This window comes from Alligator mississippiensis, unplaced genomic scaffold (assembly GCF_030867095.1).
Source record: "Alligator mississippiensis isolate rAllMis1 unplaced genomic scaffold, rAllMis1 scaffold_32, whole genome shotgun sequence".
NCBI classification, from domain to species: Eukaryota; Metazoa; Chordata; order Crocodylia; family Alligatoridae; genus Alligator; species Alligator mississippiensis.
Window position 1 is genome coordinate 89,914 of NW_026775335.1, and position 65,559 is coordinate 155,472.

Below are 65,559 nucleotides of genomic sequence, written 5' to 3' on the forward strand. Positions count from 1 at the left end.
CAAAGATTTAAATAGTCAGCCGAACAAGCCTCATCCCACAATGTCCTCTCCTCCCCTTGGTGGGAAGGACAGGAGGACTTGCACCGAGGTGACCCCTTTGGTGCCCCCTGCTCCGAAACCCCTCCTGTCCATCACCAACAGGCGCTCATCCACGCGGTATCGTGCTCTTCACGGGAGCCGTCTTGGGAAGGGAATCCCCCCGGGCGGCAGAAAATGGAAGACATTCCCAAGCCGCGCAGGGATCAGAGGGTCAGGCTGGAGCAAAAGGGCCAGCGGGGTGAACGCGGGTGCATGATAAAACACTGCGGGGTGAGACCTGCCACGCGCAGGGCAGAGAAATCCCATTACTGGGGAGGGTTGTTCCTTCCTCGTGCCTGTCCAGGCAGCTGCTCAGCTTGCTGCCAAGTGCCCCCCGCCCCAAGATCCCCCAAACTCCTGGGGCTTTCTCCTGGCTTTCGCGCCAGGGGAAAGGCCAGACTGCAAATGGGATGACAAGGTGTGTGGGGAGCACAGTGCCCACTTGGTGTTCCCACTGTGCTGCTCCACCACAACCTCTTGTGAAGTGACTACTTTTTGAGGTAGGATGTGTGTTATGTGGGCTGGCCTGGTGTGGGCATGGCAGGTGTGGCTGCACTGGCCTGCTGCTAACATTTCCCCACTTGCCTGGAGCCCAAAGCCCCCAAAACACACACACGCCCAGGGTCTCACAGTGCACAAAATTGCCCAGCTTTCACTGTTTGACAATCTGCCCCCTGGCGAAGTCAATAGCAATACACCCGGAGAGGTGAGCAGAGGGACAATCAGGTCACTAGTGCTTCAGCCCTGACTTATACAAGTAACGCATGACAAGGCGAAGATTTGAACCCACACGTGGATTAGCAGTCCATCGTCTTAACCAGTCAGCCACCTTGTCATGGTTTCCAGGGAAGTTAATTTTTACCCAGAACCCAGCTGAAGGTTAGTTGATGTTTGGTGACTAATTAAAAATATGAGAGATGACGAAATGACAGCAAAAGTATATTCAATTACTGTTGATTGCTGTAGGCTTTTAAAGCAGCTTGATTATCCTATTGATCTCTGTCTAGTCATTGATAGAAAACATTTTCTTTTTTTTTACTTTAACTTTATAACTTAAATTAGACGAAGGTGCGACTTGTGTTGAGTTCATACATTTCCTCTGCATGCCTCTTGTGTCTTGTACTGAAACAACACATGTAAATCATTTGAATGAAGCCAAACCTTTGAAAAGACTTAAATTGTATTGTTTTGCAGGCAGAAAGATTGTTGGGTTTTTTTGGCCTTTGGGGAGGAAAGCTGTGCTGTATTGCATGGTGATCCTGCAGTGAGGTGTAATAAGAGAAACATATGGAGGCTTTTCCCTTAATTTTTAAAATAAATGATCCAGTCATTCCTATTCCTCATCATAGAAACATTGGCCCTCAATCTTATCTTTCTGGTGTGTATTTCATGCGTTTGTGGTTACTCCTACATTTTATGCAAAGGAGAGGAGACGCAAGCTTTACCGAGAGGTAACACAGTCACCGGTTACCTAAGGACTTTGGAAAGCTGAGCTTCGTTGCACCCTCTGCCACAGCCTGCCCTGCTGACCTTGGGCACATCCTTTTGTCCCTCTGTGCCTCAGTGCGCTGACCGTGAGTGGGAATGATCCTTCTCTACCTCACGGGGAAGTTGTGAAGATACATCCACCGTAGGCTGTAAGGCACGTGGGTGCAATGGTAATGGGAGTCAGATGAGCTCCTAACATACAAAAGATAAAATGTTAATCCTTCTGTCCCCAGACTTCTGCTTAAACTGAGTTTTTTCCAAGTTCGTGGTCAATGGCTGGACTTCTCATTTAAAATGTCATTCCAGCATCCAAGCTCTGTGTTAGTCAAGTATAAACTGGAATGACAAACCAAAACAGCTGAGTTTGAACCAGTGGGCTGTAGTCCTACTACAGGTGTCTAACCGAGATGCTCCTTTGAGATTCAATTCTTGCAAAGCCCGTCCTGCACTTACATACTCTGGTAGTCTCAGTAAGCCTGTGACACTAGTTTTGCATGATGTGGATTTGAATTCTTCTTTTAAGCTCCGGGTGGATGAACACCGCGTGTCGGTAGAGGGCAGCCCTGTGACACCTCGGGGCACGGCAGCAGTGCAGGTAAAACCGAGTCATGGCTCCTGCGGGAAGCTAAGGGAAAAGCAGGTTTGTTCATGTATTTCAGTAATTTTTCTTCCCACAAAGCACCTGCCATTTCTGTCCCTCCTCCGTTTTATTGTCAGTTTTTACCGGTAATGTATTTCCTTTCCACGTGCATCTTGTTTGCATGTGAAGACCCTCCTAGCTTCATCACGAGCCCTTCCAGATGTCATTATGTACTATACAACGCCAAGTGTGGGTTATTAAGGCATTTCTAAACTTGATCGCTGTGTTGTTTTTTTTAATGAATCTTGAGAGTGGTAATATTCCCACAAGACTTCAAATACACTTCCACATATTTTTGATTCATGTTATCTAAGGGAAGGTTGTGTGCGTAAGTGGCTTTTTGTATTCAGTGGTATTAGAAATCAGGTGAAGGAGTAAAATGTAATTGGGTGTTTTGTGAAGAAATTTTAAACCTGTATTTCGGGTGTAATTGGAGACAAAGCGGCTCTTGCAGCCTCCTGGGGCTCTTAATGTACATGTCTCGTCAGGTCCATGTCCAGAGCGTGTGCTGCGTCCCTGCACCACGCAGGGGTCTGGACTTGTGGCGCTAAAAGCAGGATCACTTTCTACCTCCCCTCCCTCCCTGCTCCCTCGAAAACACCCGATACCGGTCGCTGCTGGAGACTGGTTACTTGACGAGATGGATTACTGGTTTGATTCAGCCTAGACGCTCTAGTGCTGGGGCTTTTAACAATATGTTTAAGTGAATATCGTACTGCAGGGTGACACACTCCCCACATCCTGGGATCATCTGCTCTAAGAGAGAAGCATAAGGTGATTTTTGCTCGGGTTTTTGCATGGTTTGGTGCAGTGCTGAGGAAGAAGAGAGGCTCTAGGAATATATCTGATAGAGCGGGAGGTTTCATGTCTTTGCCAGTCTGTCTTTTCCCCTGGGGCTCCCTGTAGGATCTTGTGGGTCTATTCCTTGGCCTAGAGCAGGTCTATGGGGTGTCTGGTTAGTTTTACCTCCTCCTCCACAAGTGTCAGCGGAGACCACAGCGACACGCACACAAGGGCACGTGCGGGAACAGGGACGGAATAAATCCTTCTCTCCGCCCCGCATAGAAATGCCTGCAGACCGCCGCACGAGCTGGACGCCTGCAACGCGCGCTCAACTTTCACTGAGCAATGCTGTCGGGTTGTCAGAGAGACATGTCATGGGGCTCACTGTAAGGCAGCTGGGAGCATCACTTAACACACGCGAGATACTACAGGTACGTCAGAAATGGCGTTTTAGTTCTTTCCTAAAAACTACATTTCCCTGTGACGTATTTTCAGTGAAATACTAGGACAAGTGCCAACTAATTATATATCTATATATCTCTATATCAGGGGTGTCCAACGTTTTTGAATGTGGGGCCAGATCATGAACTTTTTATTACCCAGCGAGCCGGCGAGCCGTATTCAAAGACCTCACAGGAAGCGGTATCACATCAGGAAGTGAGGTCACGTGAGCTTTGACACGAGTGAAGTTGCAGGAAGCGACAATGAAATGTTCTTCAGTCTTGAGAAAAGCTGCTCCCAGCAATACGTGCTGCCAAACAGGGCAATGAACCGAAGTGCGTGACTCTAGATCTGGGAAAGAGTGCCACGTAACACATTGACTATAACATGTCAGTAGGTCCTGTTCGGCAAAAGCTCTCCTCAAGGCACCGTTATTTGGGATGTCAATTAGTGCCATTTGGATCGTGCCAGGAACATCGGTGGCATCCGCTCCAAATGCATCTGCAAACAGGTCCAGCTCGTCGCTGCGTTCCCTGAAATCCGCACGTCTTTGTTTGAATTCGTCCAGCGGACGGCCGATCGGTGCAGAAAACTTGTCATGGGTCACAGTCCCAGCACATCCCATTAACGGTATTGTGAGATGGGTGACATTCTTCTTATTCAACTGTTTCTGAAACAACTGCAGCTTGTGAATGAAGGCTTGGACGTGTGGATTGACTGTTTATCAGTAAATCTGCCCAGGCCATCTTTCACAAATTCTCCATCGGACAGTGGTTTCCCTCTCTTCGCTATTGCCTCGGATATCAGGAGACGGATCGTGGTCGCTGCCTCCGACTTCTGCCTCGCAGCTCTGAAAGCAGACGGCTGCCCGGTCATGCTCCGTGTTAGAGACTTCACCCGAGCAAGTCTACTGCGCCCCACCGCGCTGCCACATTTCTTTGTGTGTTTTGTAGAATAACGGCGCTCCACATTGTCCTCCTTGCCGACAGCCACTTTCTCTTGGCAAATCAGACACAGGATGTTCCCGTTTTGTTCAACAACACAAAAATCAGCAGTCCAACTATCCCTGAAAACTCGACATTCTGCATCAATTTTCGTTTCCTCTGATTCGCCATTTTTTGAGCGTAGCGTAGGCCCTGTGGCTAATAGAGCCAAACTTAATTTTAGTCATAGAAAAACGAGTTTGGCAGAGACAGGTGAAGTTAAAAACAACTCACCAATTCAAAATCACCATTTTATTACGATGTAATGATACTGTGGTGTCGACATGGACCCCCACCTATCAGGTATAGTCATAATATATAAGGCAAGCCTGACATGTGCAGGTGCTGCCATCATATGCCAAGTGCACCTCAAATGCCGATGGGGAGTCAGGGCAGGACTAGGACTTTTGTCTCCTGGGGCCAGTCCCGGTGTCTGTGTGTCATGGCTGGGGCAGCCCAGCCATTACTGGGTTTGGGTCCCACATGGGCAGCGCTGTCAGCTAGCCCCACAGGCCAGTCAGTTATTATAACCCAAGACAAAGACCCCTTTACACCCTCTGTCCTGGGCCGGCCAGAGAGACCCTGCCTGTGCGGCCCTACTGCCAGGTTCATGGTAGCTGCTGGTGGGCAGGGGCAGGCGGGGAGGGACCCACTCTGCATCCAGCCAGCCCCTGCCCCAGAGACCGAAGGGGAGAAATAAATGGCTTCATAGCCCCATCCCTCGAGCAGAGCAGCCCCACGAGCTGGCGCTGCCCAAGGGGGGCCGGAGCGAGGTGGCCGCTGCACTGGAGCCCCTCATCTGTACGGGCCCGCTCACCGTGGTGCCCGGCTGCCCGCGGGGGCGATGAGCCCAGCCCCGAGGGGTGAGCAGCTCCCCTCCCCTCCCCCACCCGCCTGTCCCCAGCGAGGGACCTCGGGCCACGGATAATGGCTTGGCGGCCCGTGGGCCGTGTGTTTGACAAGCCAGATATATAGAATATATCTAATGTGTGCATGATGCTGCATCAATAAAGTTGCACTGTGTATTTGGTCTGTAATTAGCAGGTAATTCTTATACCTTGCAATGGCTGTAATTTGGGATAAGTATGTGCTCTCCATCTCTTGACACCTTCAAATCAAGATGGGATGTCCTTCTGGTAAACGTGCTTTAGTGAAACACAGGCGACTGAATTCAAGATAGGAGCGTCTGCTCGGGACAGCAGCCACGGGAGGATGCCCCAAGTGGCACCGCCCTGCACTTCGGCTGCCCGGGGCACACGCAGAAAAAACGTGTGAATCTCTGCCGCTGACTTCCAGCGGCGGGTGTGAGCTCGTGTCCTGGTGCGAGGACAGGGCAGACACGGCTCTTGGGGTGAAAGTGATCTCTTTTATTGCACCAAATAAATCGGTGGGAAAATTGTTCTGTGCAGACTTTCAGGCACAAACTGCCCTGGTGAGGCTGAGGACGCATGTGCGGATGGTCTGTGCTGCTCCTGGGTGGAGCGGTGACCCGACACAGGCACACACGAACGCGCACACGTGCTCTCGCTCTCTGGGGATCGCTGGTGCTGCTCTGGAAGTCCGCGCTTCAAGGATGCGAAACCCCTATTTCCTCCTCGTGTCTATGGAAGAGGTACGGGTTTCACAGTCCCGAAGCGCAGACCCCAGAGCAGCGCCAGAGATCCCGCAAACAGGCAGCACTGGCGCACACACGGGTGATACCATATTTCGGAGAGAGATGGGTCTCCTCATCCATTCGACAAGGCCGCTGGATGGACTCGCGCCCCCTTACCCCCAGGGTTGGATTCAGGCGCTGTCTTGGCATAAGGGATCAGGCAGCCAGGCCCAGCAGTGGGGTTTGGGGCTGTCCAAGCCAGTTGCTGTTGCCAGACTGCACGGGGTCTCCTGCGGAGCAGGCTGAGCCGTGGGTAGGGCCGCCTGCCCCAGGCTCTGCAGCCTTAAGAGGCAGAGCTAGGACTCAGCCTCCTCCTCATGGCCAAGGTGAAAGTGGTTGCTCCTTATTGCCCGTTCACTTCCTTACTGCTCTGCTTTTGTCTCTGCGCTCTGACTCCACGGTGCTCATCCACGACTCCACGCTGCCCCTACTGCCCCTCGCGCTGCTCATCCCTGCGGGCACCAGTGATGCTGCCAGGGAGACCCTGAGAGGATCACAAGTGACTCCCGGGCTCTGGGTGCAAGGCTGAAGGGTGAGGAGCTCAGTGGGGAAGGGCCTTAGAGGGAGTGGACGCATCTTGCAGAGCAGTGCATTGGCTTCTTCAGCTATGGGATGTTGTTACAGAAGACACATTGTTGGGGAGACTTGGGATCCACCGGGCTGCCAGCTGCTCCTTCTCGCGCTGGGCCTCCAGCTGTTTCTCCTCCAGCTGTCGTTGTTCCTTCTTTTCTTCCCGTTGTTCCCTTTCACGCTGAGCTTCCAGCTCCAGCCTTTTCTCCTCCAGCTCCATCCTTTTCATCTCTCTCTCATGGAGTCTCTGTTGCTCGCTCTCGGAGGGTGATCTCTCCGGAGCCTCCGGGCTTGACGAGTGGGAGTGTGGTCCTGAGTCAGACTCAGGAGTCGTAGAGCGTGAAGCTGATGCTGGTCCTGACTCGCTGGTGCACAAGTTTAACCAGCTCATCCTTCTTTAGCCTTCCTGTTGCGTGAAGGCCTCTCTCTTTTGCCCGTTCCTTCAGTTCGGGCACAGTCATCCGGACATACTCGTCCGCCATCCTGACTCTCTACCCTATCCAGTCGACCCGATGCCAAATTAGAAATTGTTTGCTCAAGGGATTTCAGTGACTCTATTCCCTTTCCCAAATTATGCCTCCAATACAGCAGGGTATTCGGATCCCACCTCTCCCACCACGTGTGGCGGGCCAGTAGGGGGCGCTCCTGCGTTGCGCCGCCCACCTCCCTGCGCCCGACCACCTTCCCGGCTCCGAGTGCCTCCCTGGGGTGCCTCCCGTCCGGCCGACCCCTTCCCTGGAGCACACCCGCTAGCCTGGGGTCCCGCTGCCACCATCCACGGCTCTGGACTCACTTCTGGCTCTGCGCGCCTTGGAGAACGCAGGCCTGATCGTCCAATGGGTCCTAGACCCAATACAGGCACTTGGGGCACTTCCCCAAGTCAGGGGCTTATTAGGAAGCCTCCCTTAGTCCACCGACCTAAAGGGCCTCCTTGGCATAATTTAGACCCACCCCTCAATAAGTCTCCCACACCGGTCACAAAGGAGAACTTTATTGCTTACAGGGGGTAGGACGGAAACAGGTAAAAGGTAGAGCAATATCATAGAAATATTACAGGAATATCAAAGGAATCCCATAGAGCAAACCAGGGTGGCTGAGGTAGCCGTTTAAACGCATCTGAGTTACTGAAGCTAAATATCTAATCGGATCTCTAGTATCTTACTCACTCTCATCGTCCAGAGGTGGTTGCTGTTTCCTCTGGAGGCAGGGCACTCTTGGAGCATGCGGTGATGAGGAGCGAGCCAGGCTCAGATTCACCTGGATGCCCGCATGGCTAATGGCTGCCTGCCTTCTTCTTGGACCGAGCCCTTAAATAACCTCTCTGACCTCAGCAGCCCGGTCCAATCGAAGCTGCCAATACTGGCCACAAGCCGACCAATCTCCCCAGCATCCCTGGCTACCTGGGCCCGCGCAGGGCCGGGTCTTTTCCCCCCTGCCCAGGTGACCAGAGCATCGCCTCCCAGGCACCAGGCTTTTGTCATGCAGACAAGGTGGGAGATCCCCGCTCTGAGGGATTCAACACCAGCCTCTCAGGCTGGCTGAGACAGATCTCTGGAGAGGGGCACCGACGGTGGCATTTCTGCCACATCAGAAACGTGCATCTTGGGCAGCGGTCTGTGCGGAGGGAACCGCTGATACAAAGGAGACGGCTGGGACCTGCTGGGAGCGGGTGTGCAGCTGCCAGGTTGGGCTCATGGAGTCGTGTTGGCTCCCTGGGGCTGGGAGACAGAAACGTGAACCCCAGGCCCCGGGTTCTGGTCATTTTTGTGAAGCATTTGCCCCCTCCCCTGCCAGCCTGCCCCCACCACCAATTTCTTTAGCCCACGCAAAACACTTCTGCCTTAATTCCCAAAGCGAACAAGTGCTCTTCACTGGGGAGAGATGGGGAGGGGGGCACAGCCCTTATTTCCCTGGGCACTCTGGCTTAGTTGCTTAAAGCACCTGTCTTGTAAACAGAAAATCCTGGGTTCAAATCCCAGCAGTGCCTAACTCTCACTGCAATACCCCAGCTTCTTACCTTTGGAGCAGGATTGGTCTTGGTGTCAATACATAGCTTCCTGTCTCATGGGACTTTGGTAGACCCCTCTTCTTGCTCCAACATCTAAACCTGTCTCTAATGAACAAGAAATGGGTTCTCCTGCAGGATACGTGCAGTGTTTACAGGGGGGAAAATCAGAAAAAATGGCATCTCTTCCCTGTTTCTATGTGCAACTGCAGGCCTGTGCAATGTAAACCCCTATTCGTCATAGGAAGTGCATGTTTCTGAATGCTGTTCTTCTTGTCAAGAGACCGTCTCGTGTTTTAAAGGTCCTCTCTGGTTGTCTGGGCCAGGCCCAATTGAAAGGAAACTAGATCCCAGGAGCTGCGCCGAGCGCCACAATCCAGATTACAGGGCATCCTTTCTGAAATAGGGTTTTTGATTTGGACTTTCCAAATGCATTTAATGGGTCACAGATCAAGGATGGGTAGGAAACCACCGAGGAGAAAAATCATTTAGAAATGGACCAAGAGAGAGAGAGAAACTGAACGAGAGGCTGAGTCTTGCTGGTGCCTGGGCAACTCCTTTGGACCCTCTGGGTACATTTACATGAGATGCTTTAATGAGCATTACATTAATCTGATGTGCATTAAAGCACGGCCGTAAAACCATGCACTAGGCTAACGCACGATCGATCAGTGAAATGTGTATTTTTCTAATACCTGAAGATAGAGAGAGTTTTTACACATGCTCTAGGGTGCGGGGGAAGGTGCTTTAATTAAAGTGGATCCAAAAGCCACCCAAATTCAAGCACCTGGAGTGTCTTATATATCAGCATCTCCACACTTCAATACTTCAAACAAGCTTTAGTTGTAGTGCCCCTGCCACCATTTTGAAGCACGGGGACACTGCTACATGAGACGTGGCGGCTGGCTGTAATCACAGCGCGTGTGAGCAGCCTCCTGGCTCATGTACAGTCACCAGCAGGTACTAGATTTAATGCTCGCGAGAGCACCCTGTCTGAGACTCCCTCCAAATGTGGGGCAAGGACGGCTTCTCTGCCACCCCTGCCTGGCTGTAGCTCCCTGGGGCCAGCTTCTGCCTGCCTCCAGCTCGTGGGGGTTTCCTTGGTGGGCCTGTCTGGGCAGCAGCAGTGCTGCACAGGCCCGGCTGGAGCAAGGAGGCTCTGCTGCTTGCTCCCTGGCCCCTGGGCATTGTGGCCCTGTGGTGCGGGTACGTTCTGGCTCCAGCACGGGAGCCAGCCCCTGGCCTTGCTGTGGGGACCTCGTGGGGCATCTGCCTGAAGTCCCTGGCAGAGGAACCCTGTGGACATGGCAGCTTCCCTGCCCCTGAGACGCTCGGTCCTTGTCCCCAACTGGGCAGCAGAAGAGACCACAGACCTTCTGGTGATTTGGGGCAATGCCGAGGTGCAGCGGCAGTTCTGCCAGGGCAGGAGGGCCAATGCTCTTCTCTGAGCAGTGAAGGCTGCATGGCTGCTGCGAATGGTGGTCACTGAGCACAAGAGATGGTCCAGAGTAGCTTGCAGCACCATGCCCTGCATGCAGGAGCCACCCAGCATCCTCACTCGCAGGGACCCAGGCCCTGGGCAGCATATCTATTCAAGCACTGGAGGTCTGCCGAAGCCCCTGCACCAGACCAGACCTGCAGAGAAGACCCAGACAAGAGCCCTCAGGCCGGCAGCACCCGTGTCCCCTCTGCTGCACGGCTGCCTGAAGCGTGAGGAGCTCCCGCAGCAGGCGCTGCCCGTCTCTCCTGCGCTGCATCTACCAGGAGCGGGACCGGGGTAAAGAGAGGCTCTGAGCCAGGGACCTCCCTGTCCCCCCCAAACCCGCTGTGGGACTCAGGCCTCTTGGGACCCCCAGGCTGCTGCCATGAGTCTCCTCCTGGACAGGCGCAGGGAGGAGCAGGGCAGTGTCTGTGGCGGGAGGGGACCCAGGTGGGGCTTCACAAACACACCCACCCCTAGCACTGCCCGCGGGCGAGCATCTCCCCTAGTCAGCTCCGGGTCAGTGGGATGGGCTCCCCCGGGGAGGGAACAGAGGACTGAACAGGTTTCCTACCTTCCCGCGGTCCTGGAGGCGCTGGGTGACACTGAGCACAGCTTCCTCCGGTGTCCCCTGTTCTTCCCTCTCCTGGTCTTCCTCGTCCTGCATCTTCTCTGTGGCCGGACTGGGACTCACTGCAGCAGGAAGGAAAGTGGGGGGTGAGTCCTTTGCCCCCGAGGGGAAGACACGTGCAGTGTGGGGGGCAGAGATGGGGCCATGCTCCCCTCGCCAGCCAAGGGCCCCCTGTCTGCAGAAATCTCCCAGGGCCCTCTCCATCCCGCTCCTCCGCCCCCGCAACCTCACGGCCCCCATGTCTGTGAGCACACTGGACTGCCCCACTGACCTGGGAGGTCCCTGTGCCCCCACAAGTGACCCTGCCTCCCCCATCACCCACCCCCACCAAGGCCACCCCACGCACGGGGACCGGGAGGTCGTGTGGCTCAGCCCCCTCGCCTTGGCCAGGATGCCGCTGCCCAGCCCTGCGCAGGGTCTGCCTTGCCCCCTGGAGTGAATGGCCCTGAGACTGGGTGGCCCCAGCGCGGCTCCTCACCGGTGCGGCTGGCGCCAGGGGCCGGGGGGCTTGCAGACCCCAGGGAGCCATGTGGGTCCGCGGAGGAGGAGCTGCAACTCAGGCTGGGGCTGGGGCTGGGGCTGGGGCTGGGGCTGGGGCTAGTGCAGGACGGGCTCCGCTCCTGCCCCAGGGAGGCTGGGCCCTCCTCCACGTCTCTGCAGGGGACTGCCTCCTGCCGGGGGGCTGCAGGGCCGGGCTCCAGGCTGCTCCATGCCCCGGGCGGGAGGCTGCACAGCTCTTGTGCCCGGCGCTCCTCTCCTCCGGGCTCCCGCCTGCCCAGGCGCACCCAGGGCCACCTCCACTTGCACCTGGAGGTGGTGGGCTGCTGCAAATGCTCTTCTTTGGTGCTGGCACGTACTGTTTTTTTACGCCAGCACACAGGGCACAGCCACGTCCTCGGCTTGATGGGCCCCTCCTCTTCATGGCCGGGGGGGCCCAGATGTTCCTGCCCAGGCCCCCGCTGTGATCTGCTGGCACGAAGCCCACCTTGGTGGTCCTCCTGCTCGGCACCCGCCTCAGCCTGTCCATCCTGGCACTGAGCAGGAGCAGTCATCAGCTGGGCTTCAAGGCACCCCTGTGCACCCGTCTGCCCCTGAACCTCCTGCTCTCCAGGAGACAGGCCAGTGTCCCTGGGGATGCCCCCATGCCGCCAGCCTCCTGATCACTTGGGGATCATGGGCAGGGAAGCCCTGGGCTCAGGGGCAATGACCGCAGGAAGCTGGTTTGGACACAGCTCCCTGCTCCGGCCCCTGACCTCTGGCTCCACGTGCCTGGCTCAGGGCTGAAGCCCCCGGGAGTCCAGGCAGCTGCTGGGATTAAACCCAGGGCTGGGATTGGGGAGTGCCCAGCAGAGGAGGGCAGGGACCCCTTCCCTGGGACCTGTGGGTGCCCGTCAGCGCCGCAGCTTTGGGCTCCCTGCCCGCTCCGTCCGGGCAGCGCGGGCTGAGCTGGGAGGGCTGGGAGCTCCTGTACCTGGGGATGTTTCCAACCCCGTGGAGCCGGTGTGAGAGCATCAGGGCCGCGGTCACCACCTTGGAGCGGGGCGGACTTTCCTCCCCTTTCTGCAGTCCCCTGCACAGACATGGGATGCCCCGCATGTCTTAGCGCCGGCTAGAACTTAGCACGGGGGGTCTTAGCACAGGCTAGAACTCCCCGCTGAAGTGAATGGAGAGCCTGGCACATCCTGGTAACCAAGGATCCCGCTCTGGAGGTGTCTGAGTCCTGCCCAGTGACAAGAGCAGGAGCTGCATGATTGTGCAGAGTGAATTATGATCTCCTGCTGGAGGCACCCAAAGTGCAAGCCTGCTCCCCATGCCATGTACTAGAGAACTGTGTGGCTGGACAGCAGGGTGCCTTCCTCAGCCTGGCTGCAGAAGCCAGGACACTGCTGGCCCCTTCCTGTTAGACACAAGGCGTCAGACAGACTTTTTACCTTCTGGACATAGGAAAAAATCAAGTTCAAGGAGTCTTGATTTAGGCACCCAGAATTAATGGATGCTTTGATTCATCTCATAGCCCCTAAACATCCTGCATACATAATGAAGATAATATTGTGCAGAAACATTTTGTAATAATAATAAGAAAATCTCTTGTTTGGGAAGCTCCTAGATCAGCACTTCCGAACTCCTGAGCCTCAAGGCGCTTCTCGTTGGGCTCCACTCAGCCCTTGCTGGACTCACAGACACCCTCACAAATGCCAGCTCTTGCTTTTCACTCGTTTTTGGAATACAGACAAAATACTGGAGCAATTCTCCTGTTGCAGAGAAGTCAGAAAGAGCGCGACGGGTCCCAGTGTTTTTGGCACTCTGGGTTCCCATGTGAAATGCCGGGGTTTCAATTGTGGATCGTGTTTGCACACCCAGCAGTTCTGACACTGCAGGTTACACTGCAGCATCCTTGCAAGGATGTCAAGGCACCTCGGTGTGCCCTGTCCCCCGGCTGAGAACCACTGCATAGAGGGATACTGTGAGTGCTCTGGGAGGGCGGAGGAAACCAGTTCTTCTCTGCGTGGAGCAGGGTGTGCACGCATGTTCTCCCAGCCCCTTCGCCTCCATGTCGCTGCTCTCAGGGTCCGTCTGGGCCGCTGGTGCCGGGAGGAGGACACTGGCCCCTGCACACCCTGCTGCTCCACCCACGTGCTGGGCAGCTGCTTGCATTGCTGAGGTGCCCTGTGGCTGGGAGCCTGCAGCAGGGGCAGGAGCTTGCTCCCCCGTGCCCGCTCGTCCAGCTCAGAGCCAGCCTTTCTCCTCATGGCACGGCAAAGCGAGCGGCATTGCAGGCCCCGTGTGTGGGAAGCGGGGCTCGGAGCAGGGAGCCCTTCGCCGGCTCTCGCAGTGCCCGGGACCTGCTGCCAGGGACGTTGAATCCACCCAGCCTCGGGCTTCCGGACGGTCTCCAAGGAGGCAGCAGCAGGAGAGGTCCCGGCCAGGGCCCGGGCAGCCCCTGGACTCGAGGGAAAACGTCTGTGTGACACCTCCCGGGCAACACGGAGCTGCCAGCAGTGTCCTGGCTTCTGGAGCCAGGCTGAGGAAGCACCTGCTCCCGGTCCTGCAGCTCTGCAGCACATCCCATGGGGAGAGGCTTGCAGTTGGGGCACCTCCAGCAGGTGAGCATCGGGATCGGGGTTTTGCATTTCCCACCGAAAAGGGAGTAAAACACAGATTTCCCCCCTGTACCTGAGGAAAACACGGATTTCTCATTTTAACGGAGAAACCCATGGATCGTGCATGTTTGCAAAGAGCTCTCTGCAGGCTGACAGACTTCAGGCCCGCAAGAGGGTTGTGGTGGGGGACCAGGAGGAGGGCGGTCAGGCAGGGGCACTAGGTGCATGTACATGCACATGGCCCGGGCAGCGTGGAGAGCAGCTCTGCAGGTAAATTGGGGGCAGGGATTGAAGCCCCTCTGGGGAGGGAGGCAGGGAGCTGGGCAGGGCTGGGGCGGGGGCTGCTGCCCAGCCGAGCAGTGCGTGGGGTCGGGGCCACAATGTGCGTCCTCAGGGGGCAGGGGTGCTGCCAGCTGCCTGCTGCGGGTTCAGGCTCCTTTCCTGCTGCCCTCTCCCGGGGCCTCTGCAGCCACCAAGCACGGGGAAGCTCCTTGCCATCACGTGCTCCACGCTGCCCTGGCGATGCACTCCCTGCCCGCGCAGCTGCAGCCAGGGGCACAACCCAACACCCAGGTCCACGGTGCGCCCACCCCCGTTTCACACAGATCTGAGAGGTGTGGGTCCCTCTTGCCCCCCAGGAATACGCCCAGCGGCAGGGAGCTGGCTTCACCCCCAGCCGAGCCCCCAGCAGGTAGGCAGCAGTTGTGGGGGGAGCCGGGCTCTGCTTTGCTGCAGCCACTGCCTCCTGCAGCCTCCACGCTGCCTGCAGTGGCTTGCTTGAGTGAGGATTAACCCACGCAGCTGCCTCAATGACCAGATTGAACCTTTGTTGCTGAACCAGGCATATCATTTTATCAAACTATCAAATCATGCGCGGACGCTACTGGTGCCTTTTGTGATGATGACACGCTCCTGTGAAGTTGGAGCTACTGTGAAGTTGGAGCCAGCGCTTGGTCTCTCATCAAGTCACTGAATAGTGCCACCCTGGCATTTGCACCAGACGTGAGGATGACACCAGGAGCACGCGTGGACTCCTGCGGACTCTGCCCGGGCCTTGGACATTGGATTCAGGAACGTGCATCTTGGGCAGCGGTGTGTGCGGAGGGAACCAATGATACAAAGGAGACGGCTGGGACCTGCTGGGAGCGGGTGTGCAACTGCCAGCTCTTCACTGGTGTGAGATGTGGAGGGGGGCGCAACCCTTAATGCTATGGCTCAGTTGGTTAAAGCACCTGTCTTGTAAACAGAGGAGCCAGGGTTCAAATCCCAGCAGTGCCTACCTCTTCATAGCTCACTGCAAAGCCCCAGTTTCCTACCTTTGGAGCAGGATTGGTCCTGGTGTCAATATGTAGCTTCCTGGCTCCTTCTTCCCACTTCGTGGGACTTTGATAGTCCCCTCTTCTTGCTACAGCATCTAAACCTGTCTCTCATGAACAAGAAATGGGTTCTCCTGCAGGATAGGTGCAGTGTTTAGAGTGGGGCAAAATCAGAAAAAATGAGATCTCTTCCCTGTTTCTATGTGCAACTGCAGGCCTGTGCAATATAAACCCCTATTCATCATAGGAAATGCATGTTTCTGAATGCTGTTCTTCTTGTCAAGTGACCATCTCATGTTTTAAAGGTCCTCTTTGGTTGTCTGGGCCAGGCCCAAGTGAAAGGAAACTAGATCCCAGGAGCCGCGCCGAGCGCCACAATCCAGATTCCAGGGGCATCCTTTCTGAAATAGGGTTTTTGATTTGGACTTTCCAAATGCATTTAATGGGTCACAGATCAAGGATGGGTAGGAAACCACCGAGGAGAAAAATCATCTAGAAATGGGCCGAGAGAGAGAGAGAAACTGAACGAGAGGCTGAGTCTTGCTGGTGCCTGGGCAACTCCTTTGGACCCTCTGGGTACTTCTACATGAGATGCTTTAATGAGCATTACATTCATCTGATGTGCATTAAAGCACGGCCGTAAAACTATGCACTAGGCTAATGCACGTTTGATTAGTGAAATGTGCATTTTTCTAATACCTGAAGATACAGAGAGTTTTTACACATGCTCTAGGGTGCGGGGGAAGGTGCTTTAATTAAAGTGGATCCAAAAGCCACCCAAATTCAAGCACCTGGAGTGTCTCATATACCCACAATTCAATACGTCAAACAAGCTTTAGTTGTAGTGCCCCTGCCACCGTTTTGAAGCACGGGGACACTGCTACATGAGACGCGGCGGCTGGCTGTAATCACAGCGCGTGTGAGCAGCCTCCTGGCTCATGTACAGTCACCAGCAGGTACTAGATTTAATGCTCGCGAGAGCACCCTGGCTGAGACTCCCTCCAAACAGGGGGCAAGGACGGCTTCTCTGCCACCCCTGCCTGGCTTTAGCTCCCTGGGGCCAGCTTCTGCCTGCATCCAGCTCGTGGTGGTTTCCTTGGTGGGCCTGTCTGGGCAGCAGCAGTGCTGCACAGGCCCAGCTGGAGCAAGGAGGCTCTGCTGCTTGCTCCCTGGCCCCTGGGCATTGTGCCCCTGTGGTGCGGGTACGTTCTGGCTCCAGCACGGGAGCCAGCCCCTGGCCTTGCTGTGGGGACCTCGTGGGGCATCTGCCTGAAGTCCCTGGCAGAGGAACCCCGTGGACATGGCAGCTTCCCTGCCCCTGAGACGCTCGGTCCTTGGCCCCAACTGGGCAGCAGAAGAGACCACAGACCTTCTGGTGATTTGGGGCAATGCCGAGGTGCAGCGGCAGTTCTGCCACGGCAGGTGGGCCAATGCTCTTCTCTGAGCAGTGAAGGCTGCGTGGCTGCTGCGAATGGTGGTCACTGAGCACAAGAGATGGTCCAGAGTAGCTCGCAGCACCATGCCCTGCATGCAGGAGCAACCCAGCATCCTCACTTGAAGGGACGCAGTCCATGGGCAGCATATCTATTCAAGCACTGGAGGTCTGCCAAAGACCCCGCACCAGACCAGACCTGCAGAGAAGACCAAGACAAGAGCCCTCAGGCCAGCAGCACCCGTGTCCCGTGTCCTCCCTGCCCCTGGCTTCCTCATCCAGTGCTGATGACCAGGTTGACATCTTCCCCACAGCCAGAGCACAGAGGACAGGCCAGGGAGGCACCGCCCATGGCCAGCTCCAGCTCCAGCTCCAGCTCCTTCCTGGAGGGGGTCAGTGGCCGTGTGGCAGATGGTGGGCCTCTGCCACCCAGCACCCCGCAAGCAGCCAGACCGCCTCCCCGCCACCAAGCGCCAAGGCCACCTGCCAGGACCACCTGCCATGCCCAGCTGGTAAGCCCATCGCGTGGAGGATGGCTGCGAGGGGTGGGGGGCACTGTGGCCACCAGTGCCCATGCCACCTCACAGGCCCACACCTGGCTGCAGGCCTGGCTCTAGGGGCCCCACACAGGCCCCCTTCCCATCCTCTCCTCGCCCTCCCCTCTTCTTCTCTCCCTGCCTGGCCTCTCTGTCCCCTGCTGTCACGTGCAGAGAAACTCACTGATGGCACCGGTGATCTCCACCTCCGCTGCGGGGGTCAGGGCCTCGTATCACAGGCAGAAGCAGCCCTCCAGGCAGCGACGCACACGGCAGGGAAGTGTGGGATTGCCCGGGGCACCACTGAAGTGCAGAGCCCTGCAACAGGTTCTCATGTGCACCCGGGGCACCATTGCGGGAGGGCATAGGGGTTGGGCACCCCTCGGTGTGCTCAAACAGCTCCATGTGGCATGACCTGGGAAGTCTCAGTAGGGGTACGCTTGGGGCACAGCAGGGGTAATGCCCCATCCAGGTTTCTGATGAGACATACCGGGGAGAGAACAGGGGCATCACCGGCTCGGTGTCCCAGATGAGTGGGAGCCCTAGTCCCTCTGACCCCGGGCGGCATGAGCCTGCCTCCACGGGAGCAAAGTGCTTGGCGTGCAGAGGAGAAGGGAAGGAGTTGGTCGAGGGCAAGCCTGGCAGGTGGTACCAAGGGCCAGCCCTGGCCTGGCCTGGGGAGGGGATCAGGAAGGCAGGCTGCCTGCAACAAGAGCCAAGCGGGCCACCTGCCCCATGGAGGGAGTGGGGATGGAGGGCTTGTGCAGTGGCCACCCATGACAGGGGCTGCCTGGCTAACTTCCCATGGTCCCTGGGCACCTATACACGCACGACCCCGATCTAAGGCTGGGTGGTGCACAGTCCCTGGGTCTAGTGCCCGTTACCTCCGAGAGGTTGCAGTCTCTCAAAAAGAGGCTCTGTCTTCTCCTCCTCCCTGCCTTCTCAGGCAATGAGGGATGCCCTTCCTCTAACTGGCCAAGCTTTGAACCTGGCCTCTCCTTTCCCTGGAGCAGTCCCACAAGGAGAGGCCTGACCCTCCTCAGCCCGGGACCCTCGGGAAGCAGCTCTTCCCTCTGGCCCCTTTCCCCTTTGCCCACAAATCGTCTTGTCCTTCACGTCACAGTCCTTTCCACTGCAACCCCTTACAGTCCCGTTACAGGGCATGTCTACGTGTGACGCTAGGTTGCCGTAGCAACACACTACAGTGATGTAGCGTCTGCAGGTGTCTACACATAACCAACAGCATGTCACCACAGCGACGTGCTCCCCTGGTGTAGCACTCTGCTAAAAATAACTGTGTGCCACACGTAATGGCATACTACGGGCTGTTACTGCGCCATGATGTAACACTTGCAGAAGGAAGTACTACATCATGGTGCAAGAACAACACTGCCGTAGTGACACATGTACAAGTGTCCACAGTGTGCTCGCTCTGCAGGTCCAGCAGCTGTGCGTGGGGGAGAGGCACCAGCTGCCACCGGGGATGCAGCATGAGGAATGGTGCCCCAATGACCAGACCCTCTGAATGCACCGTCTCCACCAGCACCAGGCGTAGGACAGCACCCTCCTGCTGGGCAGCTGGGCACCGTCATGGAGGAGTGGCTGGCCAACCTGCCAGCTTGGCACCCGGTGGCAGGAGCAGGAGAGCAGGAGAGGGAGGCATGTGAGCAGCAAAGGTGGGCGAGCAGGAGCAGGTGGCCAGCGAGCAGGAGAGGAACCTGGCTTCTGGGGTTGAAGAGAAGCGCGTTGCCGTCCAGCACAGCATGGGGCCACCCAGGAGCTGCTTCTAGAGCAGACAGCCTCTGAATCGCAGCGTCCTAGACCCTAAACACTGGAGGCTGCAAGTGGAAGAGGAACCGTGCAAAATACCCTGGTCTGATCCGGTTTGCTCTGCCTTTCAGCATCCGCTGTCTAGCACCGTGTGCCACGGGAGGCTGGATGCAGGATCTGTGGTGTCACCCAGTAAATGGCAGTCCTTCTGCAGTGCCAGAAGAAAAGCATTCATTGTCCACCGTTGTTTTGAGAACACATGGGCGCAGGCAGGGAAGCCCATCCTTGGGGAAAAAGGGCACCAAGAAACCCCAGTGGCCCAATGGATAAGGCACTGGCCTTCTAAGCCAGGGATTGTGGGTTCAAGTCCCTCCTGGGGTGATCTTGTTAATCTTTAACCAAGGTGCAGATGAGAAGGCAGTGAACATATGTTCACAGGCTTCTTCTAAGTAACCAGTTCCAGTGCTTCACCACCCTCATAAGGAGGGAGGTTTTACTAACATCCAACTTCACCCTCCCTTGCAGGACTTTGAGTCTATTATGTCTTCTTCTTTCATATGTGGCCACTGAGAGCAGTCCAGCTTTGTGCTCCTTGAAACCACCCTGCAGGTACAGATTGATAGGTGTTAGGGCCAGAAGGGACCTCAGGAGATGATCGAGTCCAACCCCCTGCATAGGCAGGAAAGAGTGCTGGGTCTAGATGACCCCAGCTAGATGCTTATCCAACCTCCTCTTGAAGACCCCCAGGGGAGGGGAGAGCACCACCTCCCTTGGGAGCCTGTTCCAGACCTTGGCCACTCGAACTGTGAAGAAGTTCTTCCTAATGTCCAGTCTACATCTGCTCTCTGCTAGCTTGTGGCCATTATTTCTTGTAACCCCCGGGGGCGCCTTGGTGAGTAAAGCCTCACCAATTCCCTTCTGTGCCCCGGTGATGAACTTATAGGCAGCCACAAGGTCGCCTCTCAACCTTCTCTTGCGGAGGCTGAAAAGGTCCAGGTGCCCTAGTCTCTTCTCGTAGGGCTTGGTCTGCAAGCCCTTAACCGTACCAGGTAGGTAAAGGCTGCTATCAAATCCCTTCTCAGTCTTCTCTTTTCCAAACTCAATACACCCAGTTCCCTTAGCCTCTCCTTACAAATCCTGCCCCCCAGTCCCACAGCCATTTACTCTCTCCAACTTGGCCACATCCTTTTTGTACAAGCCTCACGGGGGTGCGTTTGGCAGGGCACTTGTCAGGAGGCATTACAGACCCTGCTTGTCCTGGCTACAATCCTCTGCTGCACCCTTAGCTTGTTTGGAGCGTCTGAGTTTGGGAGCTGCAGCAGACACAGCCGAGCTGAGTGGCCCTGCCCTGCACCAGGATATGCACCATTCAAGGTGCCAGGCAGCCAGGGTTCAAGCAAGCAAGCAAAAATGAATCATGAAAAGATTGTGAGAAAATTAATGTTTTTCAAAATAATCTTTATCTCCCCCTTGCTGCCCTCCAGTTCTCTCTCCATCCTCCTCATGACCAGCATTGACCGCCTCCACCACCTCCGTGGGCATCCCTCTGCACCTGTAGGGATTTCAGCCCAGTGTCGTCATGCTGAGGGCCTGCCAGGGCCTCTTTCTGGCTCACGCGGGCTGTCAGGCCAGGACTGTTTCCATTACACAGTGTGGAAATGCTGCTCTTAGCAGGGAGCCCCCAGAGCGCCCACATCGCTGGGCCCCAGAAGGACACTCTTTGCTTGCCAGCCTGCTGTTCCCACGCGTCCCGCACTTGCGGCTGCCTAGCGGGTGCTGGGTGCTGTGCTCCGTCCTGACCTCAGTGCTGCTCGTGTCAGCCGCACGCGCACTGGGTGTGCCCTACAGACCCCGAACACAGCAGCAGCTTACGCAGGGATTTGATGACTGAGCAACTGGGAGTCCCCATGCTGCCCCTGGCCGAGCCTGAGCCAAGTGCTTTGGAGCCTGAGCTCCAGCTGCCTCCATGGTTTTTGTTTCCAAGCTGACCTAACTCCTACACGTGTATTGAGCTATCCAGGTGCCCATCGCTGTCCTACTGCTGCACCAAGGGGCTTGTCCTGCTGCGGGTGCTGGCAGTCCTGGTCCCTGGGATCATCGTTCTGCATGTGGTCACCGGGAGGAAGCAAGCGGAAGTGTGTATGCGTGTGTGTGTGTGTGTGTGTGTGTGTGTGTGTGTGTGAGCACATGCATGCATGCACGTGTGTGCATTTCTTGCCTTCTCTAGAGATTCAAAGGCCCTTGCTCCTGCTGCTGCCACCACTCGGTGTCCTTTTGCCGTGGCTGCTGCTGTGGCAGTGTGGGCTCCCCAGGAGCTGCCATTGTGGTGCCTCCTCTAAACCTGCACCTGGAGCTCGCTCGCACTTGCCTCCCACTGGTCACGCCACTGGACTGACAGACACGCACACGCAGCCCACAGACCGAGGAGCTGGTCTGCCCCACGGCTTTGGCTGCAGCCTCCAGGTGCAGAGGGAGCAGCAGCTGTTCCCGATGCCCCTGGAATGGGCCCTCATTGCTTGCAGGTCTGTGCTCCAGTCCTGGCCTCCAGGAGCCTGCCTGCGCCTGCTCTGTGGTGGGTACAGGCTGCCGCCTCAAGCGCCCCCTTGTCCCATGCACTGTTCTGGCCTGGCACCTTCATCAGTTCCTGTGTGGACGCAGCTGTGCAGGCTTGATTGCAGTTTTCCTAATTAAAGAGCATCCAAACCTAATGTCTGCTCCTCCTCGGACGTCTCCTCCACAAGAACACAAGAACTGCTGCTTCTCGGGGCTGGATGAGAGCTGGGTGAGGGGCTGTTCTTGCCTGGTGTAGGACGGGGGGCACAACAGGGCCAAGCATGACAGTGTGTTCTGGTCCTGTCACATGTGAGCTTTTGATCCTGCCATTCCCCCACTAGTGTGGCCCCCAGAGCCCTGCTCCAGGAAAGGAAACCAAGAAATCCCAAGTATTAGCAAAGAAATGATTATCCTTTAAGGGAGGGAATATGGGCCTGGGCATGAGAGCAGTAGGCACCACCCATGAATGTCACATGTCCCGGAGACAGAACCTCTTCTGCAGTGACGTTCAGCAAAATCAAGTGCAAGCCCTGCGCCGGACACAGGAGGGAAGGTCATGTTGGCAGATAAGCTGGCTAACCTAGCGAGGAGGGCTTTAAACCTGGTTTGCCGGGTGATGGTGAGCAAAGCCCTGCGGTACTTAGGGAAATGGGTGACGTGGAAGAAGCACAAGCAGGACGGGGCAGTAGGGGAGGCTCCTTGTTCTTGCTTGGGAGACATTCTTTAATGTCTTCATCAGTGACTTGGACGAGGGAGTGAAATGTACTCTGTCCAAGTTTGCAGATGACACAAAGCTATGGGGAGAAGTGGACACGCCGGAGGGCTCCCATCCCTTCAAAACTCCTACTCTGCAGTGCGTCCTTGCACTCAGGCGATTAGTCAAGGACGCACTGCAGAGTAGGAGTTTTGAAGGGATGGGAGCCCAAGAAGGGTGGCTGTGCCTAAAGGAAATGATCCTTCGAGCACAAAGCAAGATGATCCCTGAGCGAGGCAAAAAAGGGAAAGGGGCCAGGAGGCTTCCATGGCTGACCACAGAAATCCAGGGTAGCCTAAGGGCCAAAAGGGGAGCACATAACAAGTGGAAACAGGGTGAGATCACTAAATATGAATATACCTCCTCTGCTCATGCTTGTAGGGAGGCAGTTAGGCGGGCCAAAGCTACCGTGGAGCTGAGGATGGCAACCCAAGTAAAAGACAACAAGAAATTGTTTTTTAGATATATAGGGAGTAAAAGGAAGGCCCAGGGAGGAATAGGACCCCTGCTAAATGGGCAGAAGCAATTGGTGACAGACGGGGGGACAAGGCTGAACTCCTCAACGAGTTCTTTGCCTCACTGTTCCTAAGCGAGGGGCATGACAAGTCTCTCACTGGGGTTGTAGAGAGGCAGAAGCAAGGCGCCAGACTGCCATGCGTATTCCCTGAGATGGTGCAGAGTCATTTGGAGGAACTGGATGCCTTTAAGTCGGCAGGCCTGGATGAGCTCCATCTGAGGGTGCTGAAGGCACTGGCCGACATCATTGCACAGCCACTGGCGGGAATATTTGAACGCTCGTGGCCCCGGAGGACTGGAAAAGGGCCAACGTGGTCCCCATTTTCAAAAAGGGGAGGAAGGAGGACCCGGGCAACTATAGGCCAGTCAGTCTCACCTCCATCCTTGGCAAAGTCTTTGAAAAAATTATCAAGGCTCACATTTGCGAGAGCCCGGCGGGACAAATTATGCTGAGGGGAAAGCAGCACGGGTTCGTGGCAGACAGATCGTGCCTGCCCAATCTAGTCTCTTTTTATGACCAGGTTACAAAACGCCTGGACACAGGAGGAGGGGTGGATGTCGTATACTTAGACTTCAGGAAGGCCTTCGATACGGTATCCCACCCCATACTGGTGAACAAGTTAAGAGGCTGTGATGTGGATGACTGCACAGTCCGGTGGGTGGTGAATTGGCTAGAGGGTCGCACCCAAAGAGTCGTGGTAGATGGGTCGGTCTCAACCTGGAAGGGTGTGGGCAGTGGGGTCCCGCAGGGTTCGGTCCTTGGACCGATACTCTTTAATGTCTTCATCAGCGACTTGGATGAGGGAGTGAAATGTACTCTGTCCAAGTTTCCAGATGACACAAAGCTATGGGGAGAAGTGGACACGCCGGAGGGCAGGGAACAGCTGCAGGCAGACCTGGACAGGTTGGACAAGTGGGCAGAAAACAACAGAATGCAGTTCAACAAGGAGAATTGCAAAGTGCTGCACCTCGGGAGGAAAAATGTCCGGCACACCTACAGCCTAGGGAATGACCTGCTGGGTGGCACGGAAGCGGAAAGGGATGTTGGAGTCCTAGTGGACTCCAAGATGAACATGAGTCGGCAGTGTGACGAAGCCATCAGAAAAGCCAATGGCACTTTATCGTGCATCAGCAGATGCATGATGAATAGGTCCAAGGAGGTGATACTTCCCCTCTATAGGGCACTGGTCAGACCGCAGTTGGAGTACTGCGTGCAATTCTGGGCACTGCACTTCAAGAGGGATGCGGATAACCTGGAGAGGGTCCAGAGAAGGGCAACTCATATGGTCAAGGGCCTGCAGACCAAGCCCTACGAGGAGAGACTAGAGAAACTGGACCTTTACAGCCCCCGCAAGAGAAGGTTGAGAGGCGACCTTGTGGCTGCCTATACGTTCATCACGGGGGCACAGAAGGGAATTGGTGAGTATTTATTCACCAAGGCGCCCCTGGGGGTTACAAGAAACGATGCCCACAAGCTAGCAGAGAGCAGATTTAGACTGGACATTAGGAAGAACTTCTTCACAGTTCGAGTGGCCAAGGTCTGTAACGGGCTCCCAAGGGAGGTGGTGCTCTCCCCTACCCTGGGGGTCTTCAAGAGGAGGTTGGATGAGTATCTAGCTGACCCCAGCTAGATACTCATCTAACCTCCTCTTGAAGACCCCCAGGGTAGGGGAGAGCACCACCTCCCTTGGGAGCCCGTTCCAGACCCTGGCCACTCGAACTGTGAAGAAGTTCTTCCAAATGTCCAGTCTAAATCTGCTCTCTGCTAGCTTGTGGCCATTATTTCTTGTAACCCCCGGGGGCGCCTTGGTGAATAAAACCTCACCATTTCCCTTCTGTGCCCCCGTGATGAACTTATAGGCAGCCACAAGGTCACCTCTCAACCTTCTCTTGCAGAGGCTGAAGAGGTCCAGATTTAGACTGGACATTAGGAAGAACTTCTTCACAGTTCGAGTGGCCAAGGTCTGGAACGGGCTCCCAAGGGAGGTGGTGCTCTCCCCTACCCTGGGGGTCTTCAAGAGGAGGTTGGATGAGTATCTAGCTGGGGTCATCTAGACCCAGCACTCTTTCCTGCTTATGCAGGGGGTCGGACTCGATGACCTATTGAGGTCCCTTCCGACCCTAACATCTATGAATCTATGAATCATCAGGGGTGGTGATGGCATTCAGCTTTCTGTAGTCCACGCAGAACCCAATGGTGCCATCCTGCTTCCAGGTGAGTACCACCGGGCTGGCCCAGGGACTCGTCGAAGGCCGGATCACCCCTAACTCCCTCATCTGTGCAAGTTCCCGCTTTATCTCCTCCATCACCCTGGCATTGATTGTGTAGGGTCGGGATTGGATAGGGCGGTGACTACCTGTGTCTATCGCGTGCATGGCCAGGTGCGTTTTACCTGGTTTGTTGGAGAACACTGTCTCGTAGTCCTTGAGTACAGTGAGCAGCTTGTCTTTGTCCTGGGACAGCAGATGATCCGGCCGGTGGAGTTCCTCTATCCTTGCCTCTTCATCTCAGTCACCATGCATAACCGGCTCCTCCGGGTCCTCGGGTGAGCTGTCAGCTGGGGAAACCCAGAACACCGTCTCCCCTCAGTCGATGTAGGGTTTCAGCACGTTCACATGCACTACCTTAGGCGTCTTTTGTGACCTGCTCTTGCTTCCCACATAACTCACATCCTCCAGCCTGTCCAGGATGAGCTGGGGACCCTCCCAGGCCACTTGCAGCTTGTGCGCTTTTAGTGGCAGGAACATCATGACCTTGTCGCCTCGCTCGAAGGTACGCAAGCGAGCCTTTTTCTCATACCAGACACTCTGCTTCTCCTGCGCCTGGGCCAGGGAGTCTCGTGCCACCTTCATCATGTCAGTCAGTTTCTGACAAAAGTTAAGCACATGCTCCACCACAGGTCTTTGTGGAAGGGATCTTCCCTTTCCACTCCTCTCTCACCAAATCGGGAGGACCTTGAACTCGCCTCCCGAACATCAACTCGAATGGCGAGAACCCAGTGGACTCCTGGGGCACCTCCTGGTAGGCAAAGAGCAGATGTGGCAGTTTCTCATCCCAGTCATTGGGATTAGAGGCCACCTAGGCCTTTAGCATCCCATTCAAGGTCCCATTAAACCTTTCCATCAGCCCATTTGTCTGAGGATGGTAGGCTGTGGTCTTAAGGTGTTTCACCCCACAGCACTCCCACAAGCACTTCATCACCTCGGCCAGGAAGTTCCCACCCCGGTCAGTCAGGATCTCGGAGGGGAAACCCAGCTGGAAGAAGATGTTAGTCAGGGCATTCGCAACTACGGGTGCCTCAGTGGAGGTTAAGGCAACTGCCACCGGGTACCGTGTCCTAAAGTCCACCAGAGTCAGGATTTCTTCCCTCTGTGGGTCCGATGTCTCCGCGGGCCCACAATGTCTATACCCACTCTGTAGGAAGGTTGTACGATGATCAGGAGAGGCTGTAGGGGAGCTCTTTGTTTGCCCCCACTCTTGCCCGTCCGCTGGCACGTCTCACAGGATTTGCAGTAGTCCGTCACGTTCTGGGCAATCCTGGGCCAAGAGAAGTTCGCCTGCAGCCGCTGGCGCGTCCGCTCCCTGCCCATGCAACCGGCACAAGCTTAATCACGAACTGAGGAAAGCAATTGTTGCCTGAATTTTCGAGGTACTAAGAGCTGGAGAGAGGGCTCCCAGGTCTTGGCCAGGTTCTTCGGTATCCACGACCGATAAAGGAGTCCCTTGTCCCAGACCACCTGTTCCCTCTTTTCTGGGGTGAACTCTGTCTCCGACTCCTGAGCCCTCTGCCGGAGTTCCTCCAAGCTGGGGTCTGCCAGAACCTCCTGCGTGAACTCCTCCTGCCCCGCTAAGCAATCAGCAGGGAGCTCAGGTGCTCCTGTAAGTAGTGCACCCCCACCCTCAGGGGCGTCCTCCAACTTCTCCCCAAGAGTCTGTTTCCTCTGCCACTGACTGGCCAGACTCCTCCCCGGGACTGTCACTTAACCCCACCTCCAGGTCGCTGGTTTCCTCAATGGCCAGGGGCTGCTTGCAGTCAGAGGGAGTCAGAGTCTCTCCTTCCTCCCCCTCTGCCTCTGTAGCCAATTGGGTGACCAGGCCCTGGGAAGTTTCCACTCCTCCCGCCTTAGCCTTTCCGCTCTGTTCACGGGTCACCACATTAACACGGTAGGGCTCTGGCTCTAGCTCTAGGAGGTGGCCCTCCTCCCTGGGCAGGTATTCTAGCTCCATAATATCACGTCCCGCCAGGATGGGGACAGGAGCCCCTTCCAGCACACTCGCGTCTATGCACATCCCACAGCCTCTCCACTCGATGTAGGGACGTGTTACAGGTACCTCAAATGGTGGGCACCCCACCCCTTGAATGGTAAGGGTCCTCCCCAGGATTATAGCTGCAGGTGACACAAGGCTGGCATTGATTAATGACACACTGGACCCTGTGTCCAGCTCCCCAACAAGGTTCTCCCTGTTGGGGAGAAAATGCCATTTCCCAGTTGGTCTAATAAAAGGTATCATTTTGAAACCAAGAGTTCTAGTTTTTGGTATGTCTTTATGTCTCAGACAAACAGGACTACCAAGTACACCTTTAAACGTGAAAGATTTTTTTTGCCCATTTCATCCAAGGGTTACGTGGTGTTAAACAGATGAGCTGAACAGATGTGCCATAAGCTGACAATGGCAGCGAGCTGAGATTTGCTAATTTACAGATGCCAAAAGAATGGACATGTTGTTTAAAAAAACAAAACAAACAGCTTTCACGCTTTGCAGAACCTGCCTTCTTCCCCCTCATCGCCACCTTCTTCGACATAATCGTCATCATCATCTTCATCCTTCAAGATACAGAACATTAAGAGATTTTTTAAAAACTACCGTATGCTTAGGTTGTAATGACATGTGCTTTGCAGAAGATTAAAACAGCACTTTGAGGTTTAAAGATCATGTTTAATTTGTTTTTATTACTAGACATTTGTACAGACCAGAGTCCCAATTTACTGTATTACACTTATCAGGTTAGCAAAGATGTACAAAACCAAGGCTGGAGTCTTTTATTAGAGTCTTTTTCTGCTGTTACTTCTGACCTAATGATTATGCCAACTAGCTGTGAAAATGTCTCAAGAAGAGCATTACAAAATTCAGTGGCCCACAACAGCAACAGCTGAGAAGAACCCTTTTTGTCGGTAACGGAAGTCAAACAAGAAGGGAGAAAAAAGAGTTTATACATCCAGAGCTGTTTTGTTTCGAAACAAAACAAAAGTTGCTTTATAAATGGGGTAACTGGACAAATTTAGGCCACTTGGCTACATGAAATCCTAGAAATGTTACACACATACACCGAGATCTCCAGTAGTATAAGTGCAATAGCAGGAACTGAGGACAAACTAAAGCTTTTTTTGCATATAGGTAAATATCTTTGCAAATATATTATCTGCCAAATGAAATGCTTTACAACATCTGGTAAAAGTTGAAAGGCATTTAGCAATTCATTCTGGAATTTCATCTTTAACCGACATGTAAATTTAGGATGTGCTTTTGCTGGATTTATTCAAGTTCAGGTTTAGCTGGTGTATAATTATGCTGATTCCAGTCCTCATTTTCCCTTTCCAAAATATACTGAAATTGTTAAGACGGGACTTTCTGAACCGTGTGCGCTTAATGTTGGCTACTGCCTACTCCCCAGCAACAACAAATGAAAGGAGTCCTTCCTCTGTTACCAAGCTGTGTTGTGGTAACATTAGGAGTACTTTAGTTCCCAATTTCTTTAGCCCATGCTGCAGTTCTTCACCTCCTGGCAGCCGCCGTACACAGAAGCCACTAAGTATATTGAGGTTTCTACCAATATTGCCACCCCCACCAATCAAGTGTTCGTTCATTTTCTCAAAGAATTACTGCCAAGTTCTTACTCAGATCCTCAAATGAGATTTCGTTTTTAGCTTTGGAAGGGGGTTTTTCTCCTCAAAATCTGACCTGGTGACCTGGTAGATAACAACACTAATACTTCAAGGCAGCGCAGTAATGAACCTTGAAGCATTTCACTGAGCAAGACAATGCAGAACACCAAAGAGAAGTGGCTCTCCTACTGCAACGCACTTTTTTGATAGTAAAAGGTCTCTCTCTAAAGTAGCCTATGGCTCACATCTGATAGTGGATTTACACGGTTCTGCTTACAGAAGTTTAAATTATTACACATGTATAATCAGACAGTGTCAAGGAAATCCTAAGTCTTACAGTAGAAAAGGGAAAGTCCTACCTGGATCTCCTTCATCATCAGGTATAAAAGACCAACTTCTTCCTCCTCTTCACCCTCCCCCAAATCTGAACCCGCATCATCTTCATCTTCTTCGTATTCTCCTGGTGGACCAGCTTCATCTTCATCTTCTTCATCCTCCTCATCCCCTTCTGAAAGGCAGGTAATTAATTCCTTACAGCTTCACTTAAACCTCAAAGGCTCGTTTGTAAACTCATCTTAAATAAGCTTCTAAAAACCAAATGAGCTACAGAATCAAATATGAAAACGACGGGTCCAAAAAAAAGCAAAAGCTTTTGGTATCAGCAATAAAGCGACTGCTTTTATATAGTTATGTCTCAGTAAAAAGATTTGTACTCATGTTTTCCTACGTGCAACTCTCCTTTAACTGTGCACAGCACCCATGACTACACTGTTTGCAAGCGCATTCCCCCCGCCCTCATTACTCAACAGAAGCAGTATTTGATACTGGCCTACACTTCAAAAATGTAGCTGATTTGTGCTCCAGCAGTTGCACAGTCACTCTAGTTCCAATTTTATATTTAGATACCAACTGAATGGCATAACTCATGACTGCATGTTTAGAGAAGTTACCTTCATCATCCTCGTCTTCCGAGTCAGGGGCCTCGTTATCTTCCTGATCAAACCCATCTAGGTAGGCAATCTGTTGAAGCAGCTCAAAAACGCTTTCCCTGTAATCCTCCAGGTTTGTGACATCACAGTTGAACAAGTCCAGGCTCTTCAAGTTTTTGAGATTTTGCTGAAAATGAATGAAAAATGACTCACTGAGATGAAATAACTATTTGGTACCTCCAAGTACTGGACTGTTGCCTCCTAAATGTCATTGATTTTACTACGTATACCTACTACCTTCTCTTCTCCTTTGCTGTTCCCCATTGTCCAGAGTTCATTTAAGAAGTCTTGGTGCTGACAGTCAAAGTTCCTTCCCCATAAGACCAGAGATCCCACCTCTCCCTCTACACTTGCTTTTGAAATAGCTGTGACCCAGGTTACTTCCCATTAAGATGCATGTCTTTGTTTCTGGAAGCCCCATATGATCCTATAAATCACCCAGGGCTCTCCCATTCTCTGGGGTCAGCACAGCCAACTGTCCCAGCACCAATCCTACCATGCCTGGTGGAGAGACAGCTTTCCATGGCCTGAATGGGGCAGCTATGGGATGTGCTGATAGAGGTAATCCTGCTTAGGGAGTAGGAGATCTGGGTTTTGTAGCCCATTATAATCATTAGCTGTTTGAGGTGTTCTTTTCAATACTTCAGTGATACTAAGAAATTGCGGTTTTGGGGGCCATGTGTAAGAGACACCACTTTCAGAGGGTAGTTTTGGCACTTAAACAAGTATGCAACAAGTATAATTAACTTAAATAGAAACAATTTTATCTCTGTGACAACTCGAACCAGTGAGATGCAAGGCAGACTATCATTACCAAGTTTCTAAAACACTTGTTTAGCCTGTGTTTAGTAATAAGAACAGCAAAATTAATCATAAAGATTAGCACCTTGCTTCCAAAAACTTAATTAAAAATTTGTGAACTGTTTTTACTAGGCCACAAACCACTTGTTAAAAATGGTCTTGTGGATACCTTTCATTTACTAACCAAGCAGTTTCACTTCTTTTTCCGCAGAAATCGGTTGTTATTAAAGAAATCACGGTGTCTTTTAATGCGTTTTAACCACTGAAAACAAATACGGGGGAATACAGAACTATCGCTGACAGACCACAAGTTTGAATACATCTCCTCCTGTAAACCCCACGGCTGACACAAAATTGATTACTACAGTGTCTTTACAAGTCTGTCTCTAATGAACCATCGGATGATGCATGTATTGCAATAGGAGTAATCAATACTGGCCTAAGTGGGATACAGAAATTCAGAAAAAAGAAGATTCAAATGTTGCCAGAACTGGCAACAAAAAGCTACCCAAGGTTTGGGAAATAGTGAGAGTTTTACTTTTTGCATACTGGTCAGTTCTGTTGAATGTCACGCTAAAGCCATCTTGTTTATTATCTTTTTGTGTTTTATTGATTTCCTATTTCAACTGTGTTTGTTGTACTTATCCCTTCTACTTGCAATGACCTTCTATCGTCAGGCACTTATAAACTTTACATTTGCATTCAATGATAAAATTATTGTTATTTTTCTTTTATAATGCTAGAAAGATTCTGACTTCTTTAACACACTGCAATCTTCTAAGAATCTGACTTTGTACTTACAAGGGCTTCCACAGTGCTGAGATCTTTGATTTTGTTGCCACTTAGATTTAGAGGTGTGAGATTTGGACATCTTCCTGCCAGGACCTCTAGGCCTCCCGAAATGACGTCGTCGCTCAATTCCAGCTACAGCGCACAAAAGTTGGATAATTAGATGGTTGGTTTGATTGCTATCAAAATCAAGAGCCTGTATTTTATTGAAAGAACAAATGCATCACAAGACTATTGACTTCCTGTACAGCCCGTAAAACCTCAGATTACTTGCATAAAATGAAATCTGGTTAAAAACATAGCAACCCATGTTGATCACATGTACGTCTCTTTAGAGCCTAACATTTATTTCAGAAGCTCTTCACACCTGCACTTGAGAGTGATAATTCATTAACTAGTTTCATACTTGGGTGCCGACAGACACTCAAGCATGTTCTACTGTAAGTCGGCAAGTGATCTCACCGATCCCAACTGTTCAGTTAGCATACTTAGTATGATGCAAACTTAAAATATTTCCAGGCTTTATTTTTTACACGGGGATGTGAAACATAGCATTGGATCTTCGTACAGGCTTTAGGTCAACAGACTAGGTTGAAACTGGTTCCTTACAGGTAACGAACAATGATTTCAGTGTTCTCAGCACTTCACCTAATGCGACTGCTCCCGACCCCCTCTCTTTACAACAGACTGGGATGGCCATCGTTAACAGTTTTCAAGTGATGCTTTTTCAGTACTTTGGCTCATTAATGTTTGAAACCAGCTTTAATTACATTCAGGGTCTTAAAGACTTAATTCTTAAGTTCGCAATGTTTAGTAAAACATTTCAATGAGATGCAAACGTGACTGTGACTATGGAAATACGCAAGTAGTTTAACTGTTGCTGTGTTTCAAGGTATACAACTTTGGCAGGAGAGAACCGATGGGTTTTTGTCTGAAGATGCATACCTTTCGGAGCTTACTCAAGGTGGGGAGCTTGGCCAGGGATGTCAGCTCTACGTTGGCCACGCTGAGAAACTCCAGCTCTTTAAAGGAGTCATTCAGACCTTCAATTTCGCCATTGCTGGATCAGCAGTTATCAAGCACTAACTCTGCCACCTTGAAACAAAACAGAACGTCACTTATTACTTTAATAGGGACCCTCAACCAAGCAAGCAATTCGGGTCAAACCAGCAGCCTGACGACAGGCTTTACTTCTCATCTGGGACGACCTGAACTTGAGTTGTCTGAACTCATCGACCATATCAACCTTGAGAGGAAGTAAACAGAGTATGAAGCACCATCACAGAGAACCAGAAGATAAAAACTTAATTTATTTCTGTTAACATGCTGGCTTCAGAAAGCACAACCACCAAGACAGAGTTCACAATCGCAGTCCTTTACAGGGCCGGACAAAAACCCACGGTCCTGGTTCTGATGAAAGCCGGAACAGATGCATCAGAAGAAGCAAGGAGCCAGAAGCCAACTAGGCAATTACAGAATGACCTACGCATATAGTTTCCTTCCAGAGCCATCACTTAATGGTTGCTTCATGCCAGATGAGGGTTTATATTCCCATTCACTATTTAAAATAAGGGGGTATAGCCTCGCTTGCCAGAAAAAAGCACCAAATCCTCTTGCAAACCCTATAGCTTTGACCCTCAAAATATTGAGGCAGGGAGTACCATAGGTTAATAATGCACCAGACTGAAGCATTTGCTTCTTCATTCTAGATGCATTTACTCGGTGTCGCTGAACGTCCTGTAGGGAAAAATCCATTTTCTGCTTGTCCGTCCTCCATGTCCCCAACGGTGGGTTGACCACAGTTGTTTTTTTACCAATCCGGCTGCAAACAAAAAGGATTAAACGCAACACCAGTCTGGGAAGTTCAGCTCTGAAAGATTCATCTGTAGAGAGGACTAAAAAAGTCACTTGTTCACTGGCGACTTCTGAGTTATTTTGGTGGGCACGAGCTGCTCATTTGTTTCAAGTTTACAATCTTATTTCATGTTGCTGCAGAAAAAGGTGACCAGAGAGACCAGCTTTGAATTGTTTCGTGGTTTCCAAGTCCCAAAGTTGTTCAGGCTTTGCCCTGAAGAAAAGGGAAAGACTGAAACCATTTTGGTGGGGTGGGGGTGAGGGGGGTAACTCCAGCCACAGTTAAAAGGCTTTAAAAAAATAATCCGACACAGTCAACTTGTTAAGAAATACACTGTTTATCGGAGTAGTTTTTATGCAGGGAATCTTTGTGCCGTCAGTCACCCAGGCCAGGGTGGAGTAAAAGCACTTTGCAATATCAACCTATCTGGACTTTATTCTTGGGGAGAGCAAGACACGCCAGTCGATAGCGTCCTTACTGACCTAAATGCAAAAACATCTGCTGGAGCGACAAATCATTTGTTGGCCAAGTTCAACTTGCAGCCTCCGCTTCCCTGCTGTTAATCAGCCTGCTCTCCATGCAGCTGGCACTGCAGTCAATGAAGTTACTACAGGAGATTAAGTAAAACCACGACCCTCTCCTAAAAAGCAAAGCGCGGCCACAATCATTCCCTACGCAGCAGGGGAAAAACCATGCAGCAGATACCACCTGCCTACAGCCACCTCGGGGCGTGGGGGTGGAAAAAAAGGGGTCTTTTTTTTTTTCCTTTTTTTTTTGAAGATGGATTCGGTGCCGCTACGACCTGTTCGCAACCTCCACCAGCGAGAAGGTAAAAATAACTGAAGACCCGTCCTGCCAGCAACGCCAGCGTGGGAGGGACGGGCGAGCGGGGGGCACGCGACTTCGGGCTTCTCCCCGCCCCGAAGAAAAGCAGCTGTCCATTTATTCATTTATTTTTAACAAGGATACTTTAACACGTCCCCCCCCAAAACTCACCCCCAAACACAACCGAGAAACTGATGGCGGGCGCATCGCGGGGGAGGACCCAGACTCGGAGATCACCCAAGGAAAAAGGGGGAGGCGGAAAAGAAAAGCAAGTTCCTAATTCCCCGAAAATCAGCCGAACAACGAGAACAGATGCCCGCAGCAGCGACCGCGGCGCCCCCTCGCCCAGGACACGCCCCCCGCGGCCAGCGGGGCGGGGCCAAGGAAGGGGCGAGCGCTTCCTCTCGCTACGCCGCTTCCCATTGGAGGAGCGGCGCGGCGGCGGCCGATTGGCTCCGCCGGACGCCCGTCGAGGCTCCGAGCTCTTAAATGCGACTGTTGGCGGCTGTTGGGCGCCATTCCGTGTGACGCGGTTGGGTGGTTTGGTCGGCCTGGTCAGGGCTGGGCGGCTGGAAGCAGACTAATGAGGTGTTATAGGCGCTAGAAAAGGAAAAGGGACGTGTCTAGGTGTTCGGTGCGAAGGCAGAGATTAGCCGAATGACGGGCTAAAGATAACACGTGTGTTTAGTGAAAACTGCAGCAAGGAGCTGGCAGATACTTGTGCAAGGGGCTTGAAAGAGGAGGGGTGCTGTTGGGACCTGCTGGCTTCCGGTCCTGATTCCCAAACGAAGGCTTTCTGTTTCGATTGGGGCGCGCGGCGTCTGGGGTGTCGCTTTCGCGGGTGCTGCGCGTGCCGGGTGGTGTTTAGCCCTGTTCGGCGTGCACGCCTGATTCACCAGAGGAGAAACGTGGGGGCTTTCATACAGGAATCAACAGTTCAAAGCCTTGCGGTGTTGGGGGCTTTCTCAGCGCTTTGCGACGGGGCAAAAATGATTTGTGACAAAAAAACCCACTCGGGTGAAATGGGCAGTTTCTGAGGGACGCCTGACGTCTAGGAAACTGGAGAGCCGTGGGTTTAGTTCAGTGCTGTGCAAATACCCGGTTGTTGGGGTGTGCAAGGGCAGCGGACGTGCTCAGAAAGGCTGCCAAATCCCAAGAGCTGTTGGCTCCTGCCAGCCTTGTGGCCTCGCCATCTCTCGGGTTTAGGGGGAACGGGCAACGCAGACTGGCGTGCTTGATTAGTGCGAGGGACTGGTACGATGAGAGCCCCGACACAGTAAAATCAAATACAGTGATAAAGTTTATCAGCCTCATCAACAGTAAAGAATGTTTTGCTCTGATCGCTGTAGCCTTATAAGCAAAAATTGCAAGACGGCTTACTAAGTATAGATCTGTTTGCTGGAAAAGTCAGATTAATTTCTCTCTGTTTGAAAAGTATTTCTGCAAGAATGGTGATAGATACTTTCTCCATACGTTGTCATATGAAGAACATTTTAAAACCTAATGGATCGCTTCCAGAGCTCCTAGTGGAGTTGGGCTCTTGGAGTGGAAAGTCGACACTCAGCCAAAACAGTTGTAGGCAGCTTTTCAGTCCTGAGTCTAGTCAAAGAGGATCACCATTTATTGTTGAGATCCAGCTGTAAATACCTTCCCCGCCCCCCCCCCCGCCCAATTCATAGATTGTAGAATCTAATCCCATCTCTAATCTCAAAAAAGAGTTGGAGGAAGACCCAAAAGAGCTCCAAGAAACTTATTCTGATATATGTCTTCATGGTTTCTGGCAGCGTAACCCCATACTTCAGCGCCATATAGGATCTGAGATTCAACTTTGACTTGATATACTAATACAGGATCTTAGACTGATGATCCTCCTGCTGTGGTCTCATACAGTTTCTTTATAGCCACGACTGGTTGGGCTGCCTCAGTTCTAAACGACTGAACGTGGTGTTTGTTTCCTTGATGGAAAAACTGTAAACCTCGTACCCAAGTACCCATAGGTTTTAACAACTTTGAGTTCACTTCCCCGCGTGTTCCATGGTTATTGCATCAAACAGCTTCCCCAAGACATTATTTTGGGTTTATCATAATTTATCTTTAAATTGTTCTGTCCACAGAAGATACTGAAAAGTTGTAATTGCTCTCTGTAACCCAATGGGGGTTCTTGACAATGTAATGGTGTCATCCACGTACATCAAAACAGGAATTGGAATTACTAGTAATTTTGGGGGGTGAGAATGAGCACCCTGCATGTTTCTGATAATGTCATTCATGTAACAAAGGGGCCGAAATACATCCTTGTCTCACCAACCCCCTTCTGTAGCTGAAATTTCTGTGCAAGTTTGACCCTCAGGCCCCTGCTAACTTGGGCCCATGTATCTTTATAATATTCTATCAGCAGGTGCAAAAGAGAAGGGTCAATCCCATAATTCAGCAATTTCTCCCAAAGTTTAATTCCATCTGTACTGTCAAAAGCTTTTTAATCAACATATAATCAATGGTACTTGATCCCCTAACAGTGGTCTAGGTTGAATTCTTTGAGGTAATGTTAGGGTAGGATACATTAATTGATCTTGAATTCAAAGTTAACGGTAGTTTCTGTAATCTTAGACTTGCGTTATTAATCCCTATATCATTGAATGATGGAACGCCAATTCCCTCCTCACTGATCCAACTCCAGAGGCATCTTCGTGTTGATGCCACCTGTAGGGTCCCTTCCTGCCGTGAGCCATTGCTCCTGCCCCTGGTCCTGTGCCGGAGGAACAGCCGCCCTGTCTCCACCTACCTGGCCACATCATATGGGTTGGGGGGGTGGTGACATGAGCCACGGATGGGCCTGTTCCCATGAGGCGTTGGGGCCCCCAAGTGTTGCCTCATCCCAGAGCCAATCTCCAGAGGTGCTGAGCAGCCCCAGGTGCAGCTGAAGTTGCTGGAGACCAGAGGTGCTTGGCCCTCCTGCACATCCAGCCCTGGGTGTCTCAGGCTGGGCTCCCAGATGCTGCGGCAGCTCCCGCGGGGGCTAGTACCACCGCAGGCTCTGTCATTGCTCGATTGCTTAGACTCCACGACTAATATGGGTAGCTTATTCCAATGCCTGATGGCTCTCCTATCAGCACATCAATATTTCTTAGCTTTTAGAAGAAGATTGGATTAGTTCGATGCATTCAAGCTGGCCATGCTTGCCAGGAGTGTACGCAGCGGCAGAAGCCATCCTCTTCCCATCCCCATCTCCCCAGATAAGCCCCTCATGGCTCCGTCCTGCTCCCGCCCCAGCTGGGGAGCGCCTCTTGGCGTCCCCTTCGCTTCGGCACCCAGGGCAGTCGCCCCACTTGCCCCCCGCCTTGCTACGGCACTGCTGGAGGCCACATCCTTGGAGCATGCCAATGTAATGTGGTGGAGATGCTGAGGCTGTACCGCTGTGCAGCGTAAGCAGGATGCCACGCAGTGCCTGGAAAAATGGGCCATTGATTCCTTCAGTAATAAAGCAAGGTAGAGTTGCACCTTTATCAACTAATTAAATAAGACAAATATGCATAGAGCGCATAAGCTTTCCAAATATATAGACAGACAGACAGAGCACAAGCCTCTTTCTATCTTATTTCGTCTAGAACCCGACATCTGACTGACTTCAGGCTCTCATGGCTCGGCACCTCTTCCCTTTCTCTGCACCCTTCATGATTTCACAGAAATCAGCACCCACGAAAGCAGGGAATCCCCTGTCTGACCTCACCCATGGGGAAACCGGGGCAAAAAAAACACCTGGAGCACATTCATCAAGAACCACCTTTACTAAGAGAGACAGAGAAAAATATCACATCCGAAATATATGGAAGGACACATGGTTATCAATCCACTGCCGACAGGTCAGGGCACAGTGCTGGAGCCCTGTCATGCTGGAGGTCTGGAACTCGTAGCCACGAAGGTGTTGTAGGATGTCCCCACGTTGAAGAGGGTGAAAGGCAGATGCCAAATGCACTCTCTCTCAGTGCTGTTCCCATGGGAAGGACCTAGAGATGGTGGAATTGCAGGGGGGGATGGGAAGTATACCACCATTTCCCAATGCCAACTGTGGGGAGTCTGTGGGTGCCCATTTGTGATGCAGATGGGAAAAGATAACAGTGCCCTAGAAGAAGACGACCAGGAGGGCGAGCACCTGCCCGAGCCCAGGGAGAAGGTGGATTCCTGGGTGTCCCTCCCAGCAGGCAGGTGGGGACTGGGAGGTGCCAGTGGGGCGCCACCTTGGAGGCCTGATGGCGCAAGGGAGGCTTTGTGAGCCTGACGTTGGGGACCTTGTTCCGTGGATCCCGGGACAGCCGGGCCCTCGTGGTGAGGCAGGGCTTGGAGAAGGTGCGCTGGAGGCACCTCAGGAAGCGGCGGCACAAAGGGACCTTTTCTCTGGGCACCGATGGGGTCCTGGTCTGGCGTTTCTTTTCTTTGGTGGCCAGGAGAGAAGTGGCTCCGTCCATCTGCTGGGGGGGGAAATGTGTGGTGCTGGTGCTGACAGAGACAGTTCGGGGTCGTTGGTGGGAAGGTCTCCTCAGCCTCCTGTCCTGCCTCTGGCTCCCTCTCCAGGGGCTTCTGGTCCAGATGGGCAGGACCCAAGGGGTCCCCTGGAGATGAGCGCTGAGGCTCTTCAAGGGGTCCCTGGCAGCCGCCAGGGCCCAAAGAGCCACCTGGCTTCCTCTGCTGCTTCTTGCTACTCATTTGACAGACCCCATCCGGGGCTTGGGATGTGCGGAGCCAGACGTTCGTGGCATTGTCCAGGCCCTGCTCAGATGTCCCTGCCTTCGCCTGACCCTTCACCCCCTTCCGTGTCCCCCGGGAGCCCCCTGTGGGCGGCCCCTCCTGAGCTGGCCCGCCGGGGGCATCTAGCCTGTAGCTCAGGCTTATCTTGTGGGCGCGGACCTGGCCTTGAGCCTGGACATCCAGCTGGGTGGAGAAGGCAGCTGGCACAGGGGTCTGGTGGGGGCAAATGGCACTGACACCCTGGGGGCACTGCTTCTTCAGCAGGTCAGCAACAAACTGGAGCTGCAGGTCATGAGCGCTGAGGGAGGTCAGGATGGAGGCCAGGAGCTGCGCCCAGTCAGGGGGCTCTACGTGGTCTGGCCTGGGTGCGGGCCTGGCTGCCCCCACAGGGCACTTCTTGGTCCCTCCCTCCCTCCTTCCTTCCACGGCCAAGGGCCTGGCCCTGCACCCTGTCCCCTCTCCCTGGGGAGCCTGTTGGTGTCTCTGGGGGTGCCGGCTAGGCTTTCTCTTGCCACAGCCCTCGAGCTGCTAGCACGGGTCGCTTTTCCCTGCTGGGGCTGGCTGGAGCCAGGGGTCTCCCCTGACTGGGTCCCATCCCGCTTTCCCCACCAGGCTTGTGGATTGGCTTGTGGGGCAGCACTGAGGCTGGTCCGTCTCATATGGCTGCATTGCCCCCTCCCCTCCTCCCTTTCCTGAGCCAGCCCCATCCCTGGCAGAAAGGGGTCTCTCAGGCCCCGGGAGGCTGCAGGGGCACAGGGCAGTGCTTACTGTGTGCACTGGCGTGGTGGTGTCTCCTCCACGTGTCCCCCAGCTGCTGTAAGGGAGAGAGGAAGGAGCTGGCGTGGGCCTGGGGAGACTCTGCCCCTCCCCAGCCGGCACCCCCAGCCTGTGAGCAGGGCCCTGGCTGCTCCTCCGTGGCTCCCATGGGCTGGGAGGAGGCAGGGGGCCGTGCTGTTTCCTGCCCCAGGCCAGGGCCCGAGGCTACTCACCTCCCAGCTTGGCTCTTCCCAGTATCTGCCTCAGCCTCCGACGAACGGTCTGCACACACAGAGAGCAGCGGGCTAGAGGGCAGCTCCCTGGACCCCACAGGGCCGGAGAACTGGTGCCCGCCCGGCAGGTCCCACCATCCCCACGGGGACCCTGAGCAGAGGGACAAGACCCTCTAGCCAGGAGCCTGTCGTCCCAGCAGGAGCATTAGCACAGCCCTGTCACCATCCCCGGCCTCAGTTGCAGCCGACACCCAACGCCTCTAAAAACAGGTTTTGTTTTGTTTAGTTCGGGGTTTTTTTAAAGAAATGTTTCATATTGCAAGCCAAACCAGCCGAATCGAGTGTAAATTCATGAGTCAGTCCAAACCATAAGTGGCCCTACAACTGGCAAACATCCTCCACCCCCGCCAGGGGCTTCAGATCTTGCCAAAGTCTTTTGGCGGGCATCCTACGTGCAGGCCCGAGTCCAGGGACTTGGTGTTAAGATGCACCCAAGTTTCGCCTGCCCTCAGTCATACATACGGCCGCAGATGCAAGCTAGGGAGGAGCCTCCCATTTCCAGAAAGTGGGCTTGAAGCCCCAACCCCGAGGCGGGTACTAAACCATGCCAGGGGAACAGTTATCCCTGGGAAGACTCAAGGAAACTGCCTTAATTGACCCAGTTCCAGGGTGTTTCCCCTGCCTCTACAAGAGGGTTAAGAACATCCTGACACATGGAGCAGAAAGGAGAGGAGGAGACATCCAGCAAAGCCCAGAAGCCTCCTCCCCTCTGCCCCCCCCCACCTACCTGCAAAGCCAAAAGCCCACTTGAGATACGAGTAAAACCAGGATGAATTTGACCAGAAAATCCATGCTGGTAAGTTGCCAAGTTGGTGGAGCAGAAGATACAGCAACCTCCCTCCTCCACCTCTTTCTTGGCAACTGCCCACCTGAGGGTCCCTGGGCCCTAGGAGGTAGTCAGGGAGTGACATCATCGTGAGGTCAGAATGGGAGGGTCCTTGTGAGCTCATAAGGGGGCAACAGACCCTGCCTGGCTGCACTCAGGGCATGAACTACTCTGGGGGGAGCAAACCCATGGGGATGTAGCTGCAGAGAGGGAACGTAGGCTTTTGATGCTGGGGCCCCCTAGCATTTTAGCCAAGCTGCTAGGATGAAACTTCCAGGAGTCCTGGATCCCAGAACTAGTGATCTATTGATGAAACCTAGGAGTCCTGGATCCCGACTACCAGCTCCTTCCTTCACGGCACCAAGCCATCTCCTCCACACTGAATTAAGCACAGAAGTCCTATATACTGGGTCAGACCACAGGTCTGTCTTGCCCAGTCTCTTGTGTCACACCATGGCAGACAGCACATGCTGGAAGGGAGACTAAACTGTGTCTGACCAGGGCTATCCATGGTTTCTCACTTGCAGCCTCCAGCATTAAAGGTCTAGGAAGCCCTGATTCAGAGGCCGTGCCCCTCACTCCTGTGCTCAATACCTACTGATGCCCCTTTCCTCCAAGAATATGTCCAATCCCTGTTTGAACAGTTTCCACCACATCTGGTACAACGGGTCCCACACTCTAATGACCTGCTGGGTGGAAAAAAACTTCCTTGTGTTTGCTTTCGACATACTCCCTACTAGTTTCATCCTGGCATCCCAGTTCTTGTACTGCAAGAGAGTCAATAATAAATCCCTATTGACTTACTCTTCCCCATTTAGTATCTTGTAAACCCTTCACATGGTCCCCCTCAAGCAGGTCTTTTCTAAACTGAATAGACCTGGCCTCTTTTACCGGCTCTCATGTGGAAGGAAGCCCCTCTGTGACACTCATGATTCTTGGTGCCCCTCTCTAGTTCTTCGATTTCCTTCTTGAGATGCGGGGACCAGACCTGGGCACAGTCTTCAGTGTGTGGGGGCACCATGGATTTATAAAGGGGAATCCTGAGACTTTGTTTCATTCACAATTCTCTTCTTTAGCCATCCAGCTGGTATTTTTTAGCCATCGAGCTGGTATTTTTTATCCAGCTGTCCGCAATTACTCCCAGATCTCTTTCCTGTGTGGTACCAGCTCGTGTAGAGCCCATAATAGGTAAAGCATGGGTTATTTTTGCCCATTTGCATCACTTTACACTTATCAATGCTGGATTTTTATCTGCCATTTCATTGCCCAGTCACTCAATCATGCAGGATCCTTCTGTAGTTCCTCGCACTCCACCTGGGTCTTTCCCACCTGAAATCACTTTGTGTCATCTTGCCGCTACCCCCCTTTTCCTTAATGTTTCAGCTTGGAAATAGCCAGCTGCTCTCTGAGGCTTCAAAGGAAGGCCCCAAACCAAGAACTGAGCACTGTATCAGAGGCCAGGTTCTGCCTTTAAGGGGAATAAATATTTCTTTCTGGCCCCTACAGCCCCCAGCAACAACCAGCAGGTACCCTGAGGCACAGGATGAACCCAGGAATTACAACCCCATGACACATGCATACATAACAGTATGCTCTATGAGCTAATTAAACGTATAACAGGGAGAAAGAGGAGGAAGGAAGGAAAATTGAGCAGGGGAGGAGTTAGGCTGGGAGGAGGGGCTGCCCAGGCTGGGGAGACTCCCGGAGATCTGGAAGCCAGAACGTGGCTTAGGTAGATCCACCCTAGAGGCCAGTGCCGAAGCACCAAAGTTTGATGCCTGGGACAAACCCCGCAGTGGCAGCCCGCCCTAGCCCCCTGCACAGATCGGGGGGGCACCCCCCCATGCTTGCCAGGAGTGTACGCAGCGGCACAAGCCACCCTTTTCCCATCCCCATCTCTCCAGATAAGCCCCTCACGGCTCCGTCCTGCTCCCGCCCCAGCTGGGGAGCGCCTCTCGGCGTCCCCTTCGCTTCGGCACCCAGGGCAGTCGCCCCACTCGCCCCCCGCCTTGCTACGGCACTGCTGGAGGCCACATCCTTGGAGCATGCCAATGTGATGAGGTGGAGATGCTGAGGCTGTACCGCTGTGCAGCATAAGCAGGATGCCACGCAGTGCCTGGAAAAATGGGCCATTGATTCCTTCAGTAATAAAGCAAGGTAGAGTTGCACCTTTATCAGCTAATTAAATAAGACAAATATGCATTGAGAGCATAAGCTTTCCAAATAGACAGACAGACAGAGCACAAGCCTCTTCCGATCTTATTTCATCTAGAACCCGACATCTGACTGACTTCAGGCTCTCATGGCTAGGCACCTCTTCCCTTTCTCTGCACCCTTCATGATTTCACAGAAATCAGCACCCACGAAAGCAGGGAATCCCCTGTCTGACCTCACCCATGGGGAAACGGGGGCAAACAAAACACGTGGAGCACATTCATCAAGAACCACCTTTACTAAGAGAGACAGAGAAAAATATCACATCGAAATATATGGAAGGACACACGGTTATCAATCCACTGCCGACAGGTCAGGGCACAGTGCTGGAGCCCCGTCATGCTGGAGGTCTGGAACTCGTAGCCACAAAGGTGTTGTAGGATGTCCCCACATTGAAGAGGGTGAAAGGCAGATGCCAAATGCACTCTCTCTCAGTGTTGTTCCCATGGGAAGGACCTAGAGATGGTGGAATTGCAGGGTGGGATGGGAAGTATAGGACCGTTTCCCAATGCCAACTGTGGGGAGTCTGTGGGTGCCCATTTGTAATTTGTGCCAAAGTCTTTTGGCGGGCATCCTATGTGCAGGCCCGAGTCCAGAGACTTGGTGTTGTTGTCCCCAAAGGACAGTGAGTTCGTGCCCGGTGCACTTGTGCCAATAAACACACAGGGGTGAAGGATCCAACTTAATCTTTATTTCTGCGCAGAAAGTGGAAGTCCCCTGTGGTGACGCAGGGCTCACAGGATAAGATGGGGGAGCCGTGGGAGCAATTAGCAACTGCACGTCTCCCTCCTCCGGCTCCTCCGGACATACTGTGGTGACCCCCCGTAAAGCCATTACCCCGCTTCCCCTAAATATCCCACACGACTTCTGTGTAACCCCATCCCTATACAAAGTCATATATGCCTCTAATAAAGCATCTCATCCCACTTCCCTTGGCGCCTACAAAACAACTAACTGCAAGATAGTGCTATAATCCAAAGACCCATTCTCCGGCCAGGCTGCAGCATCCGCAAGTTGGTACTGTGGCCAACATGTATTGCAATACCGAATCATCTGTTGTTTCATCATAGGGTCGCTTCCAAACTTTGGCCAGTTTTTCAAAATGCATCCTAAGGGACTGCAGGGTGGAATCTTGGACTGGTTACTTCCCATTGTCCGACTACCGGACGGCGACCGCCGCTCAGCCTCAGAACCAAACTGATCAAAGGGAGCTCACGGGGCTGCCACCCGATCTCACTCGCCTAGGGCGTCTACACGGTCGGAACTTTTAAAGCCGTCTCTTCCCCAACCTGCTCAAAATATGGAAAGAAGTACTCACCAGTCCGTTGAAACCTCCCTCGCCCCGCCCGATTAAGTTGGTCCTTCAAGCGTTGCGCCATTGTACCTCTCCACGACTCCGTCAGGCAACCAGGAGACGGTCAGACCTCCGACGAATAAGGTCGGTGGTGCCTGGCCCTCGCGCCGTCCACAGTTGTTGCCGGAGCCGAAAAGGTGGACCGGGCAAGGCAGTCAGCTAGGGTCCCATCTGGGTCGCCAGAAATTGTTGTCTCCAAAGGACAGTGAGTTCGTGTCCGGTGCGCTTGTGTCAATAAACACACAGGAGTGAAGGATCTAACTTAATCTTTATTTTTGTGTAGAAAGTGGTGTTTGGCAATCGTTTATAAAGTAAGCACCCCCACCCCAGTGGGCGTCTGCCTTATATAGCTATGTAACAGGTTAAACTTGTTGATGTGATGAAATGTGTAGCAAGCCCAGCAAGTAACCCCCCTTCCAGCTCTCTCCCAAGTAACCCCCCTTCCTTTTCTGGGACTTTGTTGATATAGCTTCTTTTTTAGCGAGGCCAGCAATTAAACAACTAAGCAACAAGCGATCTTTTTTAGCCTAAACAACCTATTTTATGTCCTTGGTTAGATAAAATATATTTTTTTAAACATATAAAGCTGTTTTCGAAGTATAGAAACTGTAGTGAAAGTTCAGGGGTGCTCATCACAGTGGCAGATGCATCATGAACAGGGAGGACGGAGGGGCATGGGGAGGGGAGGAGTTCAGCTGTTCATCTGGGGGCAAAACAGCATGGGACCATCCAGGCCAGGTGAAACTTGTGGGAGAAGGGCAGAATCAGGGCACGCGCAGGGTGGGGTACAGGCCAGGTGAGAAGAAACTAGTGTGAGCGGGATGGGGTTGGATATCGGCCCCTCTGCTCACACCCAGGAACAACCAAAGGGTAAAGGAGAGTCTCCTCAACTGGGAGCAGTACGTGGTTCTCACACTTGGTTCAGCGGGGATTTCTGTCCCAGCAGGCCTGACCTGGGCCAGAAGCTCTGACCTCCAAACCCTGGGGTGAAGTCCTGGCAACTCACCTGCTCAGTGCTCCCCACCTTCGCCTCCTCCCCTCTGCCGCCGTGTCAGCACTGGGGGTGGGAGGCAGAGACACTGGTCACCTCGCAGACACCCCAAACCCCCAAGCCCTACCACTTCCACCAGCCCATGCCCCGGCCTCCCCTCTCTCCAGAACCCCTGCCCGTCATGGAGGCGAGCACTCAAACGAAGACTCGCCTCTGTCAAATTCTGCGTCCCCTTGACCTCATGGGACCCTGCCTCCGTTTCCTGGCAGGAGCTAATGCTCCTGGTTGCACAAAAAGGAGCTGGTCAGAAACGGGTCCTGGACTGAATCCATCCCCACCAGCACCGGAGAAGGAAGGACTCCCCTACCTGCAAACAGCACCACTTGCAACATGCCATAGCCTGGCCCAGAGCCCACCAGCTACCCAGGACAGCCCCGCACTTCACCCTGCCCTCTCTGTCCCCGACTTACCCCCTCCAGGGTGGCCAGCACTCCTCCGCCATCCCCTCCATATCCATGGGAGTCTGGTGCAAATGAAAAAGTAACATAGCAGTGAAGAGAAAATCAAGCCCGTGGGCCAGCGCTGGCATGTGGTGGAGTATGTGGGGAGGCTGGGGGGCAGTAACCCAGGGAGCAGGGGAGGTCAGTGCAGCACAGACCTGTCACCCCACCGGTCCCACTGTGCCATCCACACAGCTCACATGGTGCCCAGCGCTGCACACACAAGCCCTCCCCCCAGGGCAACCCCCCGTCGCCTCCACTGGGGGGCTGGCACAGCAGGGGCCAGCCTTGCCCTGTGCACACACGGGCACACGCACACTCCCCCTCCCCTGGGGCAGGGGCATGCAGAAGGACTCACCTCCGTGGGGCTGTCGTCCTGTTCGCAGCCCTGCTCCCTCTGCGCCTTGAGGGCCAGCACCAGGAAGAGGTTCTGGCTCCTCAGCGCCTCCACTTGGGCCTGCACGAGAATCGCCCCAGCCCGTCAGAGCCTGCCCATGCCTGCGCCCAGCGTATCGGGCCCCGCACCCACCAGCGTTACCTCCCTGCGCACCCATCAGGTCCCTCCTCTCCCCGCACGCCACGTGTCGGGACTCTGCTTCCAGCTTCAGCAGCCTCTGGGATGTCCCCCAGCCTGGCCAAGCTTGGCCTCAACCTCTTCCCTCCCCTGCCCCACAGCCCTGAGGACCCCTGCCCCGCACAAACTCAGCCGGAGCCGCTCCTCCCTTTGCCGTGCACTGTGGAGACAAAAAACCATTACTGGGCTGAGAGAGATGGATGGTGCCGTCCCAGAAAACACCCCTTCCCCAGGCAGAAACATGCACAGAAGGTGGGATGGGCCCTGGGCTTGTGCCCCGAGCCCTGTGCCGCACAACGGGAACAGCCAGCTCCCTCCCCAGCCCCACACCTACCAGGACAGCACAGTTTCCATGTCCTGCTCTGCCTGTGCCAGCCAGGCCCGAAGCGCCTCCAGCTCCAGCTGCAGCAAACGAGACGGTGCAGGTTAGGGAGACGTCACGCCATGGCCTGTCTGTCTGCACACGTAGCCACCGGTTGACCCCATGTGTCCCTCTGGCCATTCATTCACCCATCATCCCCCAGCCCAGCCCCAGCCTTGTCCCTCTGGTCTACCCCTCCATGCAGCCATGCCCAGCGCACTCGGTCTCCCTCACAGCCCCCAGCCCGCCTGGGTCCCGCTCACCTGCTGACGGCGCTGCCTGCCATGGGGTTTCTCTGTCTGGGGAAGGAAAGAGCTGCTGGGGCGATGGACTCCCCTGGGCAGCGAGTTCCCCATCTCCCCAGGGTGCAGGGATGGCAGCCCCCAGAGCCCTGGGGTTGGGCAGGGCTCACAGGCCTGGGTCCCGGGGGTGCCAGGGGTTGGCTGTTACCACCCATCTCAGGTGAGCCCCCACCTCCCACTCAGGGTCCCAGGTGCCCTCCGACACTCTGGTTTGGGAAGGACTGTCCCTGGTATCGGGGGATGAGCCCACGACCCCTTCCCTTATTCTTGCAGGGCCCGTGGAGTCGGCAGGGAGCGAGATTCTCCCCCGGGATCTCATGCCATGCATGGGGCTGGGAGGAGCACAGGGCACCTGGGGAGAGACCCCTGACCCCCAGATCAGACCCCAACCGCCCTGGTCAGGGCAGAGACTCACGGCAGCGGGAGGGTCCGGCCACATCTCGGCCCTGGCAGAGCTGCCCCGCACAGCTGGGAGGGTCTCCCCCACCCCTCCACTTCCCCCCGGCACTGCTCCTGGTCCTGGGGGGACAAGGGGCACCGCGTCAGCTGCACCCACTCTGCTTACAAGTGGGTGGGTGCCAGGGCACGAAGGGATGAGGGGCAGTAAGACTGGGGAGGGGTCTCCTGGCCCAAACAGGCATCTGGAGGGTGGAAGAAAGTGCCGTGGGGCTGGAGGGGCTGGATCAGCTCGACCCCTGGGAATGGAGACCGAGGAGGGAGAGGGGGTGCCCCCATGCAGAGACCTTGCCCCCTCCCCACACAACTGCACAAGCCCCCCAGCTCAGGCGACCCAAACTCACCGGGTGCAGGCTCCCTCCGCTCCTGGCCTGCCCCCAGGGGAGGTAAATCCGCAGCGCCCTTAATGGCGGGGAGTCTGTCTGCTGCCCGCCTGCCTGCGCCCAGGGTGGCATCTGGTGCTGAGGGGAGACGAGGGCTGTGCATCAGGCTGGGGGGACTGAGCACCGCTGTGAGGACGGGGGTCCCAGAGCCCGTGTGGCCCGCCTGCAAGAGAGTAGAGGGCAGCAGGGCCATTGCCACGGGCAAGACTCGGGGAGGGGCAGGGCCAGGACCGGGGCAGAGTGAGGAGCCCGTGGGGGCCAGTCCTGCTCCCCGTCTCCAGGACCTGGCTGGTGCGGAGCAGGGGGCACAGCTGGGGGCACGGAGCCGGGTCTGTCCAGGTTGGACCTGGCACAGCGGGGCTTGGCCTGCCAGGCAAACCCTGCCGGGCCTGAAGCCTCCCGTGCCGCCCACCCCCATTGGTGCCGTGGGGGCCGTGCCCAGCCCTCACCCGGGGTGCTGGAGCGCAGGCGCAGCGGTGGCAGCTTCTCGCGCCGCAGCATCTGCACCAAACGCAGCCCTGAGCTGCAGGAGGGCGAGAGGACCGGGCTGGCGAGAGCAGGGACGAGGCCCGGGGCCGCGTCCTGGGCCTGGCACAGCCTGAGCCCCTGCCCCACCACGGGACCGTGAGTCCCGTGAACGGGCACTCACGGCTCCTGCAGGCGCGCGCTCCCGCCGCTCGGGTGGGGAACGACAGGAAACTAACTACTGACCTAACTAACTAACTAAACTAACTAACTAGCTAACAAATACACTACTGATCTACTGAATTAAGGAACTAATTCACTAACTGTCTAACTAATGAAGGAACTAACGATCTATCTAACCAATGAAGTAGCTACCTAATGAACTAACTACTGAACTAATGTACTACTGAACTCACAAACTATCAAACTAATGAAGTACCAAACTATCTATCGAATTAACGAACTACCTAACGAATGAATGAACTAATGAACTACTGAAATAACAAACTATCGAACTAACGACCTAACAAACATAACAAACCAACTAACAGCGAATCAACTAACTCCGCAAACACTGCCGACCGGGACGTGCGACTGGCTGCGGCGACGCCACGAGCGCGCTGGGCGGAGCCGGGCTGACAGTTAGGCTGGGGATTGTGATGTCACACTTTTAAGCAACTGCACCGTTGCCACGGCAACCAGAGTGTTCATCCCCCCCGGGACAAGGGCTGTGGGCGCCGGGGGTCTGGCCTGGCCTGCGGGGGTCCCCGGCCCCGGACGACCTTTGACCGTGACTCTTGGGGCCGGCAGCGAAGCACAGGGACAGCCCTGGGGCAGGGTCCTGGGTAACCCCGAGCCCTGGGGCCAGATCCTCAGGCCTCTCTGCTCTCTGCAAATCCTGATGAAACCTTCCCTGGGCTCACATAAGGGCTTCACTGAAGAGAAGGTGCTTGGGTTTGGTTCAGCACGTCATCCTGCACGTTCCCCTAGTCATTGCTTCCCATCTGCCCTGAGGGTTTTCTCCCCCTCCACTTCCCAGAGGAGTCTGACCCCTTCCTCAGGCCGGGTCAGGCCAGGTTTCAGGTGGCAGATCACATCAGGATTTCTATGCAGGTGCCGTCCAGGTGGGAGCTTTCACCTCTGGGGTCCAGCTCCCTGGCCTGACACATGCAGAGATCCCAGTAAATGTGAGGACATGGGGTCCCTCAGCGCTGTGGCAGCTTGTGGGATCCAAGCCTGCCCTCTTCCCCACTCTTGTCACCATGGGATATAAAGGTGACCTGGGAAATGTCCGGGTCATCCTGCCCTTGCTCTCTGGGTGCTCAGGACCAGTCCTGCCGTGAGCATCTCACCAGAGCACGTCCACATGAGGTGCCAGGGCTTGAACTCCCCTGGAGAGGCCATGGCTGGTCACAGGCCCTGTTCTGCAGGGCACTGCTGTATCCAGCCATCTTTTCCTTCTTGCACTGGTGTCACTGGGGTCACGGCAAGAAATCAGGGTCCCCGTTCATCCCACCTGACCACTGCGGCAGGGTCCCCTCTAGGATACCTTGCTTGGAGTCTTCCCCAGGACCAGGTCCAGGAAGACAGAGCAGGCCAGAGAGCACGGGCAGCCGGGCCTGCAATGACCTTGGCTGGGCAACGCTGAAAGCTCTTGGTCCCGACCCTGTGTGCATGATGCTCAACAGATGATGCTGTATCTTCAAAGTGCACACGCATTTTTTTGTGGCATGAATTCATTGATTCGTAGATTCATAGACATTAGGGCTGGAAGGGACCTCAGAAGATCATCGAGGCCAGCCCCCTGCCACAGGGGCAGGAAGTCAGCAGGGATCGTAAGATCCCGGCAAGATAAACATCCAAATGTCTCTTGAAGGTGTTCGAAGTAGGTGCTTGAACCACCTCCGGCGGCAGGCTATTCCAGACCTTGGGGGCTCAGATAATAAAGAAATTCTTCCTTACATCCAGCCTGAAACTGGCCCCCGGTTCTGTGCTGTGCACGGGGCAGTGCCGGCTGCCCGCCCTTGCAGTCCCAGGAGACGGGGCTGGGCCGGGGCCTTCTTCCAGGTGCCCCGGGGTGGGGGATTGACCACGTCCCCGCCGGGAACATGGGGTCAGGGTTCAACCCCCTCAGCGCCCTGGCCTGGTGCAGCCAAAGGCTCCAGCTGCAGCAGGTCCTCTAGGCCAGCTGCTACCCCCACATCTGGGAAGCACATCTGGGCACATTGCACACGTCCACATCCAGGTGGGGACAAGTCTCCTCTCCCCCGCTCCCAGCCCAGCGTTGCTGGGGACAGGACTCGGCACTTGTCTTGCAAGCGGGCCAGACCAGGCTCGGGCTGAGATATTGGACCAGCCGTGTGAGTAGCCAGGCTTCATGGCACTGGTCAATGGCCTCCCCAAGGCTGCGGTGCTGGGGACGCGCTGTGTGGGCCCGGGGCAGGGCCTGCCACCGCCACCACCACCTCCAAGAAGCTGTTGATCAAGACTGAGGACGTGATGAGAACAGCATACGGCAAAGGGATGTTACGGCAAGAACGAGATTTATTTGCACGCTTTTTTTGTAGGATAGTTTTGCAGAAAATCCATGGATTTGAGCTTCCCATACAATAATTTCAGATTTCTGACTTAGCAATGCCAGAGGGCAGCACGGCCTGGAGACCCGGACACCTGGGTGCTCACCCCACTTGCTGGAAACCTGCTGCTGGGTTGCGGGTCACGCCATTCCTGCCTCAGTTTCCCTGCTGCCCCGAGTTGGATCTGGGGGGTGTCAGGCTGGGTATAATAGGTAGGAGCTGTGGCTGGGTCTGGCAGGGGTGACCAGCTGCAGAAAACAAGGGTAGGAGCTGCAGCTGGCTCTGGGGCATTGGGCTGGGTATAGCGGGGACAGGAGCTGCAGCTGGCTCTGGGGGCATTGAGCTGGGTATAACAGGGACAGGAGCTGCGATTGGCTCTGGGGGCATTGGGCTGGGTATAACAGGGACAGGAGGTGCGATTGGCTCTGCGGGCATTGGGCTGGGTATAACAGGGACAGGAGCTGCGGCTGGCTGTGGGGGTGTCAGGCTGGGTACAGCGGGAATAGGAGAGGTGGCTGGCCTTTGCGGGCAGACGTTGGCCTAGGTATAAGAAGGGGTATTGGTCTCAGGTTGCATCCAGCCAAGTTTAGGTTAGATCAGAGGAAAAGCTCAGGAGGCGGTTAGTAAAGCACAGAAACAGGCTCCCAGAGAGGCTCTCTAATCTCCATCCTTGGAGGTTTTGAAGCCCCGGCTAGAAAAAGCCTTGGCTGGGATGATGTAGTTGGGGCGGGCGCCCCTGGTGCCCAGCGCATGGCAGGGCGTCCAGGCAGAGGTGCTCTGTGCCCTGCCCTGGGCTCAGCCCCCCTTGCCCTTTCCCCATCCAGCTTTTCTGCTTCCCCTTCTCTTCTCCCCGTGGGGGGCAGAGACGTGGCGGGGGAGCTGAAGACCGAACTCAGGTGGGTGAGCGCTTGCTGGGGTGCAGGAGGGCACCCAGGTGCCTGGGTTCCCAGATCCCCCGCATAACCCTCCAGCCCCTGCCAGAGCAAGGGGAGCTCAGGGGTCCGGGCTCCTGGCCTGCCCCCGACTCCCTCTCCCAGAGCAGGGAGATAACTCAGGCCCCCTGGCTCTGCTGCCTGGTGCAATCTCCCAGCATGCTTTGGGCTGGGGCAGATCGCCTGGGGCAGGTCAGGACTCATACTGGGCTGGTGCCCACCGGCTTGAGCAAAGCCCATGCAGATTCGAGGCCCCATGGGGATGGCAGGGCATGGACAGCTGTGGCTGCCCTCGATGGGCACCAAGGTCGCAGCTCCCACCCCTGGACTCCCGGGTCCCAGGCCCAGCTCGTGTAGCGGTTGGGGGTTGGACGCTTCCATGAGTGGCTGCATACGTCCGAAGGGCGACAGAGCTCCCATGCGCCGGGTCCTCTGGAGCAAGATCCCCGGTGATCTCCAGGACACTGTTATTGCTCACCCTGAAGATCTGCAGCCTCTTCCACTTCCCCGAGATCTATACCACCATCTTCTCCCACTCGGCAATGCTTGTTTTGCAAGTCCAGGCACCACCTCTGGCAGAGCCAAGCTGCTCTTGGAAATATTGCTTCACAGGCAGTGCTTAGTTTCATGATCCTTGCACCTCTTTGTGCTCCTGACTCGTGTTCCTCTTTAGGCTGCTGCTTGTGGTGCAAAAACTGCAGCCAGGACTGCCGGGCAGCTTGGCAGCGGGCTTGCAGAACAGCAGCCACCCAATGTACCCTGTCCAGTGCCTGTATGAGTGTGCATGCACACAGGCGCAAGCTGGTACTTAGTTCTTGTTAGGATGGTGATTTCTTACAGCTCCTGCATTCCTTCCTAATGCTTGCTTTTTCTCACCTTTTTTGCAATCTGCTCTTTCTCACCCTTTTCCCTTGTTGAGCTGAGCTGAATCAAGTTAGAGATTGAACTAGGCACTGTTTACTTAGGGCTTTAAATGGTTAATAGTCTGTTTAATTGTTTAACTGTTTGTTTCATTGTGAAGTAGAGGAACTGAAACCAAACGGAAAGGAAACCAATGGGTGCATAAAGAAGGCTTTTGAGACCTGTGACTAAAGATGGTCGGGGTGAAGTAGGGACAGTCGGGGTGAAGTGGGGTGCCAACCTCATGTGGGGGCAGAGTGGACAAGTTCCTCAGGCCTAGGCAATTCCATGTAAATGCGGGGGTGAAACTGTGGGCGGGGCAGAAGGAAACTGGGCGTGGTTAATGGTAATGAGGGTGAACTGAGAAGTATAAATGTACGAAAGCAATGCTCTTCTGCAGGGCGTGTGCGCTGGCTGCACCCGTCTGAAGTTGCCTCCGCTCTAATAAAGCAGTTGAGCGCGGCGTGTGCTTGGGTTTTCCCCTGCTCTGCTCTGGCTAACGGGTATCAGGATCCCACGGGCAATTGGTTCGTTGGATTCCCTAGTCGTTGGGCCTCACGTGGGGTTGAGGTTTAACACTTCTGTGTGCTGGTGTCGCAGCATGGAGAACTGGTCTGTCCACACTGTGTATTGGGAGTCTGAAAATGACACTGGCTTTCCAAAAAAATTGGATTGTGGGGTTGTTTCTTTGGAGTATTTTTGAGTTGAACCTGAGCTGGGGCTCTTGTTACGCCTCCCACCATGTACTGCAGGAACGATCCTACAGAGCACAGTGCCTGGCAGCGGTGGAGAATGAGCATGGGAAGCCTTTGCATAATATTGAGTGTATACTTCAGAGGAAATGACTCTCCATTTGGAAGCCAAAACTCATAATAAAATACAAGCCAGATGTTTGGCTACTATATGGGTGATCTTACTTAGAGGGACAAAGCTGTAGGAGACAGTCCAGCTTGGAGCAGCATCTTGCTTAGCCCTGTTGTTAACAGGACAGGAGCATGTGTTCACAAGAACTGTTCATAACCACATCGCTATCCAAGGGACCGGGATGGTGGACTGCTGGAGCCCCATTTCTTGGTACTAAACTGAAGGCTGCATTAGAGCTGCCCTAACCTTGAGCCCTGCCAGAAGAGAAGGGCAGTGCCTGGGCGTGTTGTTCATCATGTAAAAACATGCCAGGGACAGCTCCCGCCCCTGAGTCTTGCTGTGCCATGAGTGCACAGGCCCACAGTGGGGAAAGCTGGAGTCTTGCTGCATTGTTGGATCTCTGGAAAACTGTGCCTTAGACACAGAGCTGCTCCCTAGTGCACCACATTGCACGTGGCGTATCCCTCCAGGGTCCGGCCTGTGCTCCATCTGGGGCAGACGCCCAGTGAGCAGTCCCTTGCCTCTTTCAGGAACTTGCAGACTGTCACTGTGCTTGGTCCTGGCTGTGCAGGGCGGAGGAACGATGACTGCACGACCCTTCTCGCCTCGCCCAAGCTGGGAACAGCCGGGGTCTGGCACTACATTGGCAGCAGCCTCCGAGATGCTGCTTTGGCTCTATGCTGCTGGGTTTTGTGAAACCAGGTCCTTGCACTGCAAGCTCCTGTAGGGTAGGAACGATCTCTGCTCTGCATTTGTATATCTAGGGCAATAGTGTCCTGGTCGGTGACTGCAGCTTTCAAGTAATACCCGGTGCAGATGAAGGAGGATGCTAGTGGTGTGAGACTTGCATATCACCCCCAGTGAACTCCTTGAGGGGAGTCTCTATATTTAGCAACCCCAACTTGGACATCAAAGTTGTGAAGTGTGGCAGCAGGGAAGTCTGCATCTCAAAAGTGGCCTCAAGTGTTTCGCAGCACAGTCAATGTAGGTGCAAGGGAAATATCTAGCTGTTCCTTTGCATCAGCCAGGGAGTTGTCTACAGGCTAACACTGAGCTGCAGTTAGTTATAAGCACACAAAACAGAAAGCTGGCTGAGGTTCCTTTGAACCGTGTCCCTAAATGCATCCTTGGGCAATACAGTGCATCCCTGTGAGCTTTGCTGTTCTTAAAAAGGCTTGGAGGTAGTTGGGAAATATTGGCCTCCTTGCATTGGATCCAAAGGCATTGCCCACGCCATTGAGGTGGGGTGGGGCAGGACCCCAAACGATCCCTACCACCTCCTGTGCAGAACTGCTCCTTCTACCCCATGTCCCCAGCAGACGATGACGATGCTGCCAGGGTTACCCTGGGAGAGCATCAACCATGACCCATGCCAGGCACCTGGCTCTTTCATGACAGGGGGTGCTGTAGACCTAGCCTCCAGCATGCCCCACCCCAGAAGCAGCTGCATCTCAGCACTTGGTGCATAATCAATTCCCGATACAGCCTTCTTGAATCGTGTGGCTCAAACCAGGACACAGGACCCCAGGGGAGGCCTCAGCAATGCTGAACAGAGCAGGAGATTCATTGCATCTGTTGCTAATTGGCAATACCTCTGACATTTCAGTTGACTGAAGGTCATTGAGTGGCCTGTAGTTACCCGGGTCCTCCCTCCTGCCCTTCGTGTGGATGGGCACAGCATTGGCCCTCTTCCAGTCCTCAGGGACTTCTCCAGAGCGTCAAGAGTTGTGGAAGAGTTTCACCAAGGGGTCCTCAGTGACTTTGGCCAGCTCCTTCAGCACTCTTGGATGAAGATCACCTGGTCCCACTGACCTGTCCATGTCTAATATTTTTAGTTGATCACACGCCAATTCTACGGCAATAGTAGGAAGGCAGTTATTCCTGCCGTGCTCATCCTGTACTCCACCTGGCGCTGTTTTCCCCTTGGTCCAGTGAAAGACCGCGGCGAAGTAGTCATTCAGGAGTTCAGCTTGCTCCTGGGTGCTGGTAACCAGCTCTCCTGTGTTGTTGAGGAATGGCCCCACACTCCCATGTTTTCCTCCTGTTCCCCATGTACCTAAAGAAGGACTTCTGGTTGTCCGTGATTTCTGTTGCTAATCTAAGTTTGGTCGCCACTTTAGCCTTTCTTATCTGTTCCCTACATATGCGGCCATCCTTGTTAAATGTTCTCAGATTAAAACAAATGCAAATTCTTCCATGTGCAGGCTGCTTGTCTCACGCGCTTTGTCTGTGATTTGGAAATGCATGCATGCGTCTCCTTCTCCGTCATCTGGATGCAGTACTCCAACTGCGGCGTGCCCAGTGCTGCATAGAGGGGAAGGATCACCTCCCTGGACCTGCTTGTGATGCATCTGTAGATGCACAACAAGGTGCGGTTAGCCTTGCTGGCCACTTCCTCGCATTGGTGGCTCATGTCTGTCCTGGAGTCAACGATGACTCCAAGATCCCTTTCCGCAACCATGTTGGCAAGAGGGGTGATTCCCAGCCTATAGGTGTGCTGCTGGCTCATTTGCCCTGCATTTGTCTGTGTTGAATCCCAGCCTAGTCTCATGCGCCCACCTCTGCAACCTGTCCAGAGCTAGCTGGATCCTGTTCCTCCCCTCCAGCGTGCCCACCTCGCTCCACAAAAATGCCACACGACAAGGATGGGATTCAAACCCATGCATGTAGTACACAATGGATTAGCAGACCCTCACCTTAACCACTCGGCCACCTTGTCATGCCTGTTACGTCTACCAAAAGAAAATCTTTCTCAATACCAAAAAACCGCACCCGTGCTGGAAGGTCCTGGGCCATTCCTGCAGTATTGAAGTGGCTGAGTCAGATGCTGGATCATGAGAAGGGTTGGCCCTCACCAAACCACTGGTCATCAAAATGTTGGGGGTGGGGTTGGAAAGAACAGGTGCAGTCAGTGCTTTAATGTTATTCGTGTATGTGGCCCCTCTTATTCCCTTATTGCTCCTTTGAGACTAGGCTTTGGATTTAGCACCAATGGATCCCCCTGCAGCGATTCATGGTGCAATTGTTTGTCTCTCTTCTCTTTCTTCCTCAGGGCGCGCTGGACAGGTGCTCTCAAATCCAGCCCAAGCTGATCTTCTCGGGTGAAGCTGTCGTTTACAACGGCAAAGCGCATAACCGCGCGGGGAAACTACCGAGCGTGGTCAAAGATATTTCACTACGTCGCACGTGAACTCTCGCGGAGCTTGTTAGAAACCTCAAGGGTAAAACACGAGGAAATGGAGTCCAGATTCGGCAACATTACTGAACCCTGAAGATCACAGTCCGCTTGAGACCTAAGTACCCGCGCAGAGGGATCCCGCAGGGTTTGGGGCGCAGGTTTGGAGCCCAGCGTAGAGCTGGCCTCTGGGTCCCCCCACATCTTCCTGGACTCATGTCCTCTCCACGCGAAGAAGGAGAAGGGAACTCGGTGGGGGAGGAACATGTTATATGTGTTTCTACTGGCCCGGCAGGTGAAGAGAGATGTTCATTTGGCCAAAATCCACTCTTGCTTATACCCAGGAAGCCTGAGGCTGTCTGGGGTTGTGTGGGCTCACCGGACAGCAAACCATGGCCTGTTGGAGAGAAGATGATTCATAGATTGTAGTCGGAAGGGACCACAATGAATCATCGTGTCCGCCCCTCTGCCCCGGCAGGAAAGAGGGCCGAGGTCAGATGACCCCAGCCAGGTGACTATCTAGCCTCCTCTTGAAGTCCTCCAAGCTAGGTGACAGCACCACCTCTCCTGGGAGCCCACTCCAGATCCTGGCCGCCCTTACTGTGAAACATTTCTTCCTAACATCTAACCTAAATCCACTCTCAGCTAGTTTACACCCGTTGTTCCTAGTCACTCCCTGGGGCACCTTAGGAAACAGCGCTTCCCCTATTCCCCGTTGACGTCCACTAATAAATGTATAGGCGGCCACAAGATCTCCCCTCAGCCATCTCTTGTGAAGGCTGAAGAGATTCAGCTCTCTCAACCTCCCCTCGTAGGGTCTATCATGAAGGCCACTAATCATGCGAGTGGCCCTCCTCTGGACCTCTCCAGACTCCCCGCGTCCCTCTTGAAGTGCGGCGCCCAAATCTGGACGCAGTACTCCAACTGCGGCCTGAGCAGTACCACGTAGAGGGGGAGCATCACCTCCCTTGAGCTATTAGTCATGCACCTGCTCATGCATGACAGGGTGCGATTGGCCTTGTGGATGGCCTCATTACACTGCCGGCTCCTGTTCATCTTGGAGTCAATTATGACTCCAAGATCCCTCTCTGCCTCCGAGCTGCTGAGAAGGACGCTCCCCAACCTATAGGTGTGCTGGGGCTCCTCCTTCCCAGGTGGAGTACCTTGCATTTATCTTTATTAAAATTGCATCCTATTTCTCTCTGCCCATTGATCCAACCTGTCCAGGTCGGCCTGAATCTGCTCCCTGCCCTCCGGTGTACTAACTTTCCCCTATAACTTGGTATCATCAGCCAACTTGGAGAGGGTGCTCTCCACACCCTCGTTCAAATCACCGATGAAGATATTAAATAATACCGGTCCGACGACTGAACCCTGCAGGACCCCACTGCCCACCTCCCTCCAGGCCGAGAAGGACCCATCCACCACCACTCTGGGTGCGGTCCATAGCCGTAGTTTCCTGGTGTAAGCGTCCTTCATATGGAGGCAAAGTTTGGGGAGCACTTCCTGAGGTCAAAGATTTAAACAATGTGAGCCCAACAAGCCTCATCCCACAATGTTTCCGAGTTTGTTGGGGAAGTCTGAGCAAGACCCTTCCAGCTCTGCACAAGTTCGGCAGAAATGCCAGTGTTTCCTCGGAGGTGATTGTAACTCGTGCTGCCTACGGTGGTCTGTATGGAAAGGCTGATGTTTGAAACTTGCCATCTGGCCTGGTTTTACTTCTCCCCAGGGATGCTCGGGTTCAAAAAAAGTGCCATTTGCTTTAAGAAAGTACGAAATATCTGGAAATGACCTGTGAGCCTGGACTGGAAAACTCTTCCTTGTGCATACTCGAATGTACGCTCGTCTCTCTTGCACCCCAAATGTCTCTGTGTGACGTTTCGGAGGGAAGGGTGGTGACGGACATCTCGGGGAAATGGCTACAATAATTTACAGCCTTTTACCACCCGTGGGGGATAACGAGGGCCCTGAGTGCGCGTGTCCCCTCCGCCCCTTGGTGGGAAGGACAGGAGGACTTGCACCGAGGTGACCCCTTTGGTCCCCCCTGCTCCGAAACCCCTCCTGTCCATCACCAACAGGCGCTCATCCACGCGGTATCGTGCTCTTCACGGGAGCCGTCTTGGGAAGGGAATCGCCCCTGGGCGGCAGAAAATGGAAGACATTCCCAAGCCGCGCAGGGATCAGAGGGTCAGGCTGGAGCAAAAGGGCCAGCGGGGTGAACGCGGGTGCATGATAAAACACTGCGGGGTGAGACCTGCCACGCGCAGGGCAGAGAAATCCCATTATTGGGGAGGGTTGTTCCTTCCTGGTGCCTGTCCAGGCAGCTGCTCAGCTTGCTGCCAAGTGCCCCCTGCCCCAAGATCCCCCAAACTCCTGGGGCTTTCTAAGCCGCGCCCAAGATCCCCCAAACTCCTGGGGCTTTCTAAGCCTCGCCAGGGGAAAGGCCAGACTGGGAATGGGATGACAAGGTGTGTGGGGAGCACAGTGCCCACTTGGTGTTCCCACTGCGCTGCTCCACCACAACCTCTTGTGAAGTGACTACTTTTTGAGGTAGGATGTGTGTTTTGTGGGCTGGCCTGGTGTGGGCATGGCAGGTGTGGCTGCTAACATTTCCCCACTTCCCTGGAGCCCAGAGCCCCCAAAAGACACATGTGCCCAGTGCATACACTTGCCCAACTTTTACCATTTGACAGTCTGGCTCCTAGTGAAGTCAGCAGAAGGACAATCAGTGGTTCAGCCCTGATTTACACAAGTAACTCATGACAAGGCCAGGATTTGAACCCGCACATACAGAGCCCAAAGGATTAATAGCCTGTCGCTTTAAACACTACGCCACCTTATTATTAAGTCCTGGAAGCTAATTTTTACCCAGAAGCCAGCCAAAGGTTAGTTGAAGTTTGGTGACTAAATAAAAATATGACAGATGATGAAATGACAGCAAAAGTATATTCAATTACTGTTGATTGCTGTAGGCTTTTAAAGCAGCTTGATTATCCTATTGATCTCTGTCTAGTCATTGATAGAAAACGTTTTCTTTTTTTTACTTTAACTTTATAACTTAAATTAGTCGAAGGTGCGACTTGTGTTGAGTTCATACATTTCCTCTGCATGCCTCTTGTGTCTTGTACTGAAACAACACATGTAAATCATTTGAATGAAGCCAAACCTTTGAAAAGACTTAAACTGTATTGTTTTGCAGGCAGAAAGATTGTTGGGTTTTTTTGGCCTTTGGGAAGCAAAGCTGTGCTGTATTGCATGGTGATCCTGCAGTGAGGTGTATGAAAGAGAAACGTATGGAGGCTTTTCCCCTAATTTTTAAAAGAAATGATCCAGTCATTCCTACTCCTCATCATAGAAACATTGGCCCTCAATCTTATCTTTCTGGTGCGTATTTCATGCGTTTGTGGTTACTCCTGCATTTCATGAAAAGGAGAGGAGACGCAAGCTCTACCGAGAGGTAACACAGCCACCGGTTACCTAAGGACTTTGGAAAGCTGAGCTTCGTTCCAGCCTCTGCCACAGCCTGCCCTGCTGACCTTGGGCACATCCTTTTGTCCCTCTGTGCCTCGGTGCGCTGACCGTGAGTGGGAATGATCCTTCTCTACCTCACGGGGAAGTTGTGAAGATACATCCACCGTAGGCTGTAAGGCACGTGGGTGCAACGGTAATGGAGTCAGATGAGCTCCTAACGTACAAAAGATAAAATGTTAATCCTTCTGTCCCCAGACTTCTGCTTAAACTGAGTTTTTTCCAAGTTCGTAGTCAATGGCTGGACTCCTCCTTTAAAATGTCATTCCAGTGTCCAAGCTCTGTGTTAGTCAAGTATAAACTGGAATGAAAAACCAAAACAGCTGAGTTTGAACCAGTGGGCTGTAGTCCTGCTACAGGTGTCTAACCGAGATGCTCCTTTGAGATTCAATTCTTGCAAAGCCTGTCCTGCACTTACATACTCCGGTATTCTCAGTAAGCCTGTGAAACTAGTTTTGTGTGATATGGACTTGAATTCTGCTTTTAAGCTCCGGTTGGATGAACACTGCGTGTCGGCAGAGGGCAGCCGTGTGACACCTCGGGGCATGGCAGCACTGCAGGTAAAATCGAGTCATGGCTCCTGCGGGAAGCTGAGGGAGGATCAGGACTGAGAGATTGGGGAGAGAGTGGCCCTCCTGTGAGAAATGTGCCCTCACCGGTAATTGGGTGTTTCTGTCTTTGATAGATGTCCGGTGTGCGTTCGTTCTGGTGCGCAGTTGTTGTCTGGACTCCCCACGTATTTTCCATCAAGGCATTTGGTGCATTGGATGAGGTATATCACATTTCTGGAGGTGCAGCTGTGAGATCCTGGGATGCTGATGGCTCTGTTGTGGGGTGTAGTAATCGTGGAGGCGGTGGAGATGTGGGGGAAGGTTTTGCATTGCTTGTCCTGGCACGGTCTGGACCCTTTTGGTGTGTTCTGGGCTTAAGGAAGTTTGTTTCTGGTGAGGAGGTTGGCGAGGTTCGGTGCTTGTCTGAAGGCTAGGATGGGTGGCTCTGGCAAGATCTTTTTAAGAATAGGGTCTTTTTCTAATATGGGTTGCAATTTTTTGAGGATTTTCCGTACGGGTTCGAGGGAGGGGTGATACGTCATAACCAGCCGTGTGCGATTTGTGGGTGTTTTCCTTCTGTACTGCAGCAGTTCTTCACGTGGTATCCGGGTGGCTCTTCCAAATTTGTGATCTCTCTCTCTGGAGGAGTGTCCTTGCTGGGTGAAAGCCTTTTTAAGATTGGTGAGGTGGCGATCCCGGGTGTGCTCTTCAGTACAGATGCGGTGGGATCTGAGGGCTTGGCTGTATATCACAGGTTTTTTGGTGTGTTTCGGGTGATTGCTGGTTCTGTGCAGATATGTATGTTGGTCTGTGGGTTTCTTGTATACTGTGGTCTGTATTTTACCGTTCTGGTTACTGATCCTTGTGTCTAAAAAGGGGATGTTGGTGCTGGAGTATTCTAGGGAAAGTCGGATGGAGGGATGGTGACTGTTGAATTTCTGGTGGAACTCAATTAGAGATTGCAGGTTCTCAGTCCAAATGATGAAGATGTCATCGATCTATCGGAAGTACAGCAAGGGTTTGATGGTGCAGTTCTTGAGGAAGTCTTCTTCCAGGTGGCTCATAAAAAGGTTGGCATACTGTGGGGCCATTTTAGTGCCCATAGCTGTTCCCATCATCTGGAGGAAGTGTTGATTATTAAAAGTGAAATTGTTGCGTGTGAGGATGAAGTGTATAAGCTCAGTGATATCTTTGGGTCTGAGGAAGAAGAGAGGCTCTAGTAATATATCTGATAGAGCGGGAGGTTTCATGTCTTTGCCAGTCTGTCTTTTCCCCTGGGGCTCCCTGTAGGATCGTGTGGGTCTATTCATCGGCCTAGAGTAGGTCTGTGGAGGTGTCTGGTTAGTTTTACCTCCTCCTCCCCAAGTGTCAGCGGACATCACATCTTTAACAAGCTGAGCCCCCAACCCCGCGCAAAGAGAAACAGAAGCAAACCCGATCCAAGCCCTGGACAGTATTTGTACACAGATTTTACCTGCTCCAAATTCACGCTGGAGCCCAGATCGCTCGGGCTCTGCTCTTGAGCATATTGGTCAGGCTTAAACAAGCGTACAGCACAGCTCTCCAGTGCGTTCGTAACTGGGACATTCGGTTACAACAGGAACTATTCAGGCAAAAAAAGAGACAGGTGGCAATACAACCGTTGTCAAGTCTCAAGAAAACGAGCAGCTCCCATCCACGCTGCACGTGTACAAAACCGTGTAAAGCAATGACGTGTACAAATCTACTCTTCTTAAATTTCTGAGAATTACAACGAACACTGGTTTCTTTAGTGTGATACCTGGCATTGTTTTTGCCTGCAGCAGTTATCAGTCCCTGCCGGCACACTCGATGTGGCGATGCGGAGTACTCCAGATAAATGTCCGTCTGCCCAAAGTGATCTTGATTTTGTGTTTATGTTCTTCAGTCTTGAGAAAAGCTGCTCCCAGCAATACGTGCTGCCAAACAGGGCAATGAACCGAAGTGCATGACTCTAGATCTGGGAAAGAGTGCCACGTAACACATTGACTATAACATGTCAGTAGGTCCTGTTTGGCAAAAGCTCTCCTCAAGGCACTGTTATTTGGGATGTCAATTAGTGCCATTTGGATCGTGCCAGGAGCATCGGTGGCATCCGCTCCAAATGCATCTGCAAACAGGTCCAGCTCGTCGCTGCGTTCCCTGAAATCCGCACGTCTTTGTTTGAATTCGTCCAGCGGACGGCCGATCGGTGCAGAAAACTTGTCATGGGTCACAGTCCCAGCGCATCCCTTTAACGGTATTGTGAGATGGGTGACATTCTTCTTATTCAACTGTTTCTGAAACAACTGCAGCTTGTGAATGAAGGCTTGGATGTGTGGATTGACTGTTTATCAGTAAATCTGCCCAAGGCATCTTTCACAAATTCTCCATCGGACAGTGGTTTCCCTCTCTTAGCTATTGCCTCGGATATCAGGAGACGGATCGTGGTTGCTGCCTCCGACTTCTGCCTCGCAGCTCTGAAAGCAGACGGCTGCCCCGTCATGCTCCGTGTTAGAGACTTCACCCGAGCAAGTCTACTGCGCCCACCGCGCTGCCACATTTCTTTGTGTGTTTTGTAGAATAACGGCGCTCCACGTTGTACTCCTTGCCGACAGCCACTTTCTCTTGGCAAATCAGACACAGGATGTTCCCGTTTTGTTCAACAACACAAAAATCAGCGGTCCAACTATCCCTGAAAACTCGACATTCTGCATCAATTTTCGTTTCCTCTGATTCGCCATTTTTTGAGCGTAGCGTAGGCCCTGTGGCTAATAGAGCCAAACTTAATTTTAGTCATAGAAAAACGAGTTTGGCAGAGACAGGTGAAGTTAAAAACAACTCACCAATTCAAAATCGCCATTTTATTACGATGTAATGATACTGTGGTGTCGACATGGACCCCCACCCATCAGGTATAGTCATAATATGTACGGCACAGCCTGACACGTGCAGGTGCTGCCATCATATGCCAAGTGCACCTCAAATGCCGATGGGGAGTCAGGGCAGGACTAGGACTTTTGTCTCCTGGGGCCAGTCCCAGTGTCTCTGTGTCATGGCTGGGGCAGCCCAGCCATTACTGGGTTTGGGTCCCACATGGGCAGCGCTGTCAGCTAGCCCCACAGGCCAGTCAGTTATTATAACCCAAGACAAAGACCCCTTTACACCCTCTGTCCTGGGCTGGCCAGAGAGACCCTGCCTGTGCGGCCCTACTGCCAGGTTCATGGTAGCTGCTGGTGGGCAGGGGCAGGCGGGGAGGGACCCACTCTGCATCCAGCCAGCCCCTGCCCCAGAGACCGAAGGGGAGAAATAAATGGCTTCATATCCCCATCCCTCTGCACTGGAGCCCCTCGCCTGTACGGCCCCGCTCACCGTGGTGCCTGGCCGCCCGCGGGGGAGATGAGCCCGGCCCCGAGGGGTGAGCAGCTCCCCCACCCGCCTGTCCCCAGCGAGGGACCTCGGGCCGGGGAAAATGGCTTGGCGGCCCGCGGGCCATATGTTGGACAAGCCAGATATATAGAATATATCTAATGTGTGTGTGACTGATGCTGCATCAATAAAGTTGCACTGTGTATTTGGTCTGTAATTAGCAGGTAATTCTTATACCTTGCAATGGCTGTAATTTGGGATAAGTATGTGCTCTCCACCTAAGGTGGAGTCTCCATCTCTTGACATCTTCAAATCAGGATGGGATGTCTTTCTGGTAAACGTGCTTTAGTGAAACACAGGCGACTGAATTCGAGATAGGAGCGTCTGCTTGGGACAGCAGCCAGGGGAAGATGCCCCAAGTGGTGCTGCCCCGCACTTCGGCTGCCCGGGGCACGCGCAGAAAGGAGTACGGGAATTTCTGCCACTGACTTCCGGCGGCGGGTGTGAGCTCGTGTCCTGGTGCGAGGACAGGGCAGACACGGCTCTTGGGGTGAATGTGATCTCTTTTATTGCACCAAATAAATAGGTGGGAAAATTCTTCTTTGCAGACTTTCAGGCACAAACTGCCTTGGTGAGGCTGAGGCCGCGTGTGCGGATGGCCTGTGCTGCTCCTGGGTGGAGCGGTGAACCAACACAGGCACACACAGCAGATATTTCACAGAAACCAACCTGGGGCCCAGCCTTTCCCCCAGGCTCGAAACAAGTCCCCAGCAGGACGTGGGCAAGCTGCAGGGGCTCGTCCAGCTCAGCGCTACCCACAGTCCCCGTGTCCTGCTTCCCCGAGGAGCAGGCAAGGACGAGCGGCATCACTGCTCCCCGAGGGAGAGCTCTGCTCATTCAGTGCCCAGGCGCTAGGACGGCCCAGGGAGGAGGGTGTGGGGGACTGGAGGCCTTGTCCTGCGTCAGGAAAATACTCCGGCAATGGAGAGAGAGATCCAGATTGCAAGACTTGGCAGCCAGGAGGAGCAGACATGAGAAAACTCCCAGCAAGCTGCGGACCGGCACAGTCTGTGAACTGCTCCTTTGTGGCCAGGATGCTTAGGAAATAAGGGGGTTATTGTTAACATGATGGGCAACTATGTCCTCATAATGCTAATAAATATGAGTGCTAACTACCAACTAACTATACTAATTTGAAAGAATACTAACACTAATTCCTAGTACTGCTAATACTACTGGCTATAGACACTAAAGAGAAACAATACAGATAATTGAATAAAAGGAACAAAAGACAAGTACGGCTGCAATGAAATGCAACAGCCCACTAACTTGACTCTTCTCCCCGTCCTGATTCTGCTTCCTCCACGTCACCCATTTCCCTAAGTACCGCAGGGCTTTGGTCACCATCTCCTGGCAAACCAGGTTTAAAGCCCTCCTCACTAGGTTAGCCAGCTTATCTGCAACGTGACCTTCCCTCCTGTGTCCGGTGGATCCCAAGTCTCCCCAACAATGCATCTTCTGGAACAACATCCCATAGCTGAAGAAGCCAAAGCCCTGCTGGTGACAACACCTG

The 65,559-nt window shown here is 53.8% G+C and overlaps 2 non-coding genes and 1 pseudogene across 2 annotated transcripts; 1 reads left to right on the forward strand and 2 right to left on the reverse strand.

Annotated features, from left to right (window-relative positions):
• Positions 1-19,216: 19,216 nt before the first annotated feature.
• Positions 19,217-19,289, forward strand: TRNAR-UCU (transfer RNA arginine (anticodon UCU)). The gene has a single exon. It is a non-coding gene; the product is annotated as a tRNA-Arg (tRNA).
• A 7,969-nt stretch (positions 19,290-27,258) lies between these two features.
• LOC109285852 (acidic leucine-rich nuclear phosphoprotein 32 family member E-like) lies at positions 27,259-34,395 on the reverse strand (annotated as a pseudogene).
• Positions 34,396-56,003: 21,608 nt separating this feature from the next.
• Positions 56,004-56,085, reverse strand: TRNAS-GCU (transfer RNA serine (anticodon GCU)). Its single transcript has one exon. It is a non-coding gene; the product is annotated as a tRNA-Ser (tRNA).
• Positions 56,086-65,559: the final 9,474 nt, after the last annotated feature.